The sequence below is a fragment of the Takifugu rubripes genome, chromosome 15 (assembly GCF_901000725.2).
Source record: "Takifugu rubripes chromosome 15, fTakRub1.2, whole genome shotgun sequence".
Taxonomy (NCBI): Eukaryota; Metazoa; Chordata; class Actinopteri; order Tetraodontiformes; family Tetraodontidae; genus Takifugu; species Takifugu rubripes.
The window spans coordinates 14050025-14106382 of record NC_042299.1 but is presented as its reverse complement, the minus strand read 5'-3'; the positions used below and the strand labels follow the sequence as shown (position 1 = coordinate 14106382).

Sequence of the window (56358 nt, the reverse complement as noted above, 5' to 3'; positions counted from 1 at the left end):
TGCCTTCGGGCAATGACTTGTCCCTTTTTTGTGCCCAGAAATGACACATTAACCTTAAAATGGATATGCATAAACTTTACATTCAGCTGTTGCGTTTCTGTTTTTCGCGCTCCAGCGAAGGAGGTGCACGAGGGCAAAAGACCCGTCAGGCTGCACGTAAAGCAAAACAAGCGTCATTGTTTTAAGAGAGCACTAACTGCATGCATGCAGCATGTTACGTCTGTACGGGGGGATCTTTCCCAGTAATGCATGCATCGACAGTTATGAATATTTGCAAGAGTGTTTGATGTTTCTCCTTTGCACCCTGCCAACACCACTATTTTCAATCGTAGGCCGCCTGGGACTATAAAACAGGACTCTCGGGGCTTTCCGTAAACATGACAGAAACTTTTTTTCCCCTCAAATTTAAGCTGTGCCCTATGATAAAATGAGAATGATGATAAAAGAGAGAATGGGCAGTGCCGCCTCTTGCGGCGTGGGTGGGGCTGACAAGAATAGACTACATTATGCAGTTCATTTAGTTAACAAGTGAAATAATGGGGAAGCGTGCAGTGGGAATGCCGAGAGAAAGGCACAAAACCCTATTGAGAGCTTTTGGCCGCTTACAGCGTAACCGTCACATGGCCGAACCGAGTCCAACGCGGCTATTTAAGGAGCCCCTGTGCGCCTTCAGCACCACTTCGCTGTCCACCGTCCCAGAGAGCGCACGCTTCCGCCACGACGCACGGCTTTGAACCGACAGCGAACTGAGCAGCAAACCTGCAAACATGCCGAGGTCTTTTCTCGTGGATTCCTTGATTTTAAGGGAGACCAGCGACAAAGGGAATGAGAACAACCCACCTTTATTCCCATACGCGGTGCATTCATCGCACCATCCGCACGGGATGCCAACCTCCTGCCACTCCAGGAAAGCCGGGCTGCTGTGCTTCTGTCCCCTGTGCATGACCGCCTCCCAGCTTCATCCGTCACCACCGACGCTGCCGCTTCTGAAGGCGTCCTTTCCTCCTTTCACGACACAGTATTGCCACTCTGCGCTCTCCCGGCAACACACTTCATCCAACGGCGTCAGTCTCAGCCACGCACCGGGGATATACCAAGCTGCGTACTCGGTCCCTGACCCGCGACAGTTCCACTGCATCTCCATCGGTGAGTAGAAGCCCCTTTTGGCGCGTTTCAGCGTGCGTAAAATCCCGTTTTTTTCATTTTTATCATGTAAAATGTACTTAGTAAGCTAATTTTTTTTTGTTCCCCTTTACAGAAAACAGCAACAGCAAACTTCAGAGCAGCAAACGCATGCGCACAGCCTTCACTAGCACGCAACTTTTGGAGCTAGAGCGCGAGTTCACTTCCAACATGTACCTCTCCAGACTGAGGCGCATCGAGATCGCCACGTACCTGAACTTGTCAGAGAAGCAGGTGAAAATCTGGTTTCAGAACCGCCGAGTGAAGCACAAAAAGGAGGGAAAAGGCAGCGGACAGAGAACTGGATCACATAACTGCAAATGCTCGTCCCTGTCCACCGTGAGGTGCTCGGAGGAAGAGGAGGATGACAGTCCCGTATCCCCCTCATCTTCCGAAAAGGAGGACGTGGACCTGTCCGTCTCTCCCTGAACAGCACTCTCTCCTAATCATACCTATTTGGTCCTTATGTTTTCAGTAGAGCCAAAAACAGACGGATACACTTGTGTTCAGTCTTCTGTAAATAGAAAGAGAATATTTAAATTGGGGACTTGCCCTGAATTATTGTATAGCTGTATAAATGTTGTACGTTTTGTAATGTAGTTTTTTTCTGAAAACGGCCCCTTTGTCGTCGCCAATCTAAGTATGATGGGCATATTTCTAAATACAATCCCCAAATGGCAGAAAAGCAATAGCAGCTTTGTTTATTAGTATTTTGGGGAAGTGCGTATTTTGTATACATGGTAAATTCATTCTGTGCGAATGGAAGTGCGACTTGAAACGTGGTAATCTGGAGAGGAATTCCCTCAGTAGTGAAATCAGTCTGAAATTATATCTTCAGTGTCATTGAAAATATATTTATTTATTTAAAAATGTTGATACTTAAATAAAAAATATTTCTGACTCGAGCAAACTCGTGTGGATTACATGCTTTGACCTTTTTACGCACCACAAAATGCGCACGCGGTTAGCGGGTAATATTCCATTCTGGAGCAAATGCAGGTGCAATGATGGCATTGTGAGATAATAGGAAATAATTTGGGCGGACAAAACGTCAGTAGACGGGGCATTTTCATATGGAATCTCTTTCTGGTTGCGCGTAATGTACGTAGCAAGCGTTAAAGTTTCGTTAGCATCTAAAATTACAAATAGTCTAAGCATTTGCCTCCATAAATCAGACGTGAATAAGGTTTCTAAGTTTGTGCCAAAGAGCTAAAATGATATTGGGGGGTCACTCATACAACGTTCAGCCTGTACGCAGACTATAGGCAGACCAAGCGTCCGTGCGTAACCGAGCTGGTTGTGCCACATGAGTTCATCCTCGAGGAGTAAATAAAAGGCTCCATAATCTTTATCAGGGGCGCTAAGTATATTGTCAGGGGGCTTCTTTATGTGCTTTCCCAGGGGGACCCTCGATCCCGGTATCACTCTCCGCGTGGCCAGCACAGTTCTTTTCAAGTTCCATCCCAACTCAAATGATCCGTCTCGTGTGACCGCGGTAATAATCACCGAGGGTGTAAAATTGTGCATCAAGGCTCTGCATATCTTAAGATATCGATCTAACATGAAAATAAATGAGGTAAGGCCAGTTAAGTGTTCACGACCCATATTGTTCTTATTGTTAGCGCGCCATTGTGGTCAAGTTTATTGTGAGTTTTATGAGCTCCAGGTGCTTCGCAACCTCTGCAACTCAAACAATGCTATATTTTTGAATGAATGGCAATTGCTTATTACCATATAGTGTTAATTTTACGGCAAATGTGTCTATACAATTAAACAATATCTCAAATCAAAATGATAAGGAAAATTCGCAAGAAATAAATATTTAGTGGAAGAACACTCGCGTATTAGTATGGACAAATTAACAGTGCATTACAGTTTAATAAAATGGAGTTAAAATACATATAATTTAATGAGTAAAATGCCACTAAAACTGAAAAAAAAAGAAGTCTACCGTCGAGTTCAAGGTTTGGAGCCGTATTTTACGCACCGCTACAGCTGCCCTCCTGCTGGCTCCTGCTGGATCAAATTATATTCATTAGGTTGAATAGGCTTTAAATTATATGTCCCCAATGCAAACATATTTCCAGTTTTAAAGAATGGATAGAAACTGTTCTTAAATTGCGTGCTGCACACTATCTGCCCCAGTGTGCCGTTTTGGAGTTGGACTTTCACTCGTAAACTTTCCTTTAATGGTTCACTTATCCATCTTAACAAAACTCTAATATTTGCATTTGTTAAGATATGGGATTAGACTATTTTGTTAATTGCACCAAAGAGCCCCATTTTGCTCACAAACGTCCTCTGCAAAGCGCCCTTTATCCATTCAATAGCCCGGGGGTATGCGCCCTGGGGGAGCTTATACGCTCGGTGCTCCAAATGCTCAATTTATTTATTCTTAATTTTGTGCCGATCAATTCATTGAAGCAAAAAAGACTACGGTGTCTTTTTAAAAAGAAGAAAAGGGAATTGTGGACGTAACCTTGACGGAGCTGATGGGAGGGCTCCCCTGACGCTGGAGAGCCGCTTGAGTCAACAGGCACCCATCTAGCAGACTCGCCCTTGTCTTTATTCTAGCTAATTTTTTATTTACGGCTTTTCTTTGACATGTCTCTTATCTATCAGATTAAAAGAACAGCTTGTAACAAATCAGTCTGCACGATTTACAACAGCATTAAAAGGGGACAAAGGGAGCAGGCAGTCAGTACCTGAGAGTCTGGTAGACGGCGCGGCGCTGCAGCTGATTCGATGGTTTGAAAATACGCACGAAACAAAATACTTGAATCCTGAAAAAGAGCCTTTGTACGTTTCTTTAGAAATCAAGCAATTCTGCATGACAAAGGACAATTAATAAGCCGTCTTTTCACGACCAGCAGCTGGTTTCCCCGTCAAGGAAAGTTGGAAAAAATTCAGACTGAATGCGCGCAAAAGCCCTTTGCGCGCAGACAGCAACCCAAGGTGACCCATTTGGCACAGTTAAAATAACCAAGCCGAGGTAAAAGCGAGGGAACTGTCAAAAACATTTAAGCTGAAATATCTTGAAATTGCAAATCCCTTTATGTGGAGGGACGCTGCCGATGTGGGTTAGTGGTACAAAGGAGGTGGTTAAGTTGGAGAGGCTTTGGAAACGGACACGTGGCTTCTCAATGAGGGCTCTTTTGGTCCCGCGTGGCTTACTGTGGCACTGCACATTCAACTACTTTAAACTTCTCAAGCTTGGTAAATGCACGATGTAAACCCAACATGTTAACCTTTTAACTTCAGCCCAGCATTTTAGAAACTTTTTAACACTTTAAATGATTCGCAACGTGTTTGTTTTGTTGCTTTTAAGCACACATATCTGCTGCTCCAAGCTCCCATCCTCTCTCCCTAAACGCAGTGTAGTGAGTTATTGTTGAAAGAGGGCACACTTGACAGGAGTATATATATTCTTAACATGCATTTAATGCTTTAGTGCTCTTTATCGTCATATTTTATTACTTTGTAGTGTGAATGCGTTTTTTTTTAATGTTTTTGGAAGCAACTGGTTCTCGCCCATGAACTGAGAACTGGGAGAAAACATAAAGCAATATTTAATTTCCACATCTGAACATAATTAAGTTACTTGGATAGACTAATCGTGTTTGTGAAAGGAAAAAACAAACAAGCAAACAAACATTTATTCACACGTTCTTGCTATTTATCGCTTGTCGATCTTTATAGCTGAAGCAGCTTTATTTACCCACCTGCTGTGTCCACAGGCAGGGACTTTGACACCTTGTTTCTTCTTTTTTGTAAACAGTTGTTTTAAATAGTTTTTGCAAACTGAAACCACAAGATATTTGATTCGAACGTACTGGGTTGGAAGCATTATGTTGAGGCTGCTGTGGAATTCGCCGTTTCTTTGAACGGTGTCTGTTTTCCGCGGCAACATTTGAACCCATTCAGCTGTATATAATCTGTTTAACAGCTAATCAGTAATGTAACATGAAGGACTGGCACGCAGCTTCTCTTCTCCTCCGTTCCCCCCTCGCTAATTGAATATTCAACGCGCGCACTGAGCTCCGCTTGCCTTTTTCAGTGTGCTCGGAATGCGCCTTTTAAATTCTCTACCCATACACAAGCAGTGTCAAAGGTCGGAAAATAATGAACTGTGCAGACATGGAAGTGACCTCTGCAAGATACAAAGACGATGCAAAATGAATTCCCTTAAGCGGACTATAATTCAAATATGTAGAGACTAAAATAAGGACAGCCAACTTAGTCTGCCGCCAGTAACTGTCACCTTTAGCCTGCAATGAAAGTGCAATTATGAAAATCACTGAGATTTACACATTTCTGATTATTTCATCCTGGAAATTGTAATAGTCTAATCAACGTTTTAATAATAGAAATGGAAATTAAAGGAGCGTTGTCGAAGCGTATTGTTATATCAAACAACTTTTGTAGGGTTTGGTCGAAAAAGATTGCTGTTGATTTTCGACAACATGTCAAGTATTTTGGAACCGTCACGTCGCTGAAAGGAAACTTTCTGTGGTTGGCTCGCGACCACGGTCAGTGTTGGGTGGGTGCGCCCCCTTCTGGTAACACGTGGAATGACTCGATAAACAACCAAATCTGCAAAACTTTGATCAAAAAACATACAAACAAAAATGCAGTGACAGCTTTATAGCTGTGACATTGTCACTTCATAGCCGTTCTTATTAAATAAGATTTTTAAAAAAGCTTCTGTGTTAGGTCTTATACATGCAGAATCACATGACCTGCAAAGGACCCCCCATTCTATAGGGCCCCTGGAAGGCTCATTTATTCGGTAGCTGCCATTATATTAGTCTTTTCACAGTGTTCTTTATGAATGAATGAATGCAAGACTGTGAGGAAATTAGAAGTGAGCCATTTCTTTATGTACAAGTCAGCCAAAGACTAGTTGCTTAAATTAATAAGCCTGACAGGTACAGGCCAGCATCTTTGAATAGACAGACCTAACTTGAGAACATTGACACATTTAATAGCCAAAAAATACTGAATGTAATACATTAAAAACTAGATTTATCATGTAAAAAAAAAAAAGTCATGTAAAGTTTGATTCTTCACTCAGGCTTTAATTCAGACCACAACCTTTGATGCATAATTTCACTGCTTAAAGTAAAGCTTCAAACCGGTGTGTATCTGATGGCTTCCAACACATTTTTATTCACAAAACTTTTTCCTTTGTAACAAACATCAGACAATTTGGACAAAAAGTTCACAGAATATATTGTTTTGCACTATGAACAGAGACGTTCCAACCGATCACTGTCACCATCAGCCAGTTTACACCACAAACAAAGGAACATCTATAGCTTTTTTTTCTTCATTAAAGCACTGTAACCACTCACTCAACCCACCCAAACTACAGTATTAAAACATTGGGACACAACCCAATATCATCTGCATCATTTAAAAAAATACACTGGAAATTACTTTAACATCCACATTTTACATATTCGTATAAACCCTGAATACTACAACTGCATCATATATTTCTAAATTTAAAAATAAAACACAAAACATGGACATATATCATTATAGGTTGTATCAAAGCCACATGAAATACAGTCTGTGTGCACACTCTCCATCTCCAGTATACTTTTAATTAACACTGATAGTCTTTACTCCTGCAGTAATACGTCTTATTATTGACAGGCGTAAATTCAGTTCCTCCTGTGGGTAAATACTTTTCAGTAAGCTTGGGATATAGTTAAAACAGGAAATAAAATTTAAATATTTGTTTTAAAAAATCCACACCATCAGCTTATCGCAGCTGCAGTCTATTTTATAAGCATCATCATAAATAAAAGCATCTATACAATAAAAGTTATGGTTGTAAACTGTTAAACAGTTTGTTAGTCCTCAACATTAATATTTTATTTTTCTGCTTTCCTGTGGCAAAGCTCTTAGTATTTGCTCATAAATAAAGTTCAGACATAATGCGATTTCCTATCAAATCCAGTTAAGACTCCCAGAGAGCTGGAGGAGAGGGGATGCAGCGTTTGATGTTCTGACATTATTTCTGTCCACACGGTATTTGGACAAGTGCGTGAATCCCAGGAAGAACAGCAGGTCAAAGGTCGTGAAGGTTAAATCCTGTGCTGGGTGACATCCTGTCCCCAGACTAATACTAAAAAATGGAACCTTCAAAACAAACGGAGAGCCAAAGACATAACGTCACAGGACATAATGAAAGCTGAATTTACATGAGCCAGATTCTCTCTGGCTTGAGTACAAAAATAAAAGTCTTACGTCACTGAGAAATGCAAACACAACACTATTGATCTCAAAGCAGGACTGACAGCTGTGTCTTGTGTTCTTTATCCAGGTTTTAGGAACATACACCCGTGAAAGAGCGACTCGCTCGGCACTCGTAGGCAGATGAGCGATGGAGGAAATAAAGAGGCGCTGCAGCCGCATCGAATGGCTGCATTGATTTCAAATGGCTCAAAGGTCCTCTGTTGAGATACTTGGTGGATTTCTCCCTCTTTTTCAAGCAGCAGGCGGAGAGTCGCAGGCTGGACCTCAGCTCACTCGATCTGTCTCTGGCTTCTGCTGTCGAATATCATCGACCTCCTCTGGGGCTGGTAGAAGCAGCTGGTGGAAGTCTCCAGCCTCTGCCCACTTTTCGGAATAGTCATTTTGTTCTGGAGCGCGATCCCCTCGGCCATCCTGTAATTGTCTGCTGCCTCTTTGACGCCCCCTGCCGGTGGATCATTCAGGCTCTTGAGCTTCCCGTCGTCTCCTGACGGTGGGTAGTCCATGATGGGGAACGGTGGACTGAGAAGAATGAGACTTTGAGGCCTCTGCCTGTTCCTGAAGGACGGTCTCTGTAAAATGTTCCCTCTGTTGGGTCGGGGACCATCCACGAACACGTCCAGGCTGGGAGCGTGCCTCCTTGTTATGACCGGCAGCTCTGGTGTGGACGTGGTCCTCGCAGACTCCGCACATTTTTCCACATTTGCTTGTTTTTGGTGTTTGGGTGGAGGTTCTTTATTCTCCAGTTCCTCCTGCAAATCTGACATCACAGCAGGAGGCCCGGCGTTGCTTTTCTCCGCGCTCATTTTAAGGCAATCCTTGTCTTGCTGCCTCACGACGTCCACGTCATTGTCTTGTCTGGAGTGAGGTATCTGGCTGTATTGTACCCTCGGAGGGACGACGGGCACGGCTTTAGCCTGGCACGTTTTTATCATGAAGGCGGTCCGCACCGATGACACGCTGACGGGGGCTGAGTTTCGACGCAGTGGCGCCTGTCGGTCGCTCAGAAACAGCTCCAGGTCCGAAGGCAGCCCGTTGTTGGCGCCTCCAGGCGAAGACGGCGACCCTCGCTGGCAGGATGACGGTTCAGACAAATTCCGGTTTTGCTGATTAGAAATGTCTCTGATGCACCGATGTCCCGAGTCTAGATTAAGCGAATAAGGCCTGTGCCTGGCAAGAAACTGCTCCTCTCTTCTCTCCGGAGCAGCCGCCTCATAAGACATCTGCCTGTAAAGCCTCTGAGATGAAAGTGTGTTCTTCTGTTTCGGTGCGCTGCATTTGCCTGGATGAGCTTGTGCGAGGTTCACGCTGCCCCGGGAAGGCGCATATGTCCAATTAGTCTTCGGATTGCTGTTGCTGGTCGGTGAAATGCTTCCAGAGAGGTCTTCAGTGCTTTTGAGGAGGGGTTGTCGGTTATTTTCACCAGCAGGAGATGGCGTCTTTGTTTCCTCTCTCAGAGTCCCCACCTGTGATCCGAATGGCGACAGCTGGTTGAACAGCTCCTCCACATCAGGCGAGTGTAGAGGACTGGTCACCCACTGTTTGGTGGAGCTAAGGTCCTCCCACGGCTCCAGCAGGTCCAGCTCCTCGGGGTTTCCTCCTGGTCCTTCCTCGTTGTCGAGGTGCGGCGGCTCCAAGGTGTTATGTTTCTCCTCCAGACACAGTGAAAGCCTCTGGAGGGCTTCCATCCTGGGAACGACATCGTTCTTTGATCCGTCGCAGCTGTTTCTTCCCGTCGGGGGAACTTTTTGTTTCTCTGAGTTTTTGCTTTTGTCATTTGCTGCCGAGGAGACCAAAACGGTCGGTTTATCTTCTATCACCAAATGAGTCATGGCTTTATCAGAGATATTTTCCACTAAAGGAAGCTGGGCATTGGGAGCTGGCTCATCCCTCTTTCTGGAGGTGGATTTGTCTGCTCCACCAGAAGTATCAGCAGGATGAGAGATTTCTCTGTCTTTGTGAAGGCTAATGGAGGCGTTTGAATCTGGGGGCTGATGGGTCACAGAGTCCGACCGTGTGAAGGCTACACGGTCGCTCAGGGAGGGGTTTGACGACGTCTCCTGAAACAACAAAGACAGAGAGGGAGAGCTGCGGCTTAGTTTTGACTTCACGTCCGCTGTCCTTGACTTCACAACTTCACAGGAGCTCTTGGGGCCAAAAAGAGGTTTAAAGGTCTCGTCCAGCTGCTCCATCTCAGGTTCTGTTATCTTGAGTTCCTGGTGGAGGTCAGACCACGACTCCTTTCCTGTAGATTTATTTTCCTGAGAACATTCAAATGTTATAAAAAAAGAGACAGTATTAAACATTCAGCTCTAACAGAAATGTAAATGTGACTGTCGAATGACAACTAACATGAGTTTCCAGGCGCTCCACTGAGGGTTTCTTCAGTTCTTTTCCAGAAGAGGGTGCTGCCTCCTCACTTTCGTTTGTAAGGGTCAGCGGGTCACCAGTGGAAATATCGGCCTTTTCTTGACCTCCAGAAACATCTTTGCCATTGTCTAAATTAAGAGAAGCCATTTTTTTCATTAGCACAAAGCAGATTTGTGTTATTCAGTAGTTTAATTGAGCTCTAGGAAACCCCGCTCACCCTCTGGCGGGACTGCTGAAGTCACTTCTGTGTTTTTCTTCTCTGTTCCTTCCTTCTTCTTAGTTTCCAGTTGGGGGAAAGAGTTGCCCTTTCCACTGCTGCTGCCGCCCTGATCTGCGCTCTCTTTGCAGGGCTTCAGAGTGGCTGCTTTGTCCTTGATGTGCCCCCTGCACGGCGTGCTGTTGGAGCTGATAACAGCCGACACGCGCAGTGGAACGGACACGGCAAAAGGCTCAGATATGTTGACAGCTCTACGCTGGTGCCTCGGTGAGGATTCCAGCGGGAAGAAGCTCCCGGGGAACGAGGGCCGAGAGGAGCTGTTGTACAACATCCTCCTGTTTTTTGGAGAGGTGGGTTTATAGCTACTGAGGTCTTCACCTTTGTACACCTTCAGCTGCTCTGGCAGTGTTTTTGGAGGGGTCACGGAGGCACCCTGCGTCCCCTTCTGAGTCATGCTGGGGCTCCAGCCACCTGATGCTCCAACGGTATTATTCCCTTTAAACTCCCAGGTTTGGTCCAATTCGGTAAGATCGTAAAGTGAGTCTGATCCCAGAGTTCTGGATTTGACATCTGGAGCAAAAAGGCCACCAGCCGGACTGTTGCCTCCTGTCCTGTCATCATCTAGGCCAAAATAGTTGACGATATTATTAATGTAAGTCCGTCCTATGAGGTCTTAATAAAAAAACAAATTAAATCAACTTTATTTATAAAGCAACAAGCAATAGTGGCAAGGAGAAACTCCCCTTTAGCAGGAGGAAATGTTGACCAGGCCCATCCAGGGACCCTACTGCTGATAACAATCAAACTGGACAGTAATAACAAATGTATATACTGTATTCATGCATGTATGTTTTAACCACACCTGTTGGTAAAGAACACAAGGACTCCATGCTCCTGGAAGGACGAAGAGCTGCCTTTTCTGCAGTAAAAGTAAAATGAATCATCAGTCTTGACATGTATTTTAGATATGTGTAGTTCTTTGAACAGGAAGTCCCGCCCACTTGCTGAGTGGAGCCACTTTTCCTGACAGGTGCACTTTACCTTTTATCCCAGACGCTCTAATGAACACGCTGCCATTACGGTTCAGTTTTCCCTTTGAGTCCACTGAGCGTCCCAGGTTGAAGATGGACCTCCATTTCTTTGATTTTCCAGACAACTTCCTCCTGATATATATATAAAAAAAAGCCTAAACATCCCAATTGTGCACCACAGCAGCTCGCAAATGGGTTTGATCACCGTGTTCCTACTTGCTGTCGATGTCGATGACCGTGTGGTAGAGCGTGGCGGTGCTGGTGTCCGGCAGACTGTTCTCTCGCTGACGCTCTCTGTGCACGGGATGGTTGGGGCTCAAGGAGCGGGCCTGGGCCTCCTCCAGGCTCATCAGCTTCATCGGTCCACACTGACCACTTATGGGAAGCGTGGCGTACTTCTCTGCACACATCAGACCTGCAGGAGGACAAGGTGTGTTTTTCATTTAAATGATGGATCATCACATTCTTTAAGTCTTCTTTTTTTTTACCTTCTTTGGGTTTTATCAGTGCAGAATCACTGCTGAAGATCTGCTCTGTGTGATTTAGAATAAATTCTACCACGGACTGCTGAATCCGCACTGCCTGGAAGGCCATGTCTCCGTTATCCGCCGACACCTCGATGTCCTTACATCTGAACAAAACGTCAACGGCGAGAACAACTGTAAATGTTAAAGGGCTTCACGAAAGGCAGCGTGGAGATCCACTTACCTTAGCAGGTTCGGAGCCCAGACCAGCGCCAAGTTCCGCGCGTGCATGTTTGTTTGGGTGCTTAATGTGGCGAGGTGGGCCAAGTGCCTGGTGAGGTACTCCAGAGTCCTGAGCACAGTCAAGAAAAGTGGTTGTCATTTGGGATGGATTTATGTGATAATTTATGAAACGGGACCGTTAGTGTCACGCGAGTGAAAGGCAGCAGAAAAGTCGTAGAGAACACGTGATGGCGTTGAGTTCAGGGCGCTTCGGAAGTTCACCTGAAGTGAGGGGTCGGCAGCTCTTTGACGACCTTCCGGATGTATAGAAGCCTCTCATGCTCTCCCTGGACTCTGACCACTTCCTGTGAGCATAAATCAGATATCCAAGCAACATACACATAAATGCATTTTAAAGAGCAACTCAGGTCTGAACGCAAACTATAGTTTTAAATAAAGCTTTAATTTGGCTTTAATTTGGAGTGATTGTTTTCTGCAGCATTGCAGAGTTGAATTTTTTGTGAAGACAGCTGATAGTTTGCAGGGTAAATCTATAATTGTCAGGCCTTCTAACAGAGTTGTGTTCACCCTTTGGTCTGTGATCAAGCAGCCGCTCAGCTCAGATAACGAGGCTGTAAACATGCTTTACTCATTCCTGTATTTAAATGACCTTTAATGGACTTTTTAAAGAAGTTTAATCAGCGATTCCCCGAACTGTCAGCATATGAACATGGCCCGATCAGGTACTTCTCTCTCCCACAGAACTCAGAGCTACAGCTGCTGAATGTTTGCTTTTCTGCTCGTTTCTAAAGTCGCTTTCATAGCCAGCAAATGTCGCCTCAGCTTCTCTCTTCTATCCAATGGACACATTTTGAGACGACCTTTCACCACAGTGGCTGCCCAGTAACGTTTAAAGGACTTATCCCTCATAACCCTTTCTAACATATTATTCTGCCATGCGATAGATTGAAGGTCATCATCTGTGATTAGAAAGCAGGGAAGGTGTTTTTACTTGCAGACACACGGAGGGGAAAACTCACTCTCTCTGAAGTAAGAGCTCGGCCTGGCAGCCATGTCAGTGTGATCTGAATGATACTCACAGTGAATTTGCTGTACAGCTCATATGTGAGCAGAGGATTGGGAAGCTCCCTGAAGTACAGCTTACATAAGGAGCCCACACAGTGGATGTCCTGGAGGTACACTTCCTTTCTAAGGTCAGGGAACGCCTCGGAGTTGAATTCCTGCCTAAATGCACACATGGACACACACATGCATTTGAACCTGCTAAACAAAACTAATAAATCCTCCCACAAACACACACACATGCTATATCGTGTGTCCAGGTGTGTAATAAGTTACTGTCGGCTGTGCTGCATGTGTACCTGAGACGCTGAATATTGGAGGTGACCCCTGACAGTCTGTAGATCCCGTCCACAACCCCATGTTCCTCTATGAATTCTGCACACGCCTTCAGAACCTGAGGAACTGGCGAAGGAGTCGGGTTATTCAGATAGAAACTCACTGAAGCTCTCAGCTCCTGCACACTTGGACGCTCCTGCATGCACCCTGCAACTGAATGTTACCTTTAGCCTTTCCAGCACAAGAACAAAATGTAAATGTAATAGGTTTTTTTTGTTTTTTATGGCATTTTAATGCACATTTACTGTATGATATAGGGTTCGCTCCAGCAGTCCTCTGGGGTGCTGATTGTAGGTGGACTTTTACAGGAAGTTAAAAATGGTTTGTTTGTTTCAGAGGAAGGTTGACACACCCAGTGCTTGTAGCTGGTATTACTTACGACATTTCCTCTAATAGAAAACAGCTTTTGAACTGTTACCCATAACCTTCAGTGCCACAATCTCCAGCACATCACGTCTCACACACGACCGTGGTGCAGTGAATTTAGAGCTGGGTCACATGCTCTGATCCATGTCTGTCCACAAATTCCCTCCCAGTAACACAGACAATAATAACATTGATCTTTTTTTTTTTTACCAGACAACTAAGGCATTTAAAACCTAGCAAGGTGTCCATTTAGGTGAGAGTGACGCTCTCTCATCATCCACAAGTTTACAGATGAATCACGTCCCGGGAGTCCCAGCTGACACCAATAAAGTCTCCTCTATTGAGCACAATTTGACTCTTCGGTGACATTCCTGTGGTCCAGTGATGGACGATGAACTCTGGCACCTTCAGCTGTTCTCCTCTATCATACACACACCATTGAGGGGGGACTATATAATAAAACCGATAAAACTATGTAAAACTACTACTGCTACACATACACACACACACACACACACAAGTGATGTTAAATCAGTGCATGATGTGCATCGAGGAATGTCCACATGTGCAAGTCATTTGTGTCTGCAATAACATTTTTCATTCCTTTAAACCGGTGAAATAGGTGTTGCTTCACAGTGCTGGAGGAGCAAGACCTGCAAGTCTTTGTTCCTCATGTGTTGCTTTGTGGGAGAGTTTTTTTTTTAACAGTGCCATTAAAGAAATAAAATCTATTAGTTAGTTGTTTACTTTCTTTATATGCCTAAAAGCAACACCATCTGCAAAGCATCACATGAGATTCAAGAACTTTAAAGACAGATTGGGCACACACCAAAAACACAATATGTCTGTTGGACATCTGTGATGGAGGGGAAAGACCCAGACCTCCTCCCTGACTTCCTGCCCTGAATGCTCCATATTAAGCGTCCAGTCAATAGGTCTTCCTTAAAGATATCCTCAGCACAGCTATTCATATGTCTCTGCACATGGGAAGGGTTCGGTTCTTTTTTTATAAACTTGATGGTGATTTAAAATAAAAATGCGAATTTTAAAACCACATGAAGTTGCCAAGTGACAAAAGGAGAGAAAAATGATCAAGTAATCAAATGAGATGATACAGAACTATCACATGCTGCCTCAAAATCCTCTCTAATCCGCGCGCGGTAGCACCTTCCAGCCTTTTGTCGGACATTAAACCAATCAAAGAATCTACGATGATTATAAAGAAAAAGCAAAGAGCCACACCCAGAATCACAAATGACCACTAAACCGAATGAGAATTAATGACTTCACTAAATCTAAAAAACACATGTAATACCAGGATTCAAGCTTGGAACAAACCCAGATGTGTTACATCATGGCATCTGTATGCCTTTCTAGTTGGAATTTTCGTCACATAAGCCACATTTTCTGAAATGAGAAGTAATTTCGAGAAGTGGAATGAGAAGTTGGAATGGGTTAACTAAGAGGGTTTTGTTAAAAAATGTTAATAGTTGAATAGTGTCTTAGAGGGGAAATGGAGCAAAGTTAAACTTTTACCATCTTGTCCTGAACTCTCCAGATGTTCTATCAGGTCACAGCCGAACGCATTGTCACTTCCTTTTTTTTTGGACTTCTGCTTAGTCCCTTTATTCTTCATGTGGCTCCAGTTAGTAATCCAGATTATAACGGCAAACGGCTCCTTGGAGGCACCAGGATTGATCCATATGAGCCCGGAGAAAGATTGAGTGTAGGCTGGGAAAAAATAAATAAAACAAAATAAAAAATAAAAAGCAGGGTCATAGAAATCCCAACAGTCAGCTCCCAAAAGTCTGCATCCGCTCACATTCTGACCGAGCACACTGGAGGAGGCTGAGAGCAGAAGTGACGTCACATTTTCAACTTAAAGTCCTTGAAAATGTCATTTCTTCAGTGGGCGGCAAAGGAGAGGACGTGGCTCGGCCGCTGCCTCGCCGGGACGTGCCAGTCGGCTACTTTATCTCTGAAGGATTTGCAGGAGCAGCATTAGAATCGGATGGTTTCCTGTTGTTTTTTGTGTTTTTTTTTACCCCCAGCCAGACTCCCTGCTTCTTTTTATCTCCTCCTCTTTTCCTTCATTCCACAGTCCCCCCTTCTGACTAGATCCTCCATTCCAGAGTCACCAACATGCTTCTAAAGAAGGCCACCTCTGCATTATTAGAGCTCTACATGTGTACAACATCCACACTGAGATATGAACTTGTGTCAGCAGGACGATTCTTTTCCTTTTTTTTAAATCTTCAGACTGGACAGAGGGGGAGGGAGGTGATCTGAGGGGAGGAGAACAGCTGACTTCTGTTTCTGTCCTGGTTTAGCAGTTCTGGAATTACTGACCTCTTTCAGCCTTTTTTTTTTTTCATTTGCCCAAACCCGGAGCTGACGGGAATGCTGCTCTGCGCCTTCCTGAATGCTCCCAATGTATACGATTTCCTGTGCAGAGCCCGAGCTGGAAAACAAAAACAGACGGGTTCTGAAGGAACAGGGAAGTGGGAGGTGACTGAAGTGAGGGCCTGAAGGGCACAGATGGGAAATGGGGGGAGAATGCATGTTGGGGGGAATGTGGTGAGATGGAAGACACACATGGTTCTTGTTACTATGGCTGCTATATGTTTCATGTTTGACTCTCCTGCAGCAACTTTATGGGGCAACCATGATCGATACAAAGTTTAATATGTCACAGCAGAATTAAAAGCAACTTTGCTTGAGGACCAAGAGTTTTCCCAAATTAACAGTGATTTACTCCACTAAGGTTGTTTTTCCAACGCCGCGCTAGCGTCAGACTGCATGCCTACATAATCCGAGGAATGACACCATAGATCCTGACATAAACCTGTGACAAAACATGGACTGTGGTAACGCCTGCATTTCAACCGTATAACTAAGTTAAGGGGCAGTGACAACTAGTTTAGAAGACAACAGCTGCACTTTGTCCCATTGTGAGATGAAAATTGTAAATTAAAATAGCGTGCCTCCTTTTTTTAACGGTCCGCATGATTTGAGTCATTGCAGAAAACCCAATAATATAATAATTAAATAACTTTGGCATTTATTCAACTTTCAAAAAAAATTACACTGATGGATTTTCTTTTGTATTTCCCCATAAAATGTACTTGAAAACATTCTCATAATTTTGGTACCGCAAAAATGCACACGTTAAAAAATGAAATATGATCAAATCATTTGCTTTAATCAATTTGCAGATGAAATGCAAATCTAAAAGCTGTTCAGCCAGTCTTTAATGTGCACTACTACTGTTTTAGATGTCGTCCGCCACTAGAGGGCGTCTGAATCTATAAAACCACTGAATAGTCCACTGTGCGATTGCTGCAGCTTATAAACATGTTATAAACTGCAGTTGTCTGAGCCTGATAGTCCGTTTCTTCCATGTTTTGCTTGAATAGTCATGTTGTCAAGCTTCATACTTCTCTGATGGTTAATTAGACTTGCGTGCATGGCAGTGGCTGCACTTATAGCTGTTCATTTAACGTCTCAAAGAGAACTGTTCTCATCATTTAACACATGAAACCCTTCTAAAGTATAGCTTATTATGCTAGTTTATGAGGATTTAAAAGCCCTTTGTGAGCGTCACATGTGAGTAACATAACAAGGTCTGGCCTCCATAAGACAAAAGCTTCCTTTCTGCACCAGAGGAAGAGGAGATGACATCATATCGTCCACACAAAGCTTCAGACATCCCGCTCTTTCTTTGCACTGGGTGCACATGAAAAAATAGCTCCATGGTAAGAATGTTTCATTGTATGTCAGTAATAGAGGCTTATTGTTGTTGCTACTCTTAGTTCATGTTCCCAAAGGAACACACAACTCAAGTCAATCATGTGTAGCAGCGTTTGGCCTTTGATAAAAGGGAAATCATGATCATTTATATTTCATATAATTTAGAAACTTATTTTGTGTAAAGTTTGAAATGTTGAAATGTAGAAACATACTGTATTGCCTTCTACCGTAACGTAAATAACTATTTACACAAAACAACATGTTGAGGTTTTATTTAAGGCCACTTTCTCGCGTTTGGAATACTAAATTCTCTGAATGTGCTGTAGTGGCCCCTTGTGGCCACATGTGTGAACTACAGTTTTGATTAAAAAAACTTTAAACCTCTCTATATATACATATATCTCTCTATATACATTCTTTATACACACACACACACACACACATATATATATATATATATAAAGAATGTAGCTGCTGACAAGGTGTGACAAGTTTGATTTAAAGACCATCAAGGATGTCACAAAATTTTTATTGTACTATTACCAGTAACTCTCCAACCATTATTTACATGCAAAATTGAAGATATAGATTTTCTTGGACCGAAATGTGTTCACAAGTGTTGATCTGAAAAAGCTACAACATTTTTATTCCAATAACATATTATATATAGCACCAGGGATCTGCTGTAGTATCACAGGAAGTTAAGGTCCATCCTGGCTGACACCACCCACAACATTCAGTTTAAGGCCTTTAATAGAAAAACACAATATCATCATAACTTACATTTCAAAACTGTAAAATTTATCAGCCAAAAGCCTGAATCATTCAAGGCTTTGTCTTTAAAACTGAAATAAGTGGACTTTTCACAGCAGATCATTTGACACATGTGAAGGAAAAAAAAATAAAATCAAAAACAAAAGTTGCATCTCTATTTGATCCATCATCTGTGTCTCGGGACACTTAATCATCAATAAATTATCACCAGCATCGCCATTTCAATTAAATATTATATATATTATTATTATTGCTCTGTCTCCCTCCAGCAGGGTGATGGGAGGGTTTTGGTTTAAACTGATAAGCAGGCTTGGTGAACATTTCCAATAAGACTAATCTCCATGTACCAGTCGCTGTTAATAGTCCTGACGGGCCCTAAATAAGGTTGACTTCATTTACATCCACTCGGCTCATGAGGCGTAAACTGTCCTGCACTAACAGGAGCCACGAATCTGAGGGTGACTCCATTATTCAGTGCCTCCTGCTGAACCCTGGAGCAGAATCTGAAAAAATGAGACGACTGTTGGCACACAGGAGTGTTGCACACACGATATATGGTGGAGACGAGGTTTGTTTATAGGACCGCATTTAACCAAAGCAAATCACTCGCTTCGGTTTTGCAGGCTGGTAATATAAACAAATAAAGGCCACATAATATCTAAAAAAAAAAAAGTGCAAAAATGCCAACTACAATAGCAAACAGCTATATTTAATATGTATATTATCAGCCATGTGCATTTTGAATGGGTAATATATTTTCTCGCACACATGAGGACTTTTTCCCGTTTTTCTATAAAATATATAAAAGTGGTTTAGCGGCAGTAATATTTATGTAGTCTGATATCTCAACTCTACGGCTTCCCGATATCCACGGTAACGTTCACATAAAGAGGCTTCCTCTCCACCGACAGAGTCTCGTAGGAGCAGCTGTTCAGTCCGTCCTTTCTCCACACTTGGGACGTTTGCACCAACAGCTTCATCCTGAAAAAGAGGAGAAACCGTCTCACAGATGCTTCCGTCCCCCTGCGGCGTTTAAGACCTCCTCACCTGTCTTTGTTGACCTCGTTGCCGGCGTCCCGCTTGTGAAACACCATGGTGTAGCGAGCCACATCAGCAGGCGGACGCACAATCTCCATCTTCTGCATCTGAACCCTGAGACAAGATGCGTGCGAGGGGATGATTTAATTTATCTTATGTTATTCAACATCTTTTTATACACAAGGTTACTTTTCTTCATTTTGTTGGATTCACCTGATGCGCAGGTCATCGTCTTCCCCTCCCCAGCCCCAGTAAGTGTTGGAAAACCCATTTACTTGGCGAAACTGGTCTCTGGTCAGTGCCGTGACTCCTCCAAAATAACCTTTGTAACGCAGCCTGTGAAGAGAAAAAAAAAACGAAACAGTGCGCTTCAAACACAGAAGATTCTCATCTGGTCGCACAAAAAAAGGATTAAGCTTATAAAACACACTTGCTTCGTCGGCAGAACTTACTTGTATCCTGTGGCGTTCCGGCCAACCACTAAGTGTTTGGGCTGGTTGTCGCATCTGTACAGATTGCGATCATTTTCAGGGACCAGGTCCACATCGTGGAAGATGAAACAGTCCCAGTTGTAGTCTTTCAGGGCTTCTAAATAGCCGACATTTAGCAACTTTGCACGGTTAAACGTTGCATCACCAGCCTTTCAGAACAAAAGATGGTGGTAAATATCTTTGGGCTTCAATGCAACACATCATTTTGCAGATTTTTGATATTAAATCATCTGTATGCAGGAAAAACCTGTGTGCGTGAGAGGAAGCCCTACCTGCTGGATGACATAAATGGCATAATGTAGCTGCTGCCTCTGCAGGAAGGGGTGCAGGTGGTGCATCAGGTAGAGGAGGTGCCGCTCTCTGCTGCGGTGGGGGATGAGAATCGCCACGCTCTCCCTCGCGATGCAGTCTGGGGGCTTGTACACACCCTTCGCCACGCCTTTGTTTTCCCTCTCCACGTCCTGGAGTTTCAAAGAGGGCTCAAAGGACAGCTTCAGGGCTCCCTCTACACGGAGGAAACAAATGAAAACGAGAGCCATGACGATCAGGTTTCATGGTTTATAAAACAGGAAGTGCGTCACGTGGGACCATTTCTGACTGTCACGTCAGATACAAAGACTACGCGACAGCAGTCATGGTGGAGGAGGCAACTCTGAACCCTCAGCATGATAATACAGAGGGAAGCAAATCAACTCTTTACTTCTGTCTAAAACTGGGTTTTCGCTGTTTGTCTGTACAATCAACGCTTTCATGTTGCCCCTCCGAGTTTCTATGGAGACGCAGAACAAACAAAAGGCTCTTGGGAGGAATAATCATTTCCTTGTTACATTTCCACTGTAAGGGAGATGTTTGCCTGCTTTTGGACCGTGTCAACCTGCACATTTGTCGCTGAAATGCAAACTTTGGTCATCACAGATTAACGGACTCAAACCCCTGTTTATCCTCTCTCCTGCCAGGTTGCTATTTATTAACTTGCAGCTTCTTGTATAACAAAGTTTAACAGTACGTCTGTCTAACAGCATAAAAGAAAGTAAGTTAACTATTCACAGAGTGTAATTAAAGTGGCATAAATACACACTACAGTGCAACAACAGTGTCAATCAATGCATCCAAGGTGTTATTAGAACAATAAAACTTGAAAAGTTCTTCAAACTACAGTAACCTTCCCCAACACATCCGGCCAGAGCGAACATCTTTTTTTTTTAGAAAGCCACAGGTGCACCCTGCAACATTCACGTGTCTCTCTCGGCTGACGAACCCCAGCGATCAAACGCACAACTTATTTCTGATCAGTGCACTTACGCAACAAGGGCGACTCCTGGGGGCATTCTTCCTTTGGCGGTTCCGTCTGAGTGGGATCAGGTACCACCGTCCACAGCTTATCTGCCAGGCTGTCTCCTTTGACCAGAGTCTGAGTCGTGGCGTGGGAAACCTGGAACGATTTCACCACCTCCCCTGAGAACGTTCCGACCCACACCAGCACCGACAGAGAAACGAGGAGCAGCACAAGATACTTGGCCCTCCGCAAACCCTTGCACACGGGCGAGCAGACGCCCATGTCTGCGTGACGTCAAAGCCGACGGTCTTCTGTTACATTAAGACTTTTCCAGGGGTGGCGTTTTAACAAACGTCTGGGCTGTAACCAGCGTTCCCACGGTGATGAAACATGCTGCTGAACGGCATTGGGAATCAGTGGTTTCGGTGGAAATCCATGGCTGGAATCTCAAAGCCCAGGTGAAGGGAAAACTCCAGCTGTACAGTGATATGGAGAGGAAAGATGTCAGGTAATCCCATGCCTGCAGGGAGAGCCACACCCTGCAGGGTCAGCCCGGACAGGTCTTAAAATCAGGTTTCATCAAATACAACAACATAAACACAACTCACCTTTGCTCGTTTTCATTTTTGGGAACGGCTCTTTTTAAATGACAAACTCAGCAACTTTACAACACTGAACCCAACAACGATAACAATAGATAAGCTACCATTTGACTGACTTTTCTATATAATTAAGCGTTGACTGACTGATATTTACCCCAATATATAAATATATTTTGAAAAGTATCCGATTTCAGAATCGCAATTCAACATTTGAATAACTGGCTCCGAACAGAGAACCATAACTAGTTTGTCTATGTCTCCACACACAACAAAAAGACTTTTAAAACTTTGTAAAGTCTAGCTTTTGCCCCCCACATCTGCGTGGAGGCGGCCAACATCAACACCAGTTAGCATGAAGCATCCCTGTAATCTATACCAAATTATCGGTATCTTTTCAAACATAAGGTCAGATCCCAGCTTTCCGCTGCCTGCGGCACCTTGGCTCGACTAATACCGCCGTTGATACTTTTTGCCGACCATCTGTAGGTGAACAATAATGATGATACGCGTTATTTAAATCCACGTCTGCGCTAGCTGTTCGGATGCTAACAACAGAGCTAGCTGAAGAATGTCGGCGCGCCGTCATGGAGGTCGGTGCGTTAAAATGTCCCGTTTATCAGCCTTCCGACGTGATGGCCACATACGGCCTATATGGCGACATTCTTTCGGGTAGAGTAAATACTGTCCTGACCTGGAGGAGCGGTTTGTGCATCTTACCTCTCGCCAGCCCGCAAGGAGACGATGGTCAACACAATTCTGCGTGATGTGCACCGACAACACCCCCACCCCAAAACCGTGAAGAAAATAAACATTACTGCAAATAACAACGATTTTCCCCCCCACATCAACCAATTAAAAAGAAACATTGTATTATTTATATGGAACATGCATTTTGTTAGTATTGGTTTCACTGAATTTAGCAGCCTCACTTTTAGGGTCCACTAATTTGCCTTTATTTTGAAAGCGGTTTAAAGAGGAAGCTGATGTTTTAGACGTCCTGGTGGGATTCAAAGATTAGTGTTCCACGTGCAAGAGAGTACAGATATTTTATGCACATTGATGGTTTTGCCCACAGTGGGAAGTGATTGTCCAGCTGCTCCCCAGAATGCAGTAGTTGAGCCATGACCCTGTCTCAGCATGTGATCTGTTGAGCAATGCAGGAGGCCACACATGAACTTTTCCCTTCTTTTTAGGTCCCTTCATTGCCCGGAATGGCCCAGCAGTATCTTACAAATGATCCTGTGTTAAGACCATTTAGAGAGACGGATATATAGGAATTTTGCATTCAAAATGCCTCCCAAGTTTCTTTGGCCTGGGGAGAACATGAGTGTGTGGTGTCAGTCATTTCTGAAATAGCTCAGCGGTGTGAGGGAAAGAGTATTCTCAGAAGTGGGAGATGTGCGACGAGCGAGCTGTCAATCTTTCTCTGAAAGCATTTGAAGGCAGGAATTTGAGTTCTCTCTTGTTGGTTCATGTTGCTGTCGAAATAACAGCGTCAATAATAATATGTAGGTGGATGAGGAGGAGGTTAATTATTGAAGGAAGACACTTTTTAACTTATGAGTTTAACAGGTTTTAATAGTACAAAATCTTTATTAAGCAGGTTAATAATCAAGGTAATTAGAAGGGTGGACAGATGGATTAGAGGCTGAAAGGACGGGTGGATGAAACTGGTTTGTGTGTCACATCAGAGAGCTCCTCCTGGACTCCTCAAAGCTCAAGGACAGCATGACAGTTCCGCTGCCGAAGCTCACCCTCGGCCTATGCCTCCCTGAGGCGGAGTCGCAGTCGTTGCTGTTGGTCTTCAGGCTAATTGATGATGATGGAGTGGAGGCGGTAGAGCCGATGCTGTTCGACTTTTTCCTCACAGTGGTTCTGTGTTTTAATGTAGCTTTGGCGGCCACTCTGAAAGCGTGGGCCGCGGTGCTGCACCTGACCTCTTCTATGGTGTTCCTACAGGGTTTGAACAGGATGATGTAGACCTTATTAAAGAAAATACAAGCTAGCATCCCGTAGCTGGATGCCAGGATGGCAATGGCCTCTACTGCTGAAACAAACTTGCCGTAAGTACTGAAGTACGCAGGGATAAAAGAAATCCAAACAATAAAGAAGATGAGCATGCAGAAAGTGATGAACTTGGCCTCCGTGAAGTTTTCGGGAAGTTTCCTTGACTTAAACGCAAAGAAGAAGCATATGGCCGCTAGTAAGCACGTGTAGCCAATGAGAAACCCGAGCGCCATCACGGATCCCTCATTACAGGTGATGAAAATGATCTCATCGATGTCATGATTCCTGTAGCTGGAGGGGGGGGCGTTGTAAAGCCAGACCACACATATCATGACCTGAACGAAGGTGCACAGAAACACCAGGAGGAACTGCAGGTTCAGGCCCCACCATTTACGATGGATGCTGGTGGGGATCTTGGCTTCAAACACCAAAAGAACCCTGTTGGTTTTCACGAGGATGCAGGAGATGCAAAGGACAAAACTGATCCCGAAGGCAGGCTGGCGTAAACGGCAGGTCCAGTCTTGGGGCTCCCCGATGAAGATGAGTGAGCTGGAAAAACAGCAGATGAGTGACAACAAGAGGACGTAGGACAGTTCTCGGTTTGAGGCCTTCACGATCGGAGTGTTGCGAAATCTGACAAAGACTCCCATCACAAATGCCGTCAGGAGAACCCCCAGGACCGCGCAGATGGCCAAAGCGATCCCAAAGGGTTCTGACCAGGCCAGGAACTCAATTTCCTTCAGAAAGCAGAAGGTGTGGTTCCCACTGGACCAGGAGTTGTTTGGACACTTGGTGCAAATGCTGGCGTCTGAAACACGCATGTGAGGATTACCTGAGTGTTCGTGGACAGTAACAGGAAGCAGTAAACAAACGCTACTACCTTTATGATCGCTGTACTCGCCGTCTGAGCACTCGGTACATTCAAAGCAGCACGTGGGCATGCTGTCAATGATGCCCTTCCTCGTCCCAGGTTCGCAGTCCTCGCTGCAGTTAGAAAACGGCACCTTAAAGGACAACAGATGCAAACCCTTAGATGCTCACATGACACCACATTTGGTGTCCCTGGCACGTAAATGATGTCAGGAACAGAGACACTGTACATCAGGACAAACAGGAAATTGCCCTGAAGATGACTGACCTCTGAACTGTATGCATTCCACATCATCTTTGTGTTATCAATGAGCAGTTTGGCTCCCCGCCTGGCGTGCATGTGGTAGTAGCCCACCTCCCTGAACGCCACCGAGCCGTCCTCAGCAGACCGGTGCCAGTTTATGATGGTGTAGTTTGCTTCCATGTCTGCGTTCTCATCAAAATGAACCTTTTCCCCCATGCTGTTGGTGTAGTTCAAATGTCTGAGCTGCTTCAGGACCTGCAAACACATTTGACCCTTTGAGGCTGACAAAGTAGAACATTGTGGGCAAAAGAGCAGTTTTTACCTGCCATGCTTCCATTTTCTTTATATCCGCGCAAGAGTTGTTAGCAAAGAGTCCATGTCCAGGAGTGCAGGAGAGTATGTCCTGGAGGGCGTGAGCGATGGAGTAAACTGCAACATAGACATTGTAGGAGATACGGAGGTGTGTGTGGTCGAGGTACGGGGTCTCCACACTCGTGATGTCTTCCTCGCTGGTGCAAAGCGGCCTGAAACTGTCGCTACCATTCTCACTTTCTTGCAGTCTCGGGCTGTCCTCCAGGTAACAGTTGAAGGTTTCCTCCCAAAACTCCCTGACAAATTCGTTGTGGCTGCCTCTCTTTGGCTGGACCTGCTGTAAGAACTCCCTGAAACCAGGTATGTTCCCTGCTTTCAAAACAAAGCCGATTGTGCCCTCCACAACATCGAGATATTCTGGTTTAGCGATGAGGGAGGAGCTTGCCCACGCTTCACTGGCTAACCAGATCCGATCGGTGATGTTCCTCCTCACCATTTCTTTGATCAGAGGCTCGATATCAGGGCCGCTGGCAAACACAACGATGACTTTGGCTGTGGAGTTTTCAATTCTGTCCACGAGAGCTTTGATTTCACAGTCCTCGAAGTACTGAGAGATGAGTTCGTTCAGATGGATGCAAATGTCTCGCTCTTCCATCTCCTTCTCAAACTTTTCTATCCCAGGCCGCCCATAATCGTCATCAGAGGCCACGGCAATGACCCAGTTCCACTGGAAGTACTCGATGACGTCGGCCATGGCTGTGGCCTGGTGCTCATCTGTAGGGATGGTTCTCATGAAGGACTTGTATTGATTCTTGTTGCTCAGCAAGCGGCTGGAGGACGCATAGCTGATCTGGTGTGATAGAGGATTGCGGTGACTTTAAGGTTTTAACTGGAGTGTAAAGATAATTCCGTCACTCACCTGAGGAATATAAAAGAGACTCAGCAGGTTTGCGACTGCCGTAGAGACCGCAGACCCTGCCGCTCCCACCACCGCGATGGTTGCCGGGATGTGATCCGTGCAGTTGCAAAATTCATCCAAATTCAGGGAGTCGATCTTGTTTTGGGCCACGAAGCTCAGCGTAGCCTCCAGGGCTTTTGAAACCGTGTTGCACGTGTCGAAGATCCTGTAGCCGAGGGTGATGTTGGGCAGGAGGCTGCTGCTGTTGTTGATCTCCTCGATGGCGAAAACCATGGCCTGCAGCCAGCGGAAACCACGGAAATTGAACCTGCGGAAAGAAGGTTTGAAAGTGCTCAACAGTGCTGACACGTGATTTAAGCATTTACATGCAGTTACATATGAAGTGCTGAGTTTTACCTGACACACTTTGTGGATTCCGGTCGGGCAGCGAGGTTTTCGTCTTTGGAAGAAATGCCAAAGTGTATGGGGAAAAGTCCTCCCAGCAGAATATCGCCAGTCATCTGTGCTCTCTGATTAGGCCCATATGTTGAAATGACATAACCGGACCCCAGAAGTATGAGATAATGCAGCACCAGTCGCACCATCCTGCCCTTTCTAATGGATTTTTTTGGAAAAATATTTTTTTTAAGGTGATACGGTCCCTCTTATCTTGTCCCATCAGTCTGCCTGCTGCATTTTTTCAGGAGACTCATGTTTTTCCTGCTGCGACTGGGAGAAAGGAGGACAAATTTCTCTTGAAATGACCCGTTTTCTTGCCTTTGATTCCACTGTGAAATATGACGCTTGCAACCTACCTGCGTTTAAGAAGTTCGGTTTCCTCTGGAAACGAAACTCTCCTGAGATTATTTTTTAATATCTCAGCCCACGGTAATAGTCACACTGCTTCAACCAAAAGAGAGAGAGGATTTACATGAGTTTAAAGTAAAGTCACACTCGGTTGACCTTCCTTCCTGAAAGAACCGTGGCTGTGGCCACTCAACCCTGCCATCTTTGCATCAAACCTGCATCTGCCAAATACGGCTGGAAAAATGCTGGAGCAGAGCTGTGTAACGGCTGTGTACACCCCTCACTGAGGAGCAAGGAGGTAACAGAAAACACATTTAATATCCCAAACTAAATTCTTATGGTTTTTTTTCAACAAATGTTTCCTTGAAAGTGTCCAAATAAGTAAAGAAAATGTCACTCAATTGCGCAGAATGAGCACTTTATGCATTTTAAAAGAACCCTTAACAGTCTAAAGCATGAAAGGTTGTTGAGGACCAGACTCACCAGCTGAACTTCTTTCACCTGTGGGTCTACAGAGATGTTTAGGCCTCTTCCCCAAATATCCAGTGTTGAATGAATTCACTGGCTCATGGTGCCAGCTTCCTGAGCCCCATTCTGCTGTTGAATCATTAACAGAGAGGGGTAGTCCATTTCCTTCAGCTAATGAAGACCACTCACTGTTCACTCCTAAAATAACCTCCAAACTGAAGTGGCAGAGAAAGAGATTCGTCCAGGTGCCTCATTAATGACAAAATAAACATGTATTCATCCATTTAGTTCCTTTTAAAATGTATGGTGTGTTCAATGACGTATTTTGATACGTCGTTGAACACACCAACACACCACACACCGTGTCTTTATTTTGATTAGCATAATGGTTTATGTGCCCATTATTTAATATACATCACTTTTAGAACAAGTTTCACATTGTTGATATTGTTTTTAATGTTGGTTCCTTTGGTCCTAAGAGTTATTTTCCAGAAGATCTCAAATTAACAGTTTTCACAGTTTTTGGCCACAAAGACTCCGGTGGGACTCCACAAACCCCTGGAAGCATTGGATCGCACATTATGTTCCACAAACAATTCCCTCTCCCCTTCTGCTCCGATGGGCAAGCGACTGATTTGTTGCTGAGCAGAAGTTTCCAGTAAAAACACTCCGGTTTACAACATGTTGACTCACTCCAGGCCCAACCCAAGGCTTTGTCCCTAAGATGTCAGGCACAGAGATCCTAAAGGACTGAAATGCACTGCAAATTTACTTATTACTGCTGAAAGGCGGAAGCGCCCCTTTCTAAATAAAGATGGCTTTGACCTGTTTGATCAGGAGCAGCAGTCAGATTTTCAGTGTCCATATTAGCACAGTTGGAAACATTGATCATATGATCAGATGGGTTCAAATAAATCATTTTGTCATTTACTGTTCAGGCCACTAAAGATGCCTAAGATAGATGGTTAAAAGTAACTACATTGTGTCCTTTATTATACATATTATACATTATTTCTGATGAGACCTCAAGCGTCAGTCATTCAGTGGTTTCCAGAAATGGCATCTACACCTGAAATGTAACAGAACGTGTCCAAGAATGTTGCGCCATGAGACGTTCACTGTGAATGGATTTATCCTCACAGATGGAGGCCGGATTCTGATCGCACAGTAACGCACGGCAGCAGCTGAAAAGGTAAAACCGTCTCTCCTAAATCTGCTATAAGTGAGAAGTTCTCATGTGAAACCATTTTATTTGGAGATATTTACTGTATGCATATATTTATTTATCTGTATCTATTCTTTCTTGCTGTGATGGTAAATAAGAGCATTTATTGTAGATTGTGGATGATAAACAGAGGATGTAACAGAAGTAAATCACAAGGTGGGAAAATAACCAGGGGGATTTGTTGATATCGTCACCAGAGATGAAACACTTAATCATAGAATGCAAAGCAAATTTAAAAAAATATATATATTGTGTCTCAGGATTTTTTTTACATTATTAATCACAACTCAAAGTACTAAAAGCAGCCAAATGGCTTCGTTTACAGGATGACCTCGGGGAAAACAGCGGCCCTTCTGCAGAGTCTGACCCGGAGGAAACCTCTGGAGCCTGAAGGGGAAGAGTCCAACTTTCGTCGATGCCTGACCACCATCGACCTGGTAGCTCTGGGGGTGGGCAGCACGCTCGGTGCTGGCGTGTACGTGCTCTCTGGAGAGGTGGCCAGAACTGTGGCCGGGCCCAGTATCATGATTGCTTTCCTGATAGCCGCGGTGGCCTCCATCTTTGCGGGCCTTTGCTACGCTGAATTTGGAGCTCGTGTTCCAAAGACTGGCTCTGCCTATCTCTACAGCTATGTCACAGTGGGAGAGATATGGGCTTTTATCACCGGCTGGAACTTACTGCTGTCGTATGTCATAGGTACCAGTGAGGAGCGTTCACCCTATTTTTAGCCATCTTCTGAGAGGAAACCGTTACATTTGTGTCTCCTATAGGAACCTCAAGTGTTGCCAGAGCCTGGAGTGGGACCTTTGATGATATGATTGGAAATGTTATTGGCAATTTTTTGGGCAAACATGCTGCCATGAATGTTCCTGGATTTGCTCCTTACCCAGACTTCTTTGCTGCAGGGCTCATAATGCTGTTGACAGGCAAGTTTATTCCATATAATCAGTCCTTCACCTGTTTTTAGGTCATGTTTGCTGTAGATGAGACTCATCCGTAGAATCTGCTTTCTTCTTCATAGTATAGAATTTCTTTTGTTTCAAAAATTCTTTCTTTCATTTTTAGGGATCCTTGCATTTGGCGTTAAAGAGTCAGCCATTGTCAGTAAGATTTTCACAGCGGTTAACATCCTCGTTTTGCTGTTTGTTGTCCTCTCTGGCATCATTAAGGGCAACCTCAGCAACTGGTGCATCACTGAAGATTCACTACTGGACCAATACAAGTGCACTTTTCTAAAACTATTTTCTGCAAGAATGAAATTTCTCAATACGTTTGCTAATCGTCATTGAGCTTCTAAGGGTCAACATCTGTTCACAGGAACCAGACATCACTTAATGAAACTTTGGCACACGGCAGTGGAGGTTTTTTCCCCTTCGGTTTCGAGGGAACCTTGGCTGGGGCAGCCACATGCTTTTATGCATTTGTTGGATTTGACTGTATTGCCACAACCGGTAATTTCACTGACAGATATTAACTTCTGTAAACCTTCAAACAGGTACAGTGGTGGAGCAAAACGTCGAACACATGACACTGAATTATTTAAAAATGTGTTTTTCTTCAGGAGAGGAAGTCCAGAACCCTCAGAAATCAATCCCTGTTGGAATTGTTGTATCACTCCTGATCTGCTTCCTGGCTTATTTCGGCGTGTCTGCTGCCCTTACCCTCATGATGCCGTACCATTTGCTCAGTGTTCACAGCCCTCTGCCCGTGGCCTTTACATACATTGGTTGGGGCCCTGCGAAATATGTCGTTGCTGTTGGATCCCTCTGTGCATTGTCAACAAGGTTGAAAAACACACACAAACCAAACTTTTTGTGGTCTTTGATTAGTTATTTTATTATTTGCTTTTCTTTTCACAGCCTGCTGGGATCAATGTTCCCAATGCCCCGTGTTCTCTTCGCCATGGCCAGGGATGGACTTTTCTTCAGACCGCTCAGTAAAATAAGCAGCAGACAAAGTCCTGTCACAGCCACTCTGGTCTCTGGAGTTGTTGCAGGTAAACTATAGGCAGGTAAACTCACAAAGCCTTTAAGCCGACGGTACATGTCTAAACCATATATGTATGTCTGTGTCTTTTCAGCTATTATGGCACTATTGTTTGACCTTAGAGCTCTGGTTGACATGATGTCAATTGGAACCCTCTTTGCCTACACCCTTGTTGCCATTTGTATCCTCATATTAAGGTAAGAGTCCTCGCATTTTCAATGATAATACATTCATTTTACCTGGTAAAATACTTTAATAATGATGAGATGCTTTAAAGAGGAGGGCATTAAAAGAGGATTTCATCACAAATTCAAAATGGACAAAACCTAATGAACATCTCATATTAAGGCATCTATGGTTTTGCACATTCAAACGATATGTTCATCCATATATTTATTTTATTTTACAGGTACCAAGCAGAGGTCATTGAGGATCCTGGTTTGACTAAAACACGATCCTTTTCAGTTACAGAATTACTATATCCCCCTTTACAAGCCACCACACGTACATCAAAAAATGTGTCTGTCTCTTCTGTTTTTATTAGTAAGTGACATCCTAAAATACCAGTTTGAATACAGATGATTTCCATTGCTTACATTGGAGTTGAAATTCTGCATTTTTTCTTATCACAGTCTTTTTAGTCATCGGCCTGAGCCTCTTCATATCAAGAGCTGCTGGCTCCCTGCAGGCCTTCAGGTGGTGGAATTTACTTTGTGCCTCTCTGATTGTGCTAATTGTGTGTATTGGTGTGGCGCTCATCTGGAGACAACCACAGAATACAGCTAAAGCTGCATTTATGGCAAGTATCACACTACATTAGTTAATGGCTGGTTTTATGGGAGAAAAATACATATTTTGAACCATTGATGTCTGAAATCTTGTACCATAAAGCACATTTCTTCACTTTGATCATAATTCTGCATTTTCAGGTTCCCTTTGTGCCATTACTTCCTATTTTCAGCACATTTTTTAATGTCTATTTAATGGTGCAACTTGGATCAGACACATGGATCCGCTATGCGGTGTGGATGGCTTTAGGTACGTTAAAAATAAACCTATGACACACAAATTCAAATTTTAATGGTGTGTAAATAAAACAAGAGACAGCAAAACTTTTCTCTGAACAGGTTTGCTCATCTACTTCTGTTATGGGATTCATCACAGTGTGCAGAAACAAAGGTTCCACAGTTCACAAAGTCATGCTAATGTTAATAGCATCGCCTCCACCATGGAGCAAAACTGTGAGTCTGGTTTATAGTGGCTCTTGTAGACTCATGGTTTGTTGATATGTGTATTTTTTTTGTGCAATTGTCAAGCAAATAAAAATTGATAAATGCATTTTATAATTTTTTTTTTACAGAATTTATTTAAGCAGCTTGTTTCATTAAGACTTGTATTTTTATTGTTTCATTATATTTTAATGAAATTAATGAAAATGTTTCCAAATTTGCTTTAATATGTGTTATGTATCTATACAACTTAGTTGTTCTGCACAAAAAAATATATTATTTGTAATTATTGTGGTTTTCCTTGCTTTTACAATGAATACTGACATGTTGGTTTAATATTTCATATTAGTAAAAAAAATGTGAACACCCAAAGCAATAGGATCCTTTTAATTTGCATTCTTATTATATTAATGAAGTACCACATAGTTGCATGTTTACTTTGAGAAATATTGCCAACTCACACATTACATGTTGGTCGTATACAAACATTTTTTGCAAGAAAAAATGGGCCTTGTTCTTGTATGGCACATTTCATTTATGTATAATCATCGAGATCTTGTGTTTCATATTATGGATGATATAGATTTAAATATCTCTTTTGCTCACCTTAACTGTTGTTTTGCTATCTTTAATTACCAGTGATCCAAAGCTTGTCAATGAGCAATGTATATTGCGTACATAATGACTATAAGCCTTGGATCCTGTTAGTTCTTGTTTTAAGCAAAAATTAGAAATTTAAATCTTTAACTATTCTCTAATCATACGCTTGTTGTAATCAAAGAATTTATTGGTCACAATATGGGCTTGTAGAAATAACATTTAATATTTTGGGGTTTTTTTAAAAAAAAAAAAAAAGAAAGGAAAAATTGGTAGGAACCAATGAAAGACGACTTTGTTTATGAGGATTCCGTTAAATTGCGCACCGTGTAGCACCATTCTAACCAATCAGAGAGCACGGAACCTGGTCTTCGTCATCAGTGACGTCACCATTTTCAGCCAATCGGTGAGCCGTCCTGCGGCGGAAGCGCATTGTTCAAAAATAAAACGCTGTCGGGTAAAAATCAGCTGAGAGTCAGAATAGCAGCGGTCGGAGGACAGTGTCAGGTGGGAGCCATCGGGTTTCGATCCTCAACGCTCCATCAGCACACAGGTCATCTGAATTAAGACGATTTACGCACGAATTTGTAGAAGAAAAGGTACTACACGCGTTCGACATACGAGGTCAGTGGAATTAATATTAAAAAAATCTGTTTGGATGATAGACAACAATCGACAAACACCTGCAATGAAAAAGTGACTGGTGATCCTTGTATGCAGTAAAGTTGAAGCAATTTATTGAGAATAAGTGTAAAAGTTTTCTTTTCTAAAGGGGTTCATGTACACTCAAGTCCCAGCCAGCTTTTTTAGCATTATGTGAAGTCTTTACACAGCCTCGTTTGTGTGTGTTTCTGTATTCTACTATGTTAGCTACGGTAGCTAACAACGTACTACACGAGATCTAGGTGAATCTATATTGAAATTCAGTCTACACGATTTTTACCTGTGGGTTTGTAAAATTATTTCAAATACGTTTTTCTTCTGCACCAAAAATGCAACGTTCAAAAACGACGCGTGGATTGTGAAATAACTTTCCTGTTTGACTTCTATAATGGCTTCTGTGTGTGACGTTTTCTTTTACCACGCCCCTTTTAAACATATATTTACACGTGCTTTCAATCTATATCCTGTGTGGAAAAAGGATTTTCGAGGTGGTGTTTTGGTGGCTTACGGTGATTTGAAATGTGTACTTTCTGTGCATTTTACAGGTAAACATGGCGCTGTCTTTGTCCTCCCCATCTGGATATACCTTTGATGAGGACGAGGAAATGGCTGTATTTGAGTCTACAGCAGCAGTACATGGGGGGCCTTCCAGACCTCGTTTACCTGAGATATCTGTCATTTCCCCAGGCCTGAACAGTCAATCCGAACTGGTGAGAAAGTCCAAGGATTTTGGAGCTTTTGTCACGTGTCCTTTCCAGTTTTCATTGCGAACTGTATCGATTTCATGTGATGGCGCATTATTCTGTAAATGTAATCCTTAAATATTTTCTAGAGAGCACCAGTTAAGCCTGTTGTGGTGACACGCGGAAACTGTGATGAAGGTAGCACTGAAAGAGTGAAGGTATATGTGCGTATCCGACCACTTACTGAGGTGGAGAAAGGCCGAGGAGAAGACCAGGTATGATTGCTTGACTTCCTCTGGGTATTCGGTTACTCTTGCTAGTAAAGGGCTTAATACTACGAGGTTTACATTCCTTCTTTTAGGGTTGTGTGGCAGTTCAAAATGACGAAGCTCTGCTCCTCAAAGCTCCAAAAGAATCACAGAACATGAAAACTGCGGAGCGCGGCATCGGCCCGAGCATGCACAAGTTCAGCTTCTCAAAGGTGGGTGGGTCGCTCTCACCTTCAGTTGTGTTTCTATTCTATTTATATGGTCATTGCTCAAACCAAATCAGACCAATCTTCGTTTATATAGCATCTGTAGGAATCAAGATTGTTTCTAGGCACTTTCCAGAATCCCAGGGCCTGACCCCCAACAAGCAACAGTGGCAAGGAAAAACTCCCCTTTAACAGGAAGAAACCTTGAGCAGGACCAGTCTCATGTAGGGGGACCCTCCTGGTGATGGCTGGCTGGGTAGAGAGGGGGGAGGACAGGTAGAAGAGAGACTAGGCAGAGATCAGGGAAATACATTTAATTATAACAAACTGCTGGTGTAAAAGTTGAGTGGGTCAACTGAGTCGCAGGTCAGCATAAAGCTAAAAGGCAGCGATACCTGTAGATGGATACAGAGAGGGGGAGAAGCAGAGAAACTACACAAAAAATAACATCACTGATCTAGTCGGTGGAGAGGAGAGGAGTAGCTCAGTAGATTGACATTGTAAATGTTGGCAGGACGGTGCAGTAAATCATTCCCTCAATGTTTTAAATTCAATATACAATCATCCATCTTTCATAGATTTTTGGACCGGAGACCACACAGCAGCAGTTCTACGAGCTAACCATGAAGGAGATGGTGAAGGACGTGCTTCAAGGAGAAAACAGACTCTTGTATACTTATGGAGTCACCAATTCTGGAAAGACTTACACCATTCAGGGTAAGACTTTTGGATTCTAGAATATTCATTTAGAGCCCAGATTTGAAGCTGTTCAGGTAGCTTCATACATCTTTAATCACATGCATTGATCTACAGGCAGCGGACAGGAGGCAGGTCTCTTGCCTCGGGCCCTGGTGTCTCTGTTCAGGAAGCTGCAGGGTCGTCTGTATGCTGCCATGGACGTGAAGCCTGTGATGTGCCAGGATGTGAGACAGCTTGATGCAAGCGAGGTCAGAGCAGAGGAAATCCGGAGAAACTCTCTTCTCAAAGAGGTGAATAATGCAGTTTATTTGTGCTGTCCTAGTGTTTGTTGTCACCAAATCATTTTTGTACAGTTGTATTTCTTTAAAATGTCATTTTAAATAACACACCATTTGCTGTGGTTAGTTTTCTTCTACACGGGAATAGAACAACATGACGCAGAATCACAAACGCCAAAGTGTCTTCCCTCAAGTGGATTTTTGTTCTGATTTTCATTTGTTACTTGTTACAGGATGAGAATCTAAGTTGTCGCCGTGGCGGCAACACCAGCACCTGGGACAGCGGCATTGGAGGACTGTCCTCCATCAGTAATATGGCCTCCCAGTTTGAAGGTGAATAACAGTGATATATTCCAAATTAAGCTGTGCAGTTTTAGAGACTGTCAAACAGCAGCTGGGTACACTTCAGGGTTTATTAGAGTACTCGTAGATATTTGAAATAACTTTCTAGCAACTTACTCATGCTGAATTATTTCTGTAAATGACAGCGTTTGTCTGTCTGCAGATCCTGACAGCGTTTGTCTGGAGCCCGACAGTCTTTCTCACAGCCGAGAAGATCTGCAGGAGGGAGTTCAGTTTTCTGTCTGGGTGTCCTTCTATGAGATCTACAATGAGTTTTTGTACGACCTATTGGACATTTCACCCTCACTGCAGCCCAGAAAAAGGGTCACACTGAGGCTGAGTGATGACAAGCAGGGAAACCCCTATGTGAAAGGTAAAATGAATTTATTAAAGAAAAATATACATTTAAATGTGCTTCTGCTGCTTCTCAGAGTCAATAAGTTCTTTCTTGTTCCGCCAGACCTCGCTTGGATCCAAGTGCGCAGTGCTGAGGAGGCTTGGAGGATTATTAGAGCTGGACGTCGTAACCAGAGCTTCGCCAGCACTCACCTTAACCAAAACTCCAGCCGTAGGTAGGACCCATCAGCTTCTTCTATTCAACCTGTGATCTTGCTTCATTTTAATTGACTGGGGACATCTCCACCTCTCTACATATATTTATCACCCAAACAGCCACAGTATTTTCTCCATCCGTGTCCTGCACATCCACCCAGAGACGCTTTCATCACCATCCATACACATCAGCGAGTAAGTGGACTATTGCTGCCATTGTTTAGCTGAGAGCTCCTATAATGTGGGATCCTGTGCTGGCTTTTGTCTAGACTGACCGTGTGTGACCTGGCTGGGTCAGAGCGCTGCAAAGAGCAGAGTAGTGGTGAGAGGATGAAGGAGGCCACCAACATCAACACCTCCCTTTTAACGCTGGGGCGCTGCATCACTGCCCTGAGACACAACCAGAATAAGTATGTACGACATTGATGCTTTATGTCTTGTGTCGGTGAACAATCCAGCTGTATCTTTAAAAACCTTCCTAAAACATCCAGGAGCCGTCCGCCTCAAGTGGTGCCTTTCAGAGACAGTAAACTGACCCGGGTCTTGCAAGGTTACTTTTGTGGCCGAGGAGTCTCCTGCATGGTGGTCAATCTCAATCCGTGTGCCTCCATCTATGACGAGACCCTCCAAGCCCTCAAATTCTCCGCTATTGCTACACAAGTAAGAAAAAGCATTTCATTAAACATGCCCTGTGAGGCTCAGGTATATTTAAGTGTTGTGTTGGTGTGGAACCCAAAGCGAGATAAGAATTTCCTGAAATGATTTCAGCTGGTCCACGGACCGTCTACAAAGACCAGAGTGGCGTACATCCTGTCACTGCTGCGTGAGCCAGCAGCACATGCTAACGAAAGCACAATGATGGAAGAAGAGGGAGAGGATAGTGATGTTGAAGACGGAGACATCACCATGTTAAATACAGAGGTAGCTGTTCTGTCCTGTGAGCAGAAAATGTGCGCTTGACTTTGCTCTGGAATCAACTTTTTGTTGAGTCCGGGGTTTTGGGATAGCTCAGCGACCACTGACGGCCCACTTCATCAACCTAATGTGTCTTTATCAAGGCTCTGCTGAAGGCCATCGATGTCCTGAAGAGGGAGGTGCAACGTCAGCGCGAAGAGAAAGAGGCTCTCGAGGCAAATGTTAGGGAGCAGGTTGTTTCTGAGATGATGGAGGTCATCAATGACATGCAGAACGGCTTCAGGTGTGTGTGCTCGAAGAAAACTGGCTCCTCGGATGTTTTTAAGCTACCTATTAGTTTGAATTAATAGGTCTTTTTTTGATATGGCAGAGAGACTTTGGAGGCACAAACGGCAATTATTGAAGAGCGATATGAGGACAAAATAGCTATTCTCCAAAAACATCTGAAGAACTTCTACAGCCAGGAGCTGAAGGTGAGAGCTAGCTGTAAATTGCAACTTATTTCCAGCCATTACACTTTGAATAAAAGGGACCCAAGGCAAAATTTATTTTCATTTCTTTTAGGAGAGGGAACAGGAGATTCAAACTTTGGCTGCTGCCCTTGAAACAAAGAAGCAAGACGAGTCTGTACAGACATCAGTTCTACACGCCGATGCTGAAGGTCCTCGACGTTCTCAGCGGCTCCTGACTCAAAGTGAACAGGGCCGACTTCACCTGGAGCTGGAGCAGTGTCGCGCTGAGCTGCTGGCCAGAACAGAGGGTACGTGTTGTTTTTAAAACGGCAAACGTGTTGAGAGGTCTGTGTTCACGGCTGCCTTCTGATTGCAGAGGTGACAAAATTGAAAATGCAGCTGGAAGTTCCTGGTTTAGCTGGAACTTACACCAGCTCCGCCGACCGCAAGCTGGAGGAGGGACAGAAGGTCAGTTACCGCTCGGCTTTTACCTCCCTATTCTTTCTCCTATGCGAGTGCGTTAACAGTGATTTATTTTTTGTCCAACAGAACCTGCGCCAGCTGCGCTTGGACCTGCAGCGACTTGGTACGGACCTGCAGTCTGGTGAGCGGGCCTGCTGTCGCAACACAGGAGGAGAGAAGCTGAGACATGCGCTGACCGCTGCGGATGAGACATTAGCCAAACAGGTACAAGTTCATTTATAGTTTACCCCCAAAGTGTCCAGTTTGATGGTAAATAAAGCAATAGTTAACCATTGCTCATTTTGTTTTGAAAGCTATGTATTCTTAAATGTGAGTGTAATTTTAAAAGCTCTCTCTTCCCCTCTCCTTTCTCCACTAACAATTTTGGTGCACAGCCAGCCTTAAAGATTAAATCTAGTTACCTAACAGTCAGCACTAGCAGATACCTGCAAACGCATGTTCCAGCTTCACTTGTGTCTCTCCCACCTTCACCCTCTCTGGCCTTGTTTAACCCTCATTGACTGACTTCTTCTTAGGATCAGATCTTGGTGGAGCTGCAGAATAACCTGATGCTTGTAAAGGCTGATTTAAGGCGCAAAGCAGAGATCCTGGCCCAGATGGACTCTGCTCCTCCCCAGTTTCCCCCCACCGGTTCTGATCCAGCACCTTCCTACGGCTCGTGCAAGAAAAGGGGCTGCGGCGTCACCGTGCCCTGCAACACTGAGAACCGGCCTCCACTAAAACGGCCCTTTTTCCCATCCCTCTTTCCTACACGCACCCCTACACGGAAATACAACAGTCGTTTGGCGGAGGAGGCTAATCTCACCCCCTACACACGGATCTTGAGATCCCGTCAGCCGTCTCCCCCAAGCAGCCCTGCCTCCACCCCTCGCAGCCTCAGGGGGAAGTACTAAGATCCCTGGAGCTTCAGCAGAAAAGTCTTCTTTTAGAAGAGGGGTGTTCGGAACCATCACAAGGTCCAGATCCAGACCGAGGCCCATCGTTAGGTGAATTTTCTGCAAAAACACTATACTCCCCAAAGTTTTTATTTTATATTACTTTATATATTCAGCCTTTTTAAGTGCAGTTTATTCAATTATTCCAACTCCAGTTGAGTTAAAAAAGCTGCGATTTAATCTTTATAATTATGGGAATTGAGGTTGAAGTGCTTCTGTAAGTCTGTAATTCTTTCACTTGGCTTTACTGTAAATATGTTTGTGTTTCTCACAATAAAGATCTTAAATGTTTAACCGTTGTAATGTCTTCCTGATTACCATACACTCGTGTCCTCTGGGGTCAAATCGATCCCACCTGGATTGACTATTATTGAAACCATAGTAGTCCTTTTACCCTACTTTGGTCTAATTCTCTCCTTTCAATTTCACATCTGTTATTTTCAGACCATTTGAATAAGAAGATTTAACACCGGGGTTAAATCAGTCTCTCACACCATTAAAAACCATTTAATCAAATTGTATTTTCATGTATGATTAAAATAAAAGCATGCATCAAAAGCACACAGCCTGTTAGCCAACAGGTCTTCAAATTGTGTTCTTAACTGACTCCTGTATAAATAAAGATTTATTATTATAACATGCAAGGGCAGTTCCGGTGTCATGTTAAAATGTGATTGTGTCGATCTCTGGAGGTAAAGTTTCAGCAGCTGTGCACCCAAACATCCTGCTGATTTATATCATTTTTAATAATAAAAAAAACTGCTTATTTAGCAAATATATGCACTTTTACTTTGAATAACATAACTTTCAGATAGCACATTTAAACAAAGTCACACTATGTTACATGATGCAAACAACTGTCCATTTTACAGCAAGTTAATAGGAAAAGGTGGACGTCAGGGTGTAAAAGAGATGAGGTTGAGTGGAGACACCCTCCTGACTGGAGTGTTGTTGTTGGAGAGCGGTGCAAACAGGTCTGCGGACGGTGTTTCAATTTGATCTCTAACCTGCGAGATCTGCCTCAACAGGGCTTTCCCCTCTTCTCGAGCCTACAAACAGAGAGACAGTTAGCACCGTTTCCACGGCGCCGCATCAGCTGACGATGGGAAAACACAGGCGCACTTACGTCGTTGTAGTCGCAACATCGCTGAGCGCAGAGCGACGCCTCGTCGTAGAGCTTGTTTTTGAAATAGTACTGACCCAGGTACCGCAGAGCTGTGCTCACCTCAGCGTGCTCCAATTGCTCCTGAAATAAGAACATCTTGTAAAAAAATGGAATTAAACTCCCAACATTTTACTTCAACCGTTTCCAGATCGGTGCACAAGTTGCAGATTGGTCATGAAAAGAGGCGGCCGTGCACTGACCCCGCAGGAAAAGATGTCCTGTATGTAAAGCATGTAACACTGAGCGGCGTCATCAGACTCGTTCAGCTGCTCATGGAGTCTGAAACAGAGGAACAATTCACAGCTCTGGATGATGCAAACACCGCTGAGCATACAGCCAAAAGCCAAAAAAGGGAGATGGATTATATGCCTATGGCAACTTACTTTGCCAGTTTGAGAAGAGCCATTTTCTCTACATCTCCAACAGAGTATGCCCTCCAGTAACACTGCACAAGAAGGGAGCATCCATCAGCTCTTCACTATAAGGGACTAATGGAATAATAGTTCACTGAGAGGCGTATCCTACCTTCTTTGCTTCGGCTTGTTGTGACAGCTTTTCATAGCTTTCACCCAGTGCGACCAACATACGCGAGTCATTGGGTCTGTAAAACAAAGACCACTTCATCAACCATTGCAAGGCTACAGTATTGTGTTTGGGAGAACGAGTGTTCAACATACCGGAGTTGGTGAGCCTTCCGATAATAATACAAACAGTAAAATGGCATTCTGAGGATCTCATATGTTTGACCCAGACCATACCAGGCTCGGTAGTCACGCTTGTTCACCTCGATGGCATGTCTGAAATAGAAAGAAAACTTTATGCACTTGATGGACGAATCTCTCCTAAAAGTGGGCGATGATTCCAGTTTCAGGCCGACCTGTATGCTTGTATGGCAGCTGAAGTGTTCTTCATCTCCATGTACTCGTGGCCCATGAGGGTCCAGGCACCGAGGCAGCGAGGGTTGAGTTTGAGGGCCCGCTGGAAGTACAGCGCTGCCTTCTCGTGCTGAGAGCGTAAACTGTAATAGTTTCCTTTGGGTGACACAAGATAAATTACTTAAATACGATAAATAGGCTCAGATTAAGAGATTAAAAAGTTCCCTCAACAAAACTGCTAATCTGTTTACTTTAACACTTACCAATGACGCAGCATGTCTCCACTCTGTACTTATCAATCTCCACCAGGTTGTGGGCCAAGTAGCTCAACTCTGGCTTCATACTCTAAAACCCAGCAGAATATTAACATCTTAATCTTTTGACTTTTAGATTTAGAGGCTTTAACCAAACTCAACAAACCAAACCGGACAGTGTACGGCTTGAACAGCAAACTCACTTTGACATACAACAGGTTGGAGAACGTGTCCATGTTGTCGATTCTGTAGGGGTCCCGATCCCTCAGCTCGTTGAACATAGCCAAAGCTTGGTCAATATCTGAAATCAAATGGAGGACAAGTTTTAACGCTGCGTCTTTCTTCTGATGACGAAACATCTCTCAAAAGGTGAAAAACTCACCTCTGATATTGTGGTAGGCAACAGCAATCTGGGAGATGATATAAGTACTTTTAGAGAAGCCGGCTTCAATCAGGTTCTGGTATTTCTGCAGCGCTTCTTTGATCATTTGTAACTCTGTGTACATGTGAGCCATGAAGAAGTCTTTGATCCAGCAGTCTGGCAGAGACAGTGATTTCAACTGTGGATAAAGACCAAGAGAGAAAAACATCTCAACTACTTGAAATCATCTTCTCTTTAAATTGCCGACTGTCAGATCACATTTTTTGCCTGGAATGTTGTCTAAAAGGCTTTTATTTTTACCATTTCATTGTTCGTGACAAGGTTTCCAAGCTCCAGCCAGGCTCCCCAGTGAAGAGGAAGGGCATGAATTGCCTCAACAAACACCTCCACTGCCTCCTTTATCAAATCAAGCTTTCGAAGTACCACACCATACCTGCATTTACACACACACACACACACACACACACACACACACGCGCGCGCGCGCACACACACACACACGGGTCACAATCAGGCTGACAGGCTCCTGTAAATAGGTGGGAAGGAGAGAATTTAATTTAAAGTTATGGTTCTTACAGATATAAGGTGAAGCCATCCAATTCTCCTGCGATGTGCTTCTTACTGAGCTCCACCCTCAGTTCCCGTAAAGCTTCGTTTCGTACCTGACCCTTCTCCAACGGACCTAGAATCAAATATTGAATGATTCTGACAAAGAATTACAAATGAATTTGGTGGTCTGTAAATAAAAAAACAATCAAGTCCTTACCCAGGCTGTCCACAGTTTCATCATCTTTCTTTTTCTCTCCTGACTAAAAAAATAAAAAAAAACCCTTGCTGTTAAAATATTCCCCAAACATAAGCTGCCTTTTCTTGAAAAAGAATCAAAGATTAAGGTATAGGTGTGTAATGAATACAAACTCACCAGGTAACGAGAATACATGTATAAGAAATAAGACTTCTGACTGCAGCAGCCTTTCAGAAAATACGCAGCCCGATCATATTCTTTCAGATCAAAGTAGGATTTGGCCAGTGTAAGGGCATCCAGGTCTTGAGCATCTTCCTGTGATTGGACAGATATAAAGGAAAAACATTTATAACAAACTATAACATCTAGAACAAACTATAACAGAATAAAATAGTATTACAAAAAAGCATTTAACACTTAAACTAAATCAGGACCTTGCAGGATACAGACCTCAGTAAAGGGCGGCGATGGAGGTAATTCATCCTTTGGAAGAGGTGCCAAAGCAAATGCTAATTCAGAAGCCCTAGAATGATGAATAATGATAAATAAAGAAATTGTTCAGCTTATATGATAGATAACAATCGCAATAAGTACTACACGTGAATAAAATATCTGAATTCTGTTTCTGCGACGCATCTACATTCTAATACCTTTTATTTTATACCTAACAGTACAAAATTAGGAACAGAAATACTTTGCAACTAAATTCTAAAGAATCGCTGCTACTAATGTATTCAGGCAAGCTCATATGATTTTGAACCAACACCCCATGTTTTCCTACATTTCAAAAACGCTATTGCCTGGAATCGATATTGCTCACCCACAAATTCTTCACAAGTCTGGGTTTTCAAATAAATAGTTATGTTTAAGCGTTTGCAACAATAATGAAACTTTCCAAGGCTCAGGCGTTAGAAAATTACTTTACTGAGGTTTGTGAACAACACTGCTACCGTGGCTAACACTGAGTATTTGCGTATTAAGACAGGATAACAGGGTAAAGAACTATGCCAGTAATGGCATATTATTCAGTCTCACCACTTGACGCTGTGTAAAAGTCCTCTTTCTTTGCAAAGACATATTACTGATATAAGCTGTTTTTTTATTTGCACTAAATCCCCAAACTCACTACAGAGAGCCGCCATTTTTGTATAGCGCTGAGCAAGCACGCTATTGGTGGAAGACGAGAGAGGAAGTCCAGCCCCTGAAATTACGTAGCTTCCGGTAACAGTCGCGTCTAGAATAGAGGAGGCGCTCCTTAATATTATTCAGGAAAACGAATTCAAAATTATTTAAAGTAAAAGATCACTAAGATACACTAAGAAACACTTTGAACCTGACTGAAGTCTTTGTTGTTTCTAAACTCAACAAAAATAAATGCAACAGTCTCATTGTGAATTGTATCTGTGAATTGTATCTCTAAATTAAATGTTATTATTTTATTACCTCACCATAACCACCACTTTGTACACCAGCTCAGACTCCTTCTAATAGCGGAGAAACTCCCAAGATCCAATTTTAGCATTTGGGGTTGGACCGTAGAGGCCCTTAGGCATGACCTTCAGGAGAAAAACAGAGGAGTCAAAGACACAAATAAAGTAGGAACATTACAACTGTGACGTATAAAAATCCAGTCAGTCATAGGTAAAAAACAAAACATATAGCAATGCATTTCCATTACTAGAAGAGAAACTTCTAACTATATTTGATAAACAGAATAAACTACTGACTCAAAGAAAAACAAGCCACAAAAACCTGGTAGGTGTACTACAAAAGATTACACTCGCACTTGAATCCACAGGACAAAAGTTCCACTAGCTTTTATCACGGTTAAAACTTGTTCTTCGAGTTTTGCTTGGTAAGGATGATTGTCCTCTAAAAGTTCTTGACAGGAAAGCCAATTCTTTTGTGCCAACAATACAAAGCCTCTTTTGATCACAGAGCTTATTGATGCCTGATGGTGCCTGCGTCTGGATTGTTCAGCAATTTTGTCGATTTCATATAACATCTTGGTTGTATCTGTAGACCCATCAGTCTTATTTAGTTAAAATGAGCAGAAAGGTTAGGAATTAAACAAATAATCTGCTGTATCCAATATGGCCAAGGGGTGGCAGTACATAACCAGACTCACCAAATGAAGGAAGGAAAAACAAGAAAGAAATGCTCCACTGCAGCCATTCGGCTTGTAACTTCGGACATAACAGGAAAGATTTGGAAAAATGGAGGGTTGAATAATTTTTCAAATACACTGGTTTTTAGATTGTAATGTCTTTTTGAGCACATTCATTGAACACGTCACAACTAACTCTTATCAGGAAACATAATGGAAAAAAATGCTGCATAAATCTCACTTGTTAGTCATGTTATTTACAATTAGGCTCAAAATTCATCCTGGCAGAAATGCTGCTGAGGCCCATTGTATTCCTTTGCTCCATTTGGATGCAGCACCTTCCCCCCCTGTCTGTTTTCTGTTAGATGTTCTCTGTCAGACATGTTTCCCTATTCTCCCGAGCAGAAGCCAGATAAAAGACTGACAAAGTAATCAAGCAGTGCTGGAGTTTACAAGGACAAGCACATGGCTCAGTGAGCAGGTTAAAAGCACTGCGGCTGTACGCCACATCCATTGTTTTCATTGAACCTGCCTGGCTGTCTGCCCCCCCGATAAAAACACAATATCCACACGAATTCCAGAGCTCTCATTGCAACTCCATGACGCTCCTTGTGACTGCGGCGTACCTGCAGGATTTGATAGTGGACATGTGTCCGAATGTATATGTGGAGTCTGCCGTAAAGTCTCGTTGTTTTAGAGATGCCTGTTTGTTTTTCTTCCACTACTACAACCACATCTGTACAGTGGATTACAGAGGATTAGAGATGCATCCGCATTTGTAACAATTTTCGGTGCCAGTTGTCGTCCACTTATGTGTCAGCACTTTCTGACACAAAGCTGAAATGCATACTGCCGACTGCGGTACGTACACAGACATTTCTAAAACTAATATTGCCTCAATAAAATTGCTAGTGTGGCAGTTATTAGTGTGTTATAACGGCAAAATGTCTCATTTAAGGAGAACAAAAGTTCAAATGAGCTCAGCGTGCATGAGTCTATTGTTATTATCACCATCATTATGGTAAATAAAGTCTCACTGACAGAAGATGTGGAGATGCTACATGCCGCTGCCAAGTGGTCTGCAACCACTTTATTAATGACTGATTTTCAAGAAATCTGAGCAAATTATAGCAGAATGATGAATGATATTATGAAAATGGAAACCCCGTGAGGGTCGAATGACAACATCACATCATATTTCTCTTTATTTGGCATCTGGAGCCGTCGATGCAGAGATACATGTAGCACATTCTAATCAAACCTTCAGAGATGATGTACAAATATCTAGAGCCAAACAGACGCACCAGTGCCTCATTATCATGCGCAGTACGGTTACCAGAGATCAAATGTGTACTTTCCACCACTAAAAAATACATCAAACTCTACTTGGCTATGCAACTGAGCTGATTCAACATCGTTTTTCAAATTCTCCGTGTCTCTGGTTTTATATAAAATAAGATGATTTAAAAATGACCTGTTGCTGTTCAAGTACATCACCCTCGCTGTTTGAGGTCAATATTATTGATCAGGAGTATCAGCCCTTGAAATCGGCAAAAGAGCATCTGCAACATAAATTACCTGCGATATCTTCTATCGTTTTTGATTTATTCTGGTCCAAGAGTTAAAAACAGTGGCCATTTGCCTCCTTGGGTACCAAGAGCGTGACTCAGTAGCTCTGAAAACCCACATTGGTCAAATACTACCGTGGAGGCGTCACGCGATGCTCTCCAGAAACATGTGAAGCCTTCCGTCATGGCTGTTACAGATGTGTGATGTTCGTGCACAGAGGGAGAGAGGAGCGATCTGTTTTGGGCATGAGATTAATTTGCCCTGTGGGACAGGTGCTGAGAGGAGCGGGAGCAGACACAATAAATCTAATGTTACGCGTGAACCCTGGATTTCCACTTCAGAGGAACGCGGGGAACATGTAACTAATGGTGGATCCATATGGAAATGCTCCGTCAACGATGTGCTTTTATGCCAGAGGTTCCTGTAACATGATAACCCCTCTGACCCTCTTTCATCAGCATAAACCAGCTGGTGGACAAAGAACCACACCGAGTCAACCTCGGTTACCCTCCATTCGAGCCAGACGCCCCTGTTTTAACCAAAATGGTGGGCAAAAACAACATATTCATGGGCTCCGTGAGTTCAAACACAATCAACAGGAGAATTGATTCAGGCCAGGAATGACAGCAGGGAATGAGAAGGAGAGTGGTGTTTTCTTCACCCAAGGCCATGTAAATACATGAGTTAATAGTTTATGATTCATGACTTTATACATGAATTCTGATATCAATTCTCTTTCGTCTATGAAACCCACGAGGAATATTGTAAATTTATAGCAGGGCTGCAAGGTTCTCTTTTGCCCACATGGTGCAGCGCTCCCAGTTAATTAAGAAGTGGGGGCTATTGTTTATTGTGGCTTATCATGGTGTTGCAGACCGCCGCTGATGAAGTGATGCGGCTTTTCATTTTTAGGCATTTAAACTCATTTGAAATTCGGCTTCTTTTGGTTTATGTCATTATTCTGTTTCATTGTTCCTGTCCTTATCTTTTGTCCACTGCAGTTCTACCTAATTAGCTTCACAGGGTGCTGGAGAAGGAGTGGTCAGTGGGCGATGATGACACACACCATTCCCTCACACACTCACCCGGAGGTAAGTGTGAGCTTCTGCTCAACGTAATGTGCATGTCATTGGGCTGATCATCACACTGTCTCATGGCAGCAAATTTGCTAAAAATCCAACATGGACACAATAACTGGTCAGGCAGGTACCCTAAACATATAGGTGCACAGATTTTATGATGGTGCCTCTAGTGTTGTCACCTCTTGACCTACGCGGCTCTGGAAACAGACCCTGTTGCCTCGACCTCCTGAACCCCACTCGGTAACAGTCACCACAAACTCACACTGACTCGAATAAAAGTTTTAAGGGGGAGGAAATCTCTAAAAATACCAAACAATTCCACTCCGGAAGGATCAATATTGAGATATTATATTTGAGCTGTTGCAAAACTAAAGAACTGACTGAAGTTTGTGTTAAATGACCTGTTGAAAAGATCCCAAAACAAGTTCCTCCGCTCTTATTAAAGTGAAACAAAGAGCACACAAAGATGACATTATCGTGTTGTTTTTGAATGAATGTGACACGTCGGTGCCGCCTTTTTTCCGGCCTCAGTAACTCGTTCCCACGCTAAGACCTGTTAGCTCTAATGTTTGGAAACACTAACTGCACAACTGCCTCTCAGGCGGCCTAACGAACAGCAACAGATGAAATATCCCCGCGGACAAAACAACACGTGAACTGAGCGTTGTGTCAAACCCTCACCACGCTGCCCCTCGCTGGAAGTGTCCTCATCTTTTTATGGGCTGTATTGGATGAATTCTACTACCTGTATTTATTGTAATTACTGGCAGAGAAGAGCTATGTATTTCTCTCTCTCTTTTAAAAAAAAAATGAAGGCCAAGAAGAAGAAGCACATTGGAAACTTCAGTTGTAGAAAAGTGCTGAAGCCATTGAGTTCCCGTTATGTCTGTTTTATCCCTCAAATTCCTCCTATTATATTCTCCCACAGTGGTGCACCTTGAGCTTATAAAAGCAATTTAGGAACTGAAAACATTTCTTTCCTCTCTTTGTCTGTACAAGTCTTTGTTTTAAATTCTTGCACACGGTGGCCCTAAAACTAAATTAATTAAAAACTGAGCAGGATAATTAATAAGCATTGGAACAGGGACAAAAGAATGAATCTGATGACAAAGAATGATTCAGTGCCCTTTGAAAGAGTTCCTGCAATTCAATTAAGATTTCAAATTTAAGTGATGTTTAGTCTATTTAAGATGTAACAGAAGCGAGTTGTTATATTGTGTTTTATTAAGCACCATCTTTTCCGCCTGAATTGGGAAATATCGATTTTCTCTTTTCTTTTTGGAGCATCAGAATGTATCAAAAGAAGTGATTTGCTTCTTTGTATAAGTCTGAGAGGGGGCAAAGGGGCACTTTTCACTCACTTTCACTGCAGGTATCTAATAAAAATGGTAGCAAAATGTATTGAAAAAGTGAAAAGCGTGAATAAGCCAACCACCATGCAGCATGAATGAATAACCATCAGCCTTCTGACTCATTTTGCACCTTGACCCTTGCAGACAATCAAGTGCTATTATGTACACTCAATGAAATGTACTTTAAAACATGTTCTATTAAACTTTACATAACTCTTAAGCTTTACATGACGATCTTTTTAGCTGGAATTTACTGCCTCTCACAGTTGGTGAGCACATTGAAATACGGCAGACTCTGACCTCACGTGCCGCTCCGCTCTGACTGTCAAACACTTAAATAAATGTAGCATCTATTTGTAGTTTGCAGACAGAAGCACTCACAAGGACGTCTTTACAGTTAGCGCTTGATTAAATAGATCTACGGATCAATTTTTCATCCTCAAAACCTTTTCTTCTTTTAATGACTCAAGGCAATTACTGCTGGGTTTTCAAAAGGTCCCCTGTCTCCTCCACACTATTTTTTTCCCATTCCCTTTGCTGACATCACTCTTATCCTCTGCAGGAGAGTAAATTAGTAAAAGAAACCACTAATAAAAGAGCAGCCAGATGGAGCCGCCTGATTGAATTAATAAAGCAACATAATCATAGCTGATCTGGAAAGTTATCTACAAGCCAAGCACTACTGGAGAGGGACTGGCACATGGCTACATCTGCTGCCTGCTGCTGTCAATCCCATCTACGCTTGATTTATGATTTACACAGGACTTATTTATCATTTGCTGCTCCCCCATTTGCAGTCAGGACTGATTAGGTGTATACACATGTGATCTAATGCTGCCGTTGGAGGTTCATGAAAACATAACGAGACTTTTAATCCCATCAAAGGTGAAGAGTTCTTCTGTGAGTGCGACTGTATGAACAACCTGTTTCTGGTTCCACAACATCATGCTTCTATGCTGTGCTTCACCTGCTGCCATGATATTAATGGCCACGCATGTTTATTTATCCAGAGGAGCTCTGTAAATAACTGTTGTCTTTGGTGCGGAGCAAAAACCCAATCTATTAACTTGTTGACACTTTGGGGTCGGCCTGACTCCAGGCTAATGTGGGATGTGACAGAGCAGAACTGTCTTCATTATTCTGTGTAATGTTTCATCGCTCTGGGCTTGTGCGCTGACGGCCACCCACACTCTCCACACCCCTACCTCTCTTTTTCAATCACTCCGTGGCTGATGCAGATCTGCAGAAATGCCTTCCATCGGGTCTTTATTAAAAGGCATCTTTTTCATTAATTATTCAATTATTTCGCCCTCCGTCCGTCCGCCGACCCGTCCGTCTTCCTCTTCTCTTTTCTGCTGCAGTGTCAGAGCTTCATGAAGCCGTCTCGCCTCACAGGCGCTCCTGTTCCTGGCTCTCATTTTCCTTTGCCTTCAGTTGTCGCTCCATCTGTCTGAACTTTCTTCGCAATATCGCTGCACCGAATCTAAGCAGCTGTCTGAAATTTTCTCGGTCCAACTTTTCCCTTTTTGTGTAGTGAAGTGTTTCCAGTCCAGCAGCACGTCCTTGGTACCTGAGCGAAACCATGACCGCTGCTTAAAAAACCCCATTGTATCTTTCCAGAGATAGCAGTGTGAAAGCTGCATGGGTCTCCAATAAATACAGCACAGCTTCAGTTATAATGAAATTTTCTCCACTAGAAGCTGTGATAAAGAGTCATGGGAACGGAGCGGCTTTTGAAACGTGTCCCCATTTTACATTATTTGCATCCTTGATCCTTATTGAAAGTCATTGCACATCTGCATTAGCTATGCCAATTAAAGTTCAGGGCGTAAACAGCCTCAGAATGATTATGCGACAGAGGAATAACAAGTAACACGGAGCTGTCCAGAAGCATCTCTCGCTGCCTTTGCTCTGCCTACCCAGTCTGTCATCCTGTCACTTGCTCTGTCAGAAGCTCTCAGGTCTGCTCCAGTTTGGCAACATGGAAGGGAAAAAAAGAAAAAGGACTGCAGCACCTAGAAGTTTGAGAAATATAAATACATAAATATTAGCGAAAAAGCAATCAGGTGGTGGTGACGTGAGTTACAAGTACATCCTGCACGGAGCAGTTCATCTCTGGCTGATGGATATGTGCACAGTTACACACTGGGAAAGATGTTTTTCATCATTCTACGCTGGCACAATGCTCAAATGGAAGTGAAACGATCAGAGTGGGGCTGCGGTCAGCAGTCACTTCATCGGTAAATCTCCTTCCGTCGCCACCAGTGGAGCTTCTGAGTGTCTGCGTTCTCTCTGGTGAACTTATCCATCGACTTATTCAGCTTCAGGCATCCTTCATCGCTGCTGATCCGTTTATCATCCGATTCTGAACCCTAAAAATGGAAGGCACTCTAAATAGAATGGCTTTAATTCTTAGACTAAAAGGACTTTACATTTTTAAATAAATTTGGTGAAAACTTTCCATCACTACTTTTGTTCCAGTCGAGATGGTGTGAAGAGGAAGAACGTCTGATTGCCGCCTGATTTAATTGCTCAACTTTCGCTGAGCCAGAAATGGAACTGAGGCGGGAAACATTCCGAGAGCTGCTGGCCTCAAATTCAGATGTTTCCGTGCCCGGAGTGGACGACCAGCCCACCAACTTGGAGCTCCGAAACGGCTCAAACTCTGACCACCACGAGTATTTTGGGTTTACGGGCCTGTGAAAATCCAGGTCACCTGCTGCAGCAGCCTCAGACTCACAAACAGCTGGAGGGGCTCCATCAGCACCTCCCCCAGTGGGAGGCACATGCCCCCTGAGCTCCCAGACCAGAGTGTGGCGTGATGAGGGCCATCCTGCGCTCCGTCCCTCGAGGTCAGTCGTGTTGAGTGGGCTGAAAAAGTTCAGCTGCGCTACACTGATGTCTGACGGACCCCTGTGTGAGGCACAGCAACCATTTTATGATGTTAAATGCATTATTAAGTACAGCACGCTACCTATCCTCCGCTTTATGTTCCAGCGAACAGACGCCCACACCGAAACGTTATCAGAAAGGACTTTTCTTCCGTTCCGTTACTGACTCACTGAATCCTTGTTTGAGCTTCCCTATATCCCGAGGTCAGGGTGAGTCGCAGTCTCAATGAGCTCCACATGATGTGAAATAAAATGAGATTAATACACCAAACAGACTATTACGTGATCTCCCATGGACATTTCCTAACGCGTTCACATTTCCCACTTCATGGCCGTCCACCACAAGCCTTGTTTACGATCAGGAGACCTCCAATGTCCTCTCCCTCACTCTGCTACTTCATCTGGCTTCACAGGTTGGCAGTTAGTTAAAAGCCACTGTGCCCCGTCTGAAATGAATGTGCATGGATTTAATGTCTTCATAATGGTTTATGCTTATTCAATTTCCCCTGGTTTGCTCACTGCAGAAGCATCGCCTTTCCATTTGACTTGTTAATGCGCCTGATGCTTATAGGCACCGGCAATATTTGATCTTTTCCCCAGATTTCTCTGCTGTGATTCCCTCCTGCTCAGGCCCTGTGGATAATAAAGACACTCGTTCTGCTTTCCTGTCGTGTGCGTGGATTCCCAGCAGCGCACCCTTATTAACCCTGCGTGTAAGGCACAGCAAAGTCAACCCACAGGTGCCTCAGGCCCTCCTAGAGAAGCATATCAGAAGAATTCTCCCAGACACTTGTGGAAGGGGGCAGATCACGTACCTGAGAGTTTCTCTTCCCACCTGGGTTCATGTTCTCCCTGACTTATATATGTCGACATGATGTCAATCCCAGTTTATAGCCTCAGTCAATAATCAAACCATCTGAGGTGTGTGTGTGTGTGTGTGTGTGTTGGGGGGGGGGGGGGGGGGGGGGGGGGGGCATCTTTCAATCTTTCAATAGCCTTTAGCCTTTTCAGCCAATATCTGCAGTATTTACAGGCAGTTTTTAAATTGCATGGCGATACCATCGGGACGAAATGTCAGGGAGTGAATCTGATGCTTTGTTCTAATCTCGGCGGCGTCTCCTGCAGATACGCCTCCGAGATCACAGGGATTATCAGCGTGGCTTCTTCCTGCTGCCGTGAGCCCACACTGGAGATTATTCTGTTCTTGTCGGGCTGTGACAGAGCCGATGGATTATTCAATAGTGTAATGAATGTGGTGCCAGAAACATTCAGCTCTGCTGCTGGCCGGGAGGATTCCGCTCCGTCTACCTCTGCCTTGTTTTACGCAGCTCTCATTGATTATCATGAGGCCAGCTCCTCTCCGGTTATTACGATATTGATCCCGTACAGATCCAGAAGGAGGGGGAGCGGATCAAAAGTTAAGTTTGCACAAGGATGAGAACGATGACCAGAGCACTTCGGCGCGAGAAGATTTCATTCAGGTGCTGTTTTGTGTGGCGCAGACAGAAGACACAGAATGGCAATTAGACACACGTACACTGAAGGATGTTCAAGATAAAGACAATAACACAACTGGTTGTGTTCCATGAGGTTGATGGAGGTTCACAATAACACTTAATGTTCCTTTGAAAGTGTCTTGATCTGCAAATATTGTGTTTTTGATGGCCCAAGCATGTCACGTTGATCATGAACCCTCTTCATTAAAATTTAATCAGCCTCAAAATCCACCAATAATAGATGATAAAGCTATCTTTCCCTTTATTGGTTGCCAAGGAGACAGGTGGGATGTTGCCAGTTGTCAGATGCAGTCACCTTACAGCTTCTGTATAGTCGCCTGTCCAAACATGATCAGCGCCATTTTCTCTGGGCGACATCCTTGAACAGGCTTTTCTAAGATTGAAGCGCACGTGTGGGTGCACGTGGAACCTAAAGGGCGCCAAGGCAGCAACCCCGACCATCAGAAGGCCATAACTGAACTGCCTGGCATGGAAACGCCGCTGTGCTGTTTTCTATTGTGCAAAACGAATGTGGCGAACAAGCTGAGCGACATCACGCCCCAGAAAAACACTCTCGTAATACACTAGAAACCCGGTGCGGGGATGTCGTTACTATGACAGCGGCTGTGAGGTTGCGTTTCTCATGTTGTTGTTGCAGTTGCCGTCAGAATTCCGCATCAGTCCAGCCAGATCTCACTTTGTTCCAGTGTTCCAAGCAGACCTGCTGGGATTTCTTTATGGAGCTGTCCTCAATGTGTCCCTCCATACGGAAGGTGTGTGTGTGTGTGTGTGTGTGTGTGTGTGTGTGTGTGTGTGTGTGTGTAAAGCAGAAAATCAGTGTCATTCCAAACTCATCCTCGCCTGATGTGCGACCCCAATTACAGAGGTAGCGATTATGGGTCAGAATTAATACCCCTCTCGGTCCGTCTCCGCCTGTCTCCTCTCAGCCTCCATCTTTAATGCGTCACTGTCATTTAATAAACAGTCTGTAGCGCCTGCGCTCCTTCTCCCGTCATTTCGCCGCACGTGTATTTGTATTTCGCAGGCGTTCCACCTTCGTCGCCGCCCTCTTATCTCTGCTCTTTTCACGACACGTCAATGATACCTGACATTCAAACGCGTTTCCACGTCTTCACCTCCACGTGCGAATCGACACCTGTTTCCAAGGTAGTTTTCTCTGTCAACTGGACTGGGTTTCTTCTCTTGAAACCTGTTTGTTTAATTCTTTAATATAACAGTCAGTTCGGGTATGTTCATCGAAAATGGAAAGGCATGGGAGGCATACAGGGTGGGAGGCATGTCGAATACAGACAGAACAAAAGAGAAATAACACATCCGTCACCTCGTATGAACACACAAGAGAGTCAAACCAATGTGGATTCAGTTGTTTTATAGGTTTTTTTGCTTTAATCACCACACTTTACATCCTCTCTCTGTTTTCTACCTTGTTTTTTTAAAATATCTGTTTGTCTTAAAAGCCACAAATGTTGGTATGTTGTGGTAAATAACGTTGGACAGTTCCTCCAAACACGGAATGAGTGTTAACCTGCGTGAAGAAGGTGGAGAGAATCTGAATTTGCCGAATTTGTTTGCTTATTTAGTGACACCTCGTGATGTGATGGGGTCAGACATGAAAATGGAGGCATTTACAGCTTTTGACTGCATTAGCAGCAGCTCATTCACTCCTTCGTGGGGCCATTTTCATGGAGTTTGCCAGATGACAGAACATTATATTACTGTTTCCTGGTGTGTTGAATATGAGCCTCGACAGAAACATGGACAGAATTATTAATTGAGTCTAACATCTAATTTATCAAAGGCTGTTACTCAAATTGGAATTTGAGGCAAAGTTGTTTCTGCAAGAACACGATAAAAAAAGGACCAAATATGAGACAAAAGCCGGAGCTCACGGATAACTGTAATGGTAATTTCCGTGTGATAAACTGAATCAGCGTGACAGCATATTTAATTCTGACTTTGACAACTTGAGGCTGCTGCATGCTAATGTCCGGAGTTTGTTGGCACTATAGCAGAACATCTGGTTTTGTATTTTAAATTTAAAGTGTTTATGATGAGACGAGGCAGAGGAGGGTGGAAAGGTGAAGAAGGAGGGCTAAATAAGGAAAAAACCTTCACATTTCTTAAAGAAAAAGGGATTTAGAGCTTTAAAGCCTTTGGCTGTATCTTTAGCTCTGCGATATCCTCCTTCCCTTCCTCTCTTTCACTCCTGTTCTCCTATCCCTTCATCCTCACTGTAATTCTTCACATTGCCAGGCTTTCACTGTGTTCTCTGCAGCGGAGGAGACCAGAAATGAAGCCATTACGTTGGATAATGTACCCGCAAAGCAAACGTCTTAAAAGTGGCCTGAGCCATTGTGTGCGTGTCTGAAAAGAGAGGAAGCACTTTTATGCTAACGTCACGCTACCACACTGGGGGCTTTTGAGATCTGACCACCGGCACCCTGGACTCAAAAATGGTCTGCAAACAGCAACCAGCTGATAAAATGTATAATATAATTATATTATATAATTATAATATAATAAAATATATAATAATATATAAATAATTAGGTGGGTAATTTAGGCGGGTGAAGGTAGCTTGCTACATGTAGCCAAAAACAAGTGGCTGTCGCAGTCGACACGCTTGAAAATGGTTTTCTTCAGGAATATTCAGAAAATACTGATCACAGAATTATGAATTATCAGTCAGAATAAGCAAAAAATTCCATAATACAAAATGTATTAAATATGGAATGCTCATTCTAACCTAGCACCCTAACAATGTCATGGAATGGCTAAACATGGTTCTAGAAATCAAATCACAGCAAGACAAAAGAGAAACATACAAAAGATAAAGGATGCAGAGTCCATTAAACCAAGGTTTTAGACCATATAACAACACAACGTAGAATTCAGCTCACAACGATGATGTCGTTTTAAACAGTTCCCAAAGCCCACATTTATACATTAGGAGATGAGAAACCCTTAAATGCTTCCACTCAAATAAAAAATAGGGTGACATTAAATATTATGAGTTTGCGCTGCCTTGAGTAAACGTACCGCATGAATGATATCTGCAGACTGTGGAGGCCCGGCCTTCATCACATATGGTAATCCATTCCAAGCAGGTTCTCCAGTGATAAATTTGGCTGCCGGCTAAAATGGGAATTTGTTGGGTTTTTTTTTGATAACTTGGCGATTTGGCAGTCGCGCTGCATAAAAATCATCATAGTGTGAAAGTGACAGGCGGAGCCTCATGCAGCATCAGCAGAGCAGGACCTCGCACTTTAAAAGAAAGGTCACATAATGCAGCAGCGGGAACCTCTTCCCTTTTATTCCAGCTCGCATATCCACATGGAGATCCAGACATGTTTTGACTTTAAAACACAACATAGGTGCTGGCATGAAGCCCAGAGCTGGGGGGGGGGGGGGGGCTGCAGGGCTCTGGTAGGTGCTCCAGTCAAAACACACAGGTCCAGTTTGTTTTGCTGTAAACTGACGCGTCTGAAGGTATCAGAACTGCCACTGCTACATATGCAGCAGAACTCCCCAGTGCCTGGAAACAATGTGGCAATGGACGCATCCCATTAAGCCATGTAGAAAACACACACACGCACACACACACACACGGACACGCAGGGTGCTAAAGATGAACCAGCCCTGCTCCCAAATCTCGGAGGCCTGACGTGTGAAGTCGTCGGCTCTGTGATGGATTTTCACGTCGGCGGAATTGATCTGTTTATGGAGCACTTGAGGCTATTTTTCAGAAAAGTTGGGGGAAATAACGAGGGAGGGAGAGACACCGAGGTTCATTAGACGAAACTGTAAACAAGTCTGTGATTGGGGTCGCGCCG

The 56358-nt window shown here is 43.6% G+C and overlaps 7 protein-coding genes across 11 annotated transcripts; 3 read left to right on the top strand and 4 right to left on the bottom strand.

The window, feature by feature from the left end:
• Positions 1-559: 559 nt before the first annotated feature.
• On the top strand, positions 560-2091 carry gsx1 (GS homeobox 1). The gene is made up of 2 exons (XM_003971154.2): positions 560-1146; positions 1259-2091. The coding sequence occupies exons 1-2, from the start codon at positions 768-770 to the stop codon at positions 1609-1611; spliced, it is 732 nt and encodes a 243-aa protein (XP_003971203.1). The 5' UTR covers positions 560-767; the 3' UTR covers positions 1612-2091.
• Positions 2092-6239: 4148 nt separating this feature from the next.
• Positions 6240-16009, bottom strand: arhgap31 (Rho GTPase activating protein 31). Of its 3 annotated transcripts, XM_011611585.2 has the most exons (13): positions 15072-16008; positions 13133-13235; positions 12916-12995; positions 12791-12835; positions 12033-12115; positions 11773-11880; positions 11553-11695; positions 11281-11479; positions 11075-11196; positions 10896-10952; positions 10034-10654; positions 9799-9944; positions 6240-9707 (listed from the first exon to the last, which is right to left on the bottom strand). In XM_011611585.2, the coding sequence occupies exons 2-13, from the start codon at positions 13191-13193 to the stop codon at positions 7719-7721; spliced, it is 3654 nt and encodes a 1217-aa protein (XP_011609887.2). In that variant the 5' UTR covers positions 13194-13235; positions 15072-16008; the 3' UTR covers positions 6240-7718. The 3 variants fall into 3 exon arrangements, with proteins under 3 accessions (XP_011609887.2, XP_029704249.1, XP_011609886.2); XM_029848389.1 differs by having other exon boundaries at positions 12791-12995; positions 15072-16009; XM_011611584.2 differs by lacking the exon at positions 12791-12835 and having other exon boundaries at positions 12851-12995; positions 15072-16007.
• A 1786-nt stretch (positions 16010-17795) lies between these two features.
• On the bottom strand, positions 17796-22391 carry b4galt4 (UDP-Gal:betaGlcNAc beta 1,4- galactosyltransferase, polypeptide 4). Of its 2 annotated transcripts, none has more exons than XM_003971270.3 (7): positions 22184-22391; positions 20891-21340; positions 19861-20093; positions 19550-19737; positions 19311-19433; positions 19107-19211; positions 17796-19040 (listed from the first exon to the last, which is right to left on the bottom strand). In XM_003971270.3, exons 2-7 carry the CDS (start codon positions 21144-21146, stop codon positions 18911-18913), a joined length of 1035 nt encoding a protein of 344 aa, XP_003971319.1. In that variant the 5' UTR covers positions 21147-21340; positions 22184-22391; the 3' UTR covers positions 17796-18910. The 2 variants fall into 2 exon arrangements, with proteins under 2 accessions (XP_003971319.1, XP_029704382.1); XM_029848522.1 differs by lacking the exon at positions 22184-22391 and adding an exon at positions 21473-22163 and having other exon boundaries at positions 18899-19040.
• Positions 22392-23026: 635 nt separating this feature from the next.
• Positions 23027-27158, bottom strand: casr (calcium-sensing receptor). The gene is made up of 8 exons (XM_003971269.3): positions 27106-27158; positions 26613-26700; positions 26215-26526; positions 25819-26125; positions 24910-25749; positions 24612-24842; positions 24354-24477; positions 23027-24281 (listed from the first exon to the last, which is right to left on the bottom strand). Exons 3-8 carry the CDS (start codon positions 26400-26402, stop codon positions 23149-23151), a joined length of 2823 nt encoding a protein of 940 aa, XP_003971318.3. The 5' UTR covers positions 26403-26526; positions 26613-26700; positions 27106-27158; the 3' UTR covers positions 23027-23148.
• A 1030-nt stretch (positions 27159-28188) lies between these two features.
• On the top strand, positions 28189-32057 carry LOC101079981 (cationic amino acid transporter 2). Of its 2 annotated transcripts, XM_029848520.1 has the most exons (12): positions 28189-28264; positions 28623-28993; positions 29068-29223; positions 29363-29519; positions 29615-29748; positions 29859-30081; positions 30157-30293; positions 30378-30480; positions 30693-30826; positions 30916-31082; positions 31213-31321; positions 31411-32057. In XM_029848520.1, the coding sequence occupies exons 2-12, from the start codon at positions 28624-28626 to the stop codon at positions 31539-31541; spliced, it is 1821 nt and encodes a 606-aa protein (XP_029704380.1). In that variant the 5' UTR covers positions 28189-28264; position 28623; the 3' UTR covers positions 31542-32057. The 2 variants fall into 2 exon arrangements, with proteins under 2 accessions (XP_029704380.1, XP_029704381.1); XM_029848521.1 differs by lacking the exon at positions 28189-28264 and having other exon boundaries at positions 28594-28993.
• Positions 32058-32562: 505 nt separating this feature from the next.
• kif20a (kinesin family member 20A) lies at positions 32563-38880 on the top strand. Its single transcript, XM_003971267.3, has 19 exons — positions 32563-32733; positions 33318-33482; positions 33605-33730; positions 33817-33936; positions 34509-34647; positions 34744-34919; positions 35141-35240; positions 35413-35622; positions 35710-35821; positions 35922-35996; positions 36071-36211; positions 36293-36461; positions 36570-36722; positions 36860-36999; positions 37087-37189; positions 37281-37476; positions 37545-37636; positions 37718-37855; positions 38167-38880. Exons 2-19 carry the CDS (start codon positions 33324-33326, stop codon positions 38542-38544), a joined length of 2727 nt encoding a protein of 908 aa, XP_003971316.2. The 5' UTR covers positions 32563-32733; positions 33318-33323; the 3' UTR covers positions 38545-38880.
• A 197-nt stretch (positions 38881-39077) lies between these two features.
• Positions 39078-43189, bottom strand: cdc23 (CDC23 (cell division cycle 23, yeast, homolog)). Its single transcript, XM_003971153.3, has 16 exons — positions 43043-43189; positions 42458-42530; positions 42185-42322; positions 42029-42071; positions 41839-41944; positions 41563-41695; positions 41263-41440; positions 41084-41181; positions 40890-40971; positions 40629-40782; positions 40429-40548; positions 40277-40352; positions 40135-40196; positions 39952-40030; positions 39713-39832; positions 39078-39635 (listed from the first exon to the last, which is right to left on the bottom strand). The coding sequence occupies exons 1-16, from the start codon at positions 43147-43149 to the stop codon at positions 39483-39485; spliced, it is 1722 nt and encodes a 573-aa protein (XP_003971202.2). The 5' UTR covers positions 43150-43189; the 3' UTR covers positions 39078-39482.
• Positions 43190-56358: the final 13169 nt, after the last annotated feature.

Coding starts and splice junctions, on each gene's coding strand:
- gsx1 (XM_003971154.2), top strand. CDS start 768: ATGCCGAGGTCTTTTCTCGTGGATTCCTTGATTTTAAGGGAGACCAGC. Junction 1,147..1,258: donor GTTCCACTGCATCTCCATCG/GTGAGTAGAAGC, acceptor TCCCCTTTACAG/AAAACAGCAACAGCAAACTT.
- arhgap31 (XM_029848389.1), bottom strand. CDS start 15,171: ATGAAGAATAAAGGGACTAAGCAGAAGTCCAAAAAAAAAGGAAGTGAC. Junction 11,197..11,280: donor GTCATCGACATCGACAGCAA/GTAGGAACACGG, acceptor TATATATATCAG/GAGGAAGTTGTCTGGAAAAT. Junction 9,708..9,798: donor TGGAGCGCCTGGAAACTCAT/GTTAGTTGTCAT, acceptor GAATGTTCTCAG/GAAAATAAATCTACAGGAAA.
- b4galt4 (XM_003971270.3), bottom strand. CDS start 21,146: ATGGGCGTCTGCTCGCCCGTGTGCAAGGGTTTGCGGAGGGCCAAGTAT. Junction 20,094..20,890: donor CCAGGAGTCGCCCTTGTTGC/GTAAGTGCACTG, acceptor TCCTCCGTGTAG/AGGGAGCCCTGAAGCTGTCC. Junction 19,212..19,310: donor GACGATGACCTGCGCATCAG/GTGAATCCAACA, acceptor ATCTTGTCTCAG/GGTTCAGATGCAGAAGATGG.
- casr (XM_003971269.3), bottom strand. CDS start 26,402: ATGGTGCGACTGGTGCTGCATTATCTCATACTTCTGGGGTCCGGTTAT. Junction 24,843..24,909: donor AGAAAATGGAAGCATGGCAG/GTAAAAACTGCT, acceptor ATGTGTTTGCAG/GTCCTGAAGCAGCTCAGACA. Junction 24,478..24,611: donor GGAATGCATACAGTTCAGAG/GTCAGTCATCTT, acceptor TTGTCCTTTAAG/GTGCCGTTTTCTAACTGCAG.
- LOC101079981 (XM_029848520.1), top strand. CDS start 28,624: ATGACCTCGGGGAAAACAGCGGCCCTTCTGCAGAGTCTGACCCGGAGG. Junction 28,994..29,067: donor ACTGCTGTCGTATGTCATAG/GTACCAGTGAGG, acceptor TGTCTCCTATAG/GAACCTCAAGTGTTGCCAGA. Junction 29,224..29,362: donor GCTCATAATGCTGTTGACAG/GCAAGTTTATTC, acceptor TTTCATTTTTAG/GGATCCTTGCATTTGGCGTT.
- kif20a (XM_003971267.3), top strand. CDS start 33,324: ATGGCGCTGTCTTTGTCCTCCCCATCTGGATATACCTTTGATGAGGAC. Junction 36,462..36,569: donor TCTCCGCTATTGCTACACAA/GTAAGAAAAAGC, acceptor AAATGATTTCAG/CTGGTCCACGGACCGTCTAC. Junction 37,477..37,544: donor GCTGCTGGCCAGAACAGAGG/GTACGTGTTGTT, acceptor TTCTGATTGCAG/AGGTGACAAAATTGAAAATG.
- cdc23 (XM_003971153.3), bottom strand. CDS start 43,149: ATGGCGGCTCTCTGTAGTGAGTTTGGGGATTTAGTGCAAATAAAAAAA. Junction 42,531..43,042: donor CTTTTACACAGCGTCAAGTG/GTGAGACTGAAT, acceptor TCATCATTCTAG/GGCTTCTGAATTAGCATTTG. Junction 40,549..40,628: donor GCTGCCATACAAGCATACAG/GTCGGCCTGAAA, acceptor TTTCTATTTCAG/ACATGCCATCGAGGTGAACA.